General features: G+C 36.7%; 2 protein-coding genes across 3 annotated transcripts; both read right to left on the reverse strand.

Moving 5' to 3' along the window:
- Positions 1-6498: 6498 nt before the first annotated feature.
- On the reverse strand, positions 6499-23954 carry LOC149794054 (heterogeneous nuclear ribonucleoprotein Q-like). 2 transcript variants are annotated; one of them, XM_089967999.1, is made up of 4 exons: positions 23833-23954; positions 15235-16042; positions 11390-11465; positions 6499-9567 (listed from the first exon to the last, which is right to left on the reverse strand). In XM_089967999.1, exons 3-4 carry the CDS (start codon positions 11448-11450, stop codon positions 7739-7741), a joined length of 1890 nt encoding a protein of 629 aa, XP_089824125.1. In that variant the 5' UTR covers positions 11451-11465; positions 15235-16042; positions 23833-23954; the 3' UTR covers positions 6499-7738. The 2 variants fall into 2 exon arrangements, with proteins under 2 accessions (XP_089824125.1, XP_089824124.1); XM_089967998.1 differs by lacking the exon at positions 15235-16042.
- Positions 23955-26035: 2081 nt separating this feature from the next.
- On the reverse strand, positions 26036-55305 carry LOC149794055 (uncharacterized). The gene is made up of 4 exons (XM_089969084.1): positions 55213-55305; positions 31258-32216; positions 31065-31176; positions 26036-30862 (listed from the first exon to the last, which is right to left on the reverse strand). Exons 2-4 carry the CDS (start codon positions 31605-31607, stop codon positions 30362-30364), a joined length of 963 nt encoding a protein of 320 aa, XP_089825210.1. The 5' UTR covers positions 31608-32216; positions 55213-55305; the 3' UTR covers positions 26036-30361.
- Positions 55306-57877: the final 2572 nt, after the last annotated feature.

The raw sequence follows: 57877 nt of genomic DNA on the forward strand, positions 1-57877 counted from the left end.
GCCTATTTTATGCAAGATGATGAATGTCTAGAAGAGCCAATTGATTTAGACTGTTAAAAAAAATAAAAAAATTATACCGTAATAAAAAGATAGAACATACAAAAAACTATAGCAGACACAAATTATAACAGATGGGGAGGAGGGTCACTCTAACATGGTCTGGAAAGAACAGAGAGCTCCCCTCCCAAAAATAGATAAAATAAACTCCTGATAAAATTTGCCATGGATACATATATGTACGGCCGTGGGGTATTAATGAATGACCGGATGCTGGTAAGCAAGTATTCTGGTGGTATCAATGAATAACTAGATATATGAATGTGCATGCTGAAGGATAGGTGGTAATGTCGAGTGATGGATGATTGATTACCTGAATCGGGTGATGGATATGTAGATAAAGATTTTGTAACGAAATGGTCAGAGATACAGATTACACCAATCCAAGAACTGAAAGACGTGTCAAGAAAAAACGCATGTTTGAAGAAAACTCTTTTCATGTTGACGAATTCAAATGCAGATGAAATAGTCTTTTCTTGCAAAACCACGAAAATTTATATCCACGAAAATAAAGAACAACAGGAAATATGTCAAATATTTATTAGCACAGTAATCGAATTTTTAAACATGCTCTCGGTATCCGGGTTCATATCGTACGATCATGTACGTTGTTAAAAACAAGATAGCAAGTGAACGTAACATTATTTCAAGGCACGAAAGAAATAGAAAACTTCGCCGATTTATCGATATTTCTCGTTTATCACAGCAAACTCATTTTCCACTTTTATTGAAGATATTGATAGCCTGGTTCTGGCTGGTTTATCAAATTCCGTTATTTTTAAAAACCGACAACGTTTATATTGGTGACGCTCTACAGTTTCGTGTTTTGCATAGCATTTTAAAGACAAAGAATTTCCCCGCTAATTACACAGGCTAGGTTTTATTTAAAGAACCTTTCAATCCCTATATTTTGGTGTTAGATCAATGGGTGTAATATGGCTTATAGAGTATACAGCTTGGCCTTACTTAAGATGTGCACCTCAAACAAAAAAAGACTAGCTCCGCCTGGTCATTTCAGAAGTAAATTGTATAAAAAAAAATAAAGAGCCGATAACTTTTTTTGTTGCATTTTATATATTTTTCTGGTTGGCACACCAGAGCAGTCATTTTAGTTAGCTGCGTGCTTAGATCATGTACATTTTCCACAAGCACAAAACTGAGAATTTTTTTTTTACATCCCAGTATATGAAAGTAACAGAGATATTCCAACATTATCTTCTTTGTGCATGTTGCAAATGTAAATGGCTTCACCTTAAACCCACCACTCTCAGAAGTTCATGATATCTTTAGAGCACCCCATAAAGAACACATAGGTACACTGTATTATTACTGCATGATATAATTTTGACAACATGACTGAACATTTAAGTCGCAAGCATCAAAACAGTCCTTTTAAATAATTCTCTTGTATTTCTTCCCCAGAACAGTATTTATTAATGTCAGAGTGCAACACAAGCCCAGCCCACCACCCGTTATGATGAAAAATGAGCTGTTTTAAAAAAGCACATTACGTTGTTATAAATAGCAACCAATGTTATGCTGAGAGACAGAAACATGAAACTTTCCGTAATTGTTCCCCAGATGCAACCAATAAATTTTAGTTTGAAAAGGGATGGAACAGACGAGACTTACTGAGAACAAAGGTCATGGTTTAAACTATTTCCTTATTTTAATATCGAAGAAAGCAAATTTCAATACACAAATGAAAATAAATATTTTCACTATATACTTCTTACACTTAATGCACAATTTTAAGTTCACTTCACTAGGACAAGAGATGTTTCACATATCTCTGAAAATTAACTGCATCGCCCACTTTAGACCCCAGAACTGACCACTCCGGTGACCTTGTGGTTAGAGCGGCCGCCTCAGACGCAGGTCATGGGTTCTATCCCTGGCCGAGTCATACCAAAGACTTACAAAAATGATACTAATAGCTGCCTTGCTTGACGCTCAGTATCAAGGTAAGTGTTAGGACTGGTTAGCCTGGTGTCAGGATAATGTGAATGACTATGACATCATGCTACATGTCTGTGACATGAAGCCCCAGTGCTAGGCATCACCATAAACTGCCACACTGCAGCTATCGTAGCGATATGACTGAAAAATTGTTAAAGCTAAATTACAAATCTAAATCACACACACTGAGACCCCAGAACTATTGGTAATCCTTCATTAAATACAAATGTTGTGAATGGAACCAAACATGTTTGAATCTAATGGTCCATTTAATGTCGGTATTTCACCATATGCACACTGAAGCATACCCAAGCTAAGTTCGGGATTTGTCAAACTTTATGGTCTACCTATCAGTTTTTACCCTGCATCTCCAAATCAAGTGTGGGCAAGCTCTCAAGGCCAGTATCCTTCAATTTGTACCAACATCAACTTGAACAATAGAAATGGTGCCTAGTATGCAACCGATCTACTGCACTGAATGCAACACCATTAATTCCATGTACGATATCATGTTGATTGTTAGAAATTATCACAAGCAAGGATTTAAAAGCCCTAATCGTACTTTCTGAAACTTCATTAGACCAAAAAAGATTTGGATACATAACACATTGTTCCACTCCTTGCTCAGTAAATTGCAAATAAACTGCCTTTTGCTTCTTATATTGAGAATGTCAAGCTGCAATTTGTCTTTCGAGATAAACAATGAAAGCTTCTGTAATATATGTAAAGTTATGGTCCCTGCACCCGTCATCCTTTGTGTATCGCATGTCCAGCAAATGTCGTAGCTTCAATTCGGTCCAAATAAACAGTATCTGATTTTCGTACACAAGAGTCCATTCCTAAAGAAATTATTAGTCCACTAGATGAGACATGAAAATTTGTATGTGCATTCTTTTCAATTCAGGACAGATTTGACATGTATCTGATATCAAAACCAGTCAGGTCTGAAAAAAAAAGATATTTATCTGTCATCTTTTATGACCACCATTGCTACAGATATACTGAAAATACATTAAAAGATTTCGTCACCCATTCATGAATAGATAACTGCAGTTGAGAAACACTATATATCATCTGTAACAATGAATTTTCGTTTGCCTGTCAGTACATTATACCCTTCAAACGTTTTCTTCAAAACTGCTTAGGATTGTGGACTAAATCGATACAGAGTAGATTAGTAAAAGAGTTAACATCGTAATAAAATGTATGCAAATTATGACAGTCACTAGAAACCAAAAATCTTGTAAGGTATTTGTAAGGGTGTTTTGTATGATGTTGGCCCAATGTGGCAGTAACAATAAATATTTTGTTGTCTCGTGGCACTTTTAACAAAATATTTGGTTATATCATTCCTAGTCCCTTTCCCAGGGGCACACAGAGGAGGCCCACACAGACTGACATGGGCGGGTATGGAACTGTGCAGCGTGGATTACGAATCTGATGCTCTACCAACAAAGACATATAGGTTTCCTTCAAGAGTTGTATCGTATTAAATGTAATTTCTATGCACAGTTAACGCAGTGTTTCTGTTTATATTCCCAAACAGACTTGTCGTGACCATTTTATTTTCCTCGCATGGTTCTATACAATACAATATTACTTTATTTTGTTTTGTTCTGTTTGGGGTTGTTTATTTTTAATTCTTTTAATGTTAAACATTTCCTCAATCTCGCACTCAAAGTATTCATAAATATTAATAAAGTGTACTGAAAGTTTAATTATCAGTAATAATAATTCCTTCATGTCCCTTTGAGTTTGTGTTGGCACCTACAGTAGATTCCATAATCTATGCATGATAAATTCCAAAGGATATTGCATATGTTCCTTGCAATTTGCCAATACTGCATCTATACAAAATAAAAAAAACAGAAGATACATCCGTCCTTCTCAGTGTTAGGAATCAAGCAGCACTTCGGGCGAGTTGGCATATATATTTACCTCAAGATATTTTACCTTTTATATCTACACAAAATTATATATACTATCTAATATCTAACCTGTTGTTCCATGCTACCAACTGGCATGGCCATTGATCAAGCTCTCTTGATATGCAAGTGATATGCATCGTATGTACTGCCCGCTCATTGCTCTATTAAAAACGAAGTTCATTCTGAATATATTCAGTCATTTCCGTCAAGCGTAAAAAAACACCTTGGATGCAATTAGCCGTCATTGAGAAACATTTAGAGCTACTTTGTTTACATGTCACAATATGGAGGTGGAAAGAGACAAAGTCAACATCAGAACATTGCCAGACTTTTCTGATGCAGCATACGACGTGCACTCCGGTGAAGGCAGATCACCAAACCCAACAAACTTATCTACATTCTCAAATATACATTTACTTTATTTATTGACTTAACTGAAATGCACCATGATTTTCCGATTAAAATGTGATTAGTAGGTGCAGTATGTCCTTTGCGGTCAACCAATGAATAAATAGTGTTTCAGTCAAACAGCAGGGGTTGCAAAAGCGTGATTTTCAGTTGGCTTCAGTGATAGGCACATTTGGAACACTATTTTAAGAGGTTTTTAGCGAGTGAAAACCTTTTATCTGTATGACCATCCACTAAGAAGTAACGATACATTTTTCTGGATGATCATTATGGCAGCCATATTGGATGTCAGATTGACACCGTTTACATCAAGGACCAACTATACATCACAAAAGTCTTTTAGTGAAAATCCCATGTTGTTCAGGCACTAATTTCATTACGACCACTTAGATCCTGGGATGAATGTGAATATGGCTTTAGTCACCCAGAAAGCCTGTTAAATATTATCTTTGAATTATATAAATGTGTACCTTAGAACAATACTGTTAGCAAACTGCATTATTTAAATATACTAATGATGTACCTTATTACCTGGAATCGACTCTCCTATACAAGCAAATGCCATACCTATTGAACTCAAAATGCTTTCATTAGGGAAACTGAAAGGAAGTCATACTCAGAAAATGGAAGAAAAACAAAGAATTTGCAGAGATCCTACTTTTACTAACAACAGGAACTCTTGTTTAAAAATACAAAAAGCACGAGTCTTCGTTGTTTTCAGCTCGAATATAAACATTTTTATTCTCAAGCCATTTTAACAGGATCTATGCTACTATGCAAGTGCATTGTGAAACTCATTTAAATTGACATTTAAATAAATGTAATTGTTTCCATCAAATGTACTATTAAGTAGTAGAGGGTTCATATTGTCAAATACCTTTTCCTTGATTGAATATGTTCAGCGCGTATCCAAATACTTTTTCCCCCATTCTCTTAGACAATCCTATGCTTGTTATGGAATAGTATGGGAAATACTGCCGTTGTTTTCTATCAGTGTTCATCTCTGACACTTATATGGCAATACTGTTTCAATGTTGGTAGCAAAAAGTATTAATGAAATCCTTCTTTTAAAGCATTGCTGAACTGATATATTTTGTAAAATTATATTAACATGGGTACTGGAACAATCCTCAATTTTTTTTACTCTTTTACTTTTCTCCATCTATATTAAAGACATGTTCACGCTTTTTCATTCAATGTTTCTAACATCACTTTATTATACACCTTTGATTTTGTATGTAACTGTATCTGATGAATATGCATTTTTCTTCCACACTTACATTCAAAACCATTTTCCACTTGTTGTATAATAAACACTCCCTTCCCATTCTGCATTCATCTTCTTTGTGTAGTGTCGAAAATAGAAAAATAAATCACTTATAATTGAAAGTCTGTGTATTCATTTAAGCTCCTTAGATTTCTTATAACACATACTAGAACACGAGAAAAAAAATTAACTTTCTTGTTTGATACATCTATTATACTAACATAATTCATTCATGTGGCAATTACTCTTAAACTGGGACCGGCCGATTCAGTACAAATTACTGACCAATTCGGACCATGCGAAATTTTATTCAGTTTAGTCCAGGATTTAAATGTGACATTTAAATTTGTTTTTAAAGACGATCTTCTCATTATGTCCCAAGGACGTCGAGCAGTTCAAATATGCCTTTAAGGTAACAAAATTAGTTAATAAAAATGATTATAGTGTCGTTCTATATAATAAAATAATATAATCCTATTTTCCATCAGCAATGTAGTAGTGAAATATTTTTTCAAATGTTCTCGTTCAACTTTAAAGTTTTATTGAGAAATGATAAAATTACGAACACTCACAAAAAAAGAAAGAAACTAAACGATGGGCGTAGTGCATGTGAGATTTCAGAAATGGTCTGAATTCTGTGCATTAGCCATGATGTTGAACTCAGTAGTGGCTGCATTTCCTGAATAGGCATCAATGATGCTTTGTATAGAGTGGCGACATCTCAGAATTAGTATACATGATCCTTGGGGCAACCTCTCCAAGCGCAATGGGGCAATTTAAATACTAAATGCTTACGCTATGATAATCACCCACTATCCATTATTTTGCAGTAAGAAGATCAACAATTTTTTGTGTAAAAGAAAGCAAATAAAGAAAATAATCAAGATACAATTTATTATATCAAAGTTACAATACCATTTCATATGATCAAATATTTACAACAAAACATGCAAGCATTCTAGTCTAAAATAATGTTTGGAAAGAATGTAAAATTGTTTATGTTAAATAATTTTCAGTCCATTCTCATAACATGTACATTTTCAGCAAAGCTCTGAAAAGTTGATCCAATTTACATGTTAATGTTCTAATAATTATAACTTGTACAAGATTTACTTGTTACTTTGTCAAAGTTTCCACAGCACTGGGTTTAGATGCCAATTAATAGTGAAGTGCATGCAGCATAATGAATCTGCTCCACATCATCAATAATTATGCCTAGTCAATTAAGAAAATGAACTATTTTAAACATGTTCCTGTGAAGACCATGTTTTTTGTGCTTTTTTTAATACAAAGAATGACATCAAAACCATTACACCTGCATTCTACCAATCACACAATTCATTAGAAAATTTTAACAGCTTTTACATTAAATCACATATTTTCATATCTGAATATGCAATTTCAAGTTCTGAATTACACCATTTTTACAGACTACATTGTGCACTGGCATCTTAAAGTTCCTTGACCAATAACTACACCACAATTGCCCTCCCTGACTGATCTGATGGCAGGATTGATATTTGCTTTCTGGTCAGGCATCAGGCATACTAACCACTGAACAAATGTATCTCCAAACTTGTACAATGATCTAGAAACTGAATATTTGTAAGTAAATTTAACTATCTTGGTGACACATCCTTAAAAAAAAAAAAAGGTCTGGAAACTGATGAATTGTGTTAACAGAGATTTGTATTCGTGAATACTGCATTATTCACAGACTAAAGATTGTTTTATTATCACCATGATTCCAGGAAACAGATTACACATAATTTAATAACATTCTGAGGACTTTTCAGTCACAAAAAACAAAGAATTTCACTTCATGCCGTATAATGCTCTTCACATATTTTTTAAAATCATATTCTGGAAAGTATCCTCACAAAAAACATGAACATTACTGCGAGTCAGTGAGACAATATTAAAGTTTTCATCTATTTTCTATAATAACAAACAGCAGTTACATGATTAAATATTCAATTGTTACCATCTTCAAAACAGATGTTGTTCAATGTCAAAAACTGATCTGACATTACTAATTCTAAAAAAATTAAAATTTACCAAATGATTTACTTCTGGCCCCCAAAAATTCTACACCATGTCTGTAATACAAGTCCTGCTCTTATCGTCTTCTTTTATTCTGGTTCATCATCATACCTCCTGCTTTTCTCTTCATGGGTGACCTGTTCCCCCCATATCCAGCTCCTCCTCCACCCTGCATTCCCATCCATCTGTTTCCTCCTCCCACACCACCTCCCATTCCTCCTCCAAAACCATAATCATCATATCCAACTTGACTCATACCCCCTCCCATTGCTCTATTACCTTGAAAACCTCCTCCCATGCTGAAATTCCTGTAGTTATCAGGCATGCCCATTTTTCCTCCCATGTTCCTATTACCCATCATTCCCATACCACCCATGCCAAAGCCCATACCACCTAATCCCATTCCCATACCACCCATTCGCCCACCACGGTTACCCATTCCACTGAAACCACTGCTGCCACCACCACCACCACCAAATCCACGGTAGCTACCACCAAATCGGTTGTCCCCAAAGCCTCCCTGCCTCTGGCGATTTTCACCTTGGAATCGGTTCATTCTTCCTCCCCGCATTCTGGGTTTATCACGAAAGTTGTTGAGACGCTCCTTTCGCCTTCCAGTGCTGGCTCCAGACCTTGACAGACCACACTCTATTGTATACTTTCCAAACGTTTTCCCATTCATTTCTTCTATAGCTTTCAGAGCATCTTCTCTTCTCTCGAAATGGACAAATCCAAAATCTTTCACCACCTGAACCTTTTCAATCTTTCCAAATCCTTCAAACTTTTTCTTCAAATCTTCCGATGTTGTATTTGTGCTGAGATTCTTCACGTGAACTACCTTGACTTTGGACATGAACTCGTCATCTGGTTCATCTTGAGGCTCAGCCCAATCAACAACGATGTCATACCCACACAATGATGATCTTCCACTCTCCAGCTTTTTCTTTGCTGTTGATGCCTGCTTGTGATCTTCATATTCAACAAAGCAGTAACCTTTGTTTTTGAGGTTGTTTTCCTGCATTTCAGGTGTACAATAAACAATCACATCCTTGATTCCTGGAGTGATCTTCTCAAATTCTTCTTTTAGTTCTTCACCTGACTTGCCCTTTGGAATATTGCCTACATACAGACGTGTTTTTGAAGTTGAAATATTTGCTTTTAGCGTCTTGCCTGGTCGAACCTCGTACTTGTTCAACAGACGACAAGCCTTTTCAGCATCTTCTTTCTTACAATATGAGACGAAGCAGAAATTCCTATTATAACCCGTCTGACTGTCAATCATCAAGCGAATCTCATAAATTTTTCCAAAGTCCTGGAACAGTGGAATTAGCTTGTCTTCAAACCACTGTCTAGGGATCCTACCAACAACAAGTTCATGGCCATTCCCTGGGGGTCCTCCTTCATAGCCAGGTGGGGGACCTCCATATCTCCTTTGTCCTGGAGTGATGTCCAGTGGATACCCCGTCTCCTTCAGAATTTCTTTCAACTTCTCCTTATCGGGACCTGGCGATGACCCAGACTGATCTATGTATGACCTTTTGTTTCTGATGAAAATTTTCATCTGGCCGCATAGGTAGGCACTCTTGTTGACAACATGTTCAAGATCACTTTTAAGTACCACTTTCATCATGAGTTTAGCATCTTTTGGTGGAAACTCTTTAATGGCAACTCTAGCTCTCTCATCTAGGTCATCATAACCAATGTTCTCTTTTTTGAAAAACCTGACCAATTCTACAGCAACACTCTCATCAATTCCAAAATCAACAAGTTTCTGAAAGTCACTGGATTCTTTTAGTGTATCATCAGAATCTGACTGTTCCTCCTGCAACAGCTTTTCTTCTGTCTGCTTGTCTACTTCTTCATCACTTCCAGGGTCTTCCTGATATTCAGCAAACTCCTCCCCATCTGAAAGTCGAAAGCATAAGCACTGAACAGTGTGTGTGTATGTGTAATTGGGATTTTTAATGTAGCTCTAAAAAAATTTCAGTCACATCGCTATGTGACAGTTTATTGTGATGTCCATCATGCTGCAGACATGTAGCATGTCCCACCCAGTCACATTATCCTGACACCAGACCGACCAGTCCTAACACTAAATCCTAATGCTGAGCACCTAGCAAGGCAGCTGTTAGTACCATTTTTTAAAAGTCTTTGCACATCCTTCTGTATCCGTTGTGGATGCTCTAGACACTAGGCCACCGAAGCGGTCGCACTGAACAGATATTCATTAAATGCAAATGAAACTCGTCAAAAAAAGGACTTCCAAGGAACCATAATAATTTCCTTCACAGATGTTTATCCTTTATACGCAGGTTGGATATGTAATGGAGATAAATAGGTTCTACGATGTCCTTACAAGCAATTGTCCTTTATAAGATGAAGGGAAATTATATTGAGCTGTGTGACAGAACAAAATTTTAATTGGAAACTATATTGCAGAATATATACTATTAATGTAAAGTGACAAAAGTTCTGCAACAATTCCAATTTTTAGCTATGATCTATAGATTTTGACTCATTCATGGATTTTTATTTAACAATCCAAATTTGGATAAAAATTAAAGACATGATAACCGTAAAAAAAAGAGAAAAATACACAACTGCCATTACAATTTAAGCCAAGGACGTAAAAACACAATCACCTGACTGCTGGGACAAGATCAAAATAGAGATCAAAAAAATATTTATTTAAAATGGGTAAAATACACGAAGCGTTAGTTGTTTTGCCAACAACGGGTTACGTTTGGGTCAGAACGCTTTATGCTCTCGAGCTTCTATAGAGATCTTGCCAATCGCAGTACATGTATCAGCATCTTTATTTAGCATTCATATATACTGCATTTGTCTTTTACCTGACTGGCCCGTTTTTTTTTTCATCTATGAGCTACAGTATAATGTAGTATATATGAAAGAAAGGTACACATGTTATTGTGCTGATGCGACAATGTGAATATTCACTACTTAAGGCATGTCTTGACACAAGTAGGAATAATTAATTATATTTTATTATAATATTTGTAGGTATTTGGGATTTGCCAACTTTTATGTCCTTAGACACGTTAAAGTTAGCTTCCGACAGTCTATCAGCTTGCAGTCTGTAAAGAATCGCCATCGAAGAATTTGAATTTATATTGCCAATGTTAATGTAATAAGGTGTTAATTGTTAAAAATACAACTCGTGAAATTTCATCACCATGTGAATTTGGAAATAAAGGGCACTCTTCTGCAGTGATTAATACCTAAGTATTTTGTTTTAAGTGTGAAACGATTTGAACTCCAGTGGAATAGTAGATAAAGATGATGTACTTTAAACATGATTAAAATTAAGTGAAAGCAGTTTTGTTTGTCACTGCTACACTTTTCAGTCTTTTACCTAAATACATCTTTCCCTCCCACCCACCCCTCCAAAATTCAGCTCATCCCCAACATTCAAATTCTTTCTCTTCTACACATCTATATGCATGATTTAAGTATAATAAATTAAATTTATCTTTATATAGTTTCGAGATGAAAGAACACATTTCTGTTTTTTTTATCAGTCATGCTGGGCTATTATGTTAGATGTAAACTAATATTTCCCAAGCACAAGTTTAACTTTTAGTCAGTTTGCCCCGACGTTTAAAAAATTTAAATCTCAGTTTATTCTCACCGAATTGACATTTTAAAAAAATATCCTACTTTTCTGCAACATTAACGGAAAAATTTCCTATAGCAAGCAAACAATTACCTTGCCCATCTGGGTCTTCCTTAAAGTACTTCTCACTCTGGCCTGGTTGATCATCAGCCATGATTCAGAGTTCAAGCTATAAAACAAAACAGAATGTGAATATGCAACAAACAACCTGAATATTTATGAAAATTTGTTTTGTAGCTAAAGTGTAAGGAAATGGTTTTCATCAAAATGATAAAAATATGCAGCCTCAGATTATGAACTCTGTATAACAAATGTATAACAAAATATTCAGCAGGACTGAAAATCAAGGAAATCTATATCCAATTAATAAACACATACAATTCATTCAGAATGGCAATCGAGGCTTTTTCTCATCATTACAAGTTTCAATCGTACTGGGCCAGACAGGACAACTTTCTTCTTTAGCAACTAATTGCGATTTCAAACTCTGGTGAATAGGTAAACTTCCTGGTTATATTCCAGTACTGTATAAAAATTAATGCATGGATTCCAATGGCAAATCAATATAATCATTGCTTGCAAGCGCCCAGCAAAAGTTATTTTGGTCAAAATGATACATACAAAAAAAACCCTGTAAACCGCAAATATCAAACAACTAGAATTGTATCAGCACCATTAAATACGAATGTGAAAAATAATACAATGGACAAAGCAGAGAAAGGAGACAAATGCCTCCCACCCCAACCCCAAGTTCAAAACTCCAAATAAAATACTCTTGTAAAATCTGCAAGACTTTTCTCACATGCATTACTGCCTCCACTATTTGTATCTTTTCACATGCAAGGAGGCCAAGTTTCGACTCACGTGCAATTACAATAAAACATTACTCCAAGAGAACTGGATAATTATCTGCCTTGCCCAGGAAACAGTATATGGAGCTATGGCTGAAAGGAACATAGGAATTCCTGTTTTGAACTCGAGCTCAGAGGTCTCAATGGCTAACGAAACTGCTGAAAATAACCACTAGAATATCTTTAAAGGAAATGGAGAATAAATTTGTACATTCATGTTACATTAAGTAAAGCCATCTACATCTCATACTTTAATACACTCCTTCACATGTGCTCAAGCTACAGCAGTTAATACAGCAAAACAAAAAACAAAAATGTTTCCTTTCCACAAAACGAAAACATGTTGCAAGGTTATAAACAATGCTTAAGTGAATATTCAAATATTACCCCTCTGAGGTGAATAAACAAATACTACCACTTGAAGGTGAATATTCAATATTCAAATATTACCCGTCTGAGGTGAATAAACAAATACTACCACTTGAAAGTGAATATTCAAATATTACCCCTCTGAGGTGAATAAACAAATACTACCACTTGAAGGTGAATATTCAAATATTACCCCTCTGAGGTGAATAAATAAATACTACCACTTGAAGGTGAATATTCAAATACTACCAATCTGGGGTGAATACTCAAATCAGAAATTAGTAATCACACAACCAATGTGTCCCCCCCCCCCCATTTAATAATGCAACTTGCAAGTAACAAAACTTGCAGTGCTGGTCAGAAACAATACAGAATGCAAACTGTAAGAAATCTAACAAGTCTTCCGAAACACGTACTATTTAATCAACTCAGTAATTTTAAAGAAAATTGTCCAAAAGTCTCCTCTTCATAAAACTGTATGTGATACAAGATTTTAGTTGAATATTAGCTCAAACTGAGGCATTCGTGAGCACGAGACAACACTTAGGCCATCACAGAATATAAAGCCTTTGCAGACGTAGGAAAATAGCTTCGAGATTACAACTTAAACATTCTGTGATACATTCCCAATCATGGCTTCATCAGTATGCAATGCAGCATGCAATGTTTTTTTTTTTTTTATAAACTAGTTTGTATCTTGGAAAAATTATATAGTTCAGTAATACAAGAATCTGGAAGACAAAACAAGTCAGTTAGGTCGCACCTGTTTAAAAAATTGGTTACCATTTTATTCTAACGACTATGGATTAAATTGAGCCCTCCCCTCCATGAAGATGATAAATTCATAAACCTTTTTCCATAGTAACAGTTTTCCATGTCAACTTGGCAATTATACTGAAATACATTTACAGCACTGTGTACTCTAGGCTGTATATAATGCATACAGTTGGATCAATATTTATATCAACTATTTTGTACCTGCTCACACTAAGTATTCCTGCCTTGATTATGTAAAATAACAGAATAAAATAGAGACGAATAGTCAAATAATTATACATGTATTGTTATAAAAGATCAAAATAAATAATCTATGACTATGAAAATATGCATATACCAAAACATTTATGGAATCTTAAATACATTAATTTGCCTCTCTTAGGACAAAATTTGACGGATACAATTTTTATTTTTTGCCCAAAACATCTGGTACTTATTTTTGCATCTTAATCTATGTACCTGCAGTATCTGGTATATATCAAATGCCAGATTTAAGCCTTTAAAAACAGTCCTGGAATCTTTCATAAACAGCATGATACCAAAAACTGAATGTATGGATTCGCTTTATCCTCAGACACCAAATACCCCATTCAAAGTACAATACTGAATTGAAACCTTTCTTTCCTTGCTTACAAGGAACATTTGTGATTTTCATTGTATGGAACTTTACCAACATTACAATGTTGAATTTTCACTTGTCCTCAATTTAAAATTTTAATATTTCTACAAAATCTTAAATGTGCAACATCTCTGCATCGACTATATCTAAAGATGAATCTGCATAACTGGTATAAACTCAACACTGTTTATACAATGCTGTCACATTAAAAAGAATTCTGTTTAGCAGTGTCAGCAACACATAATATGGCTGCAGTCACATCTGTATAAAGTTTGAAGCCTTTTTTGTCAAATTATGTTAAGCAATTTTGGAGGAAGTTTCTTTTTTCATAATTTTTACTAATGGTTTCCCTATCAAGCGCCAGATCAGCATTATTTGTACAAAATTTAAGTCATTATGCAGAGACAGGTAAAATTTGACTGAATTTTGTTTAGTGGTGCTTTTGAGAACAAGTTGAAAATAGTAACTGATAAAGCAATATCCAGTGCACAAGTTGTCTAGTGACCAGGTGAACTAGAAATATAAGAAAACCATTTTCGTTGTTTTCATTATTAAAATAAAAACAAAATCATTTCAAAAAAGTTTCTCCCATATCAAACTTGTGATAGTATATACTGCCTGTAAATCTGGCATGCATCATTTAAACTCAACTTGAACATACACTAAATATTAATGTCGACTTGGGGTGACATCCCCACCAGAAAAGTGTTACAGAATGTCCCGCCATTTTGACATGCAGGAGAAACAAAGAGTAATGTTCCCCTTTAAGAAGAGCTGAATATCAACATCCCATTGTGGTCATCTATCACCAACACCCATTATAATTTCAACTTGCATGTAGACTGACTGACATGGCAATGTACTTTATATGGTGAACTATTTCCATGAACATTATGCAGCCAAGTTTTTACAATCCTATTCCTCAAAGCTTCACGGGAATTTTTCTTATATAGGTATCATTCATGTTCAAGTCAATAATCAACTCCAAGTTTCAAGTTTGTTGTATCGAAAATTTGCAACTGCTTACTTTGCAAATCCACAAAACAGTACTTTTCCACGCTGTTCCAACATTCTTCAAGGTATCTTCCCAAGTTGTCGATTCAGTTCTTAGTTTCAGCTCTTAAACCTTGGAGATGCACATATGCAATAAATAATGTTTCACATTGATAAAACTTTTTTTTTCCTTCAAAGGGCATGTTTTCAAGTTTCTTGGCAAAAAGTTTCAGCAGCATCAAGTCTAATGTAGATTCGCCTCTCTTCATATCCAGATCTTGTCTTCAATCTCAGGGTCTTCAACAGAACACTTTTTGTTTACTACTCACCTTACATGCTCCATCTTGACTTGTTCAGCATCACTGGTCTACACAACCACACCATCCTCATTCGGCTCTGTCACTTTTTCCTATTTCCTCAATTCCCTTCTTTTCTTTCATTTATTTTTTCCTTTTTGCTTAACAGTTGGCTGTTCTACAAATGGTTGGGCAATGCCTTTAATTTTGTCAAGAATTCCAAGTTTTACACAATCTTTATCCATTGTGCCTTCAGAAGGAATGCTCATTCCGAGTTTGATGAATCAATGTAGCCAAGGTTTTTTTACTTTCAAAAATTACTTATGTGAGGCAAACAGAACCAGTTCTTTATCCAAGTTCAATGCTTGTATTCTAGAGCTATGATGAACTTGTGATCATAAAAATAAGTTACACGAACCAAGTTCAAAGCTTGTATTGCAAGGCAACACAAAACCTGTATGTAATACAAGGCATATGAACCAAGTTCAAATATATTCTGTGGAATAAAGAAACCGTCACAGCCTGCTAAAAATTGAAATTAATGATCAATCATGTGCCAAGAAGGTTAAAATGAAAGCATTAAGAAGGATGATAACGTGCCAAGTTTATTCAAATAAAAAGTTTCAAATGTGTAAAGGACAGTACTGAAAAAAGCTCAAGTCTGCTTTTGATCCAGAAAGGTCAATAAAGATCTATAAAAGCAACATGCACACCACAGACAATAAGAACCAAATTTAAAAACATATAATACAAATATGTTGAGAGCAGGTACTTTTACACGGATATTTCTGAAAACCAAGTTATTTAAAAGCAAATTCGGCTGGACTGTCAATCACTTCACCTGAAAAAAGAAATATCTTGCTTTAAATACATGTACACTGCGAATCTTTGCTAAGATGCAAACACCACTTTAAATCTGGTTAACAAATAAACACCATTTCAGATACAGAAAGGTACGATTTGAACATTCAGTTCAAAGCACAAACAAAAAGGATAGAATTATCCTAAAAAGAAGACTATGGCAAAGCCCGGCTAATTTTCACCATTCACACCAGTTGTTCCCAACCTGTTGTAGTATGACGACCCCTTCTTAACATTAAAAACATTAAGGCTCCATTAATTGAAAAAACACATACCCATTGAAATGACCCCAATGCATCTTTCTAATGCCCCAGGTCAATTACAACTGCACTAGACTGAGGTTAGAGCTCCTACTGTTATCATAATTTTAATAGATTGATCAGTAGTTAGCTTTCAGTAGTCTCCATCACAGTTTTGTGGGATGTACAATCGAACATTTAAAACTACAAAATGTCTCAAACGACAAAAGTCTGCATGTATACTAAGATATTTTTCATATATGCGGCTTGTAAACAGCAAAAACTTTTCTTTACTTGAAACCTTGTTGTTTAGTCACCTAAAAGAGTTACAGCTAGTGTGGAATGTGAACTCTCGAAATTTAATGTTTAATAATCTTTTCTTGATCTGTGCAAATAAACAATGTAAAAGTTTTAAAATTTCCCCCGTCAGACTTTTATACCCATAAAAAACAAAATCAATATACACAAGTCCATGGACCCCAACCTGAAACCCTTTCTTGCAACTGGTGGAACAATCTTTGCCATTTACACACACACGCACACACACATATATATATATATGGGTGTCCAATTTCTTGTGGGTTTTTTTAAGCACTGTGGGATGGTTATGGACTTGCATCTCTATTCATTCAATTCTGTGGGTGAAAAATCAGTTTGAAATCAAAATACATAAACTGATCCCCACTTATGCACGAGTCTGGTGGAATGTGTCTTCATGGTTTGATTGACTAATACATACACATTATTGTCTTGAATTTGAATGCTTGCACCATCTACAGACCTGCCAACCCTGATGAGCCTGTCACAGTAAGGCAGTTGATTTTTTTTCCCGCAAGATGTAACAAAATATAAATAACTGCTATTATAAAGCTGGAAAACGTAATTAAAAGTTTGATGCATCGATGATCAACATTATGTTCAACTTAAAAGTTTCTAAAGTAAGCATTTACTTTATTTACCCCCTAGTACAGTTGCACAAATTCTAGCTCCAAACCCTATGCAGCTCAATGGCTTTTTGCTATCTCTCAACCTGACATAATTCTAGGAAATTATTTAAATTTCACATGACGATGGCAATCCGACTCCTTCAGCTCATCCTGATTACGTGATTTGCTCATCTCAACTGTGCCTATCAGCAAAGTGTGGATATTTGGAATGGCTGCCAGTGTTTTCTCAGGCAGACCACGTGAAAATGGTTCATCTTCTTGGCATTGCATCTGGATACCATCCACGTTTCGCAAGCATAGGGCATGGTTAGCAACACAACGTTTTAGATTATACTTTTTTTCTGTTCATGCGGACGCTTCGCATGAACAAATAGGTGCAGTTTAAAGCATCTGTGGTGCTGCTGTAAAGTTAGTCTGGTTCCCTGACTAATTTCACTAATTCTAAGGTGAAACCCAGGTCCAAATAAAACACAGATGAACTAATTATCTTGATTTTTCGGCAACAATCATTTTTCCTAGTGTGTCACAAGCCTGTATTTTAAGGGTAATTTTCATACGACTTGCAGGCAAAATCATGAGTTAGCAGGTCTGCATCTATTAAAGATTATTAATAAGTATGTGAACAGTGGCAACGTTACTTTGAAGTTGGATTTTACCCCATATATAAATATATACAACGTAAAGTATGATAATATCAGTTGCTGGAATAGTGGTCAAGTGTAAGCAAATCAGTGTGATTAGGATATTTAACGCAGCTTTAACAATTTTTCATTCATGTCGCTACAATGTCTGCAGTGTGGCTGATTATAATGTCGTCTAGCACTGAGGCATCATTTTGCACACATGTAGCCTGTCCCACTCAGTCACCTTATCCCAACATCAGGCTGACCAGTCCTAACAGTAACCTGTTAATGCTAGCAAAAATAAATTTCAGATTTTTTGGTTGAGGTTTAACTTTGTGAAGCATACCAGCAAACGTTTTTTTTTTTTAAATCTTGGCATATACAGCAAAGAACATATCCACATGTCATTTCTGTTGATATAGAAGACCATCTGCGTGCAACATATTCAACATGCTGAACTGAACATTCTTAGCGACTGACCTATGCCTTTCGGTTTGATTTTACTCATAAAAGATTGATGGACAATAACAAGCACAAGCATGGTTTTGTTTTTGCACAGTTCATTTGTGTTGATAAAGTGTTACCACCTGTACTGGACAGAGGCATTTAACAGTAGTTGGGCTTGTGGAATTCGTGTCAGGGCTTGTGATTTATTTTTATTTTTTAGTTACCAGTAGGGGTGAAACATTAACCTATGCCAAGTATCAATAATACTCACGATACACAGCTTGCAATATATATCGATAAACATGTGAACCTTGGAGTGTTTCCATCTATGGATGGCAGATGGTGCCCATATATGTATGTTGACATACTGGCTGCATTTATAGTTTGCAGATTATTGATAGAGATATAGTTACGATATATTTATATGCAATTTTCATTGATAACAATACAAAAATAAAAGACATACAGACTAACTGGTTAGTTGTCAGCGAGTTTTATTCAATGTTTTAGGCCATTGATGGTGGCTCTATTTAACTCACTTTCAGCACACATAACAGGCCCTTTGTTTTGCACACAGGTACTTGCATTTTGTTAGAAGGAAAACTATTGACATCACCCAGTCCTATTCCATTTTTGTTATACATTTTACATAAGGTGATAAACTTGAGTGTTTTAAAATCTGCTCCCCCCCTTTGCTGATTCTGTGCAAATTTTATTTATTCCATTAGTACCATCATTCACTGGTTAAATATATCTGCTAAAAAAGAAGGATGTTACTTACAATTCTCCAGAGCTCACACATATTATCTTTTTGATACATCTGCTCCAAATAAGATTTATCACAAAAAAATTACTTTTTTGAATCAGTAGTTTGCAGAGTACCATGCCATATTTCTCATCTGTTCCATAATGCAGTATTAGGCTCTTTAGTCCATCAATGCCACAGTCTGCTTGTGCAGACCGAGGTATTCAATTATATATCGTTTACTTCTTAATTTAACTTCTTTTCATCCTTATTTATTCAGTTTATATTAATCTTGATCTGGATATAGTTTTGTTGCATATGATCAGCACGGCTACATTGATACAAAATGAAAATGGCATTCTACCTTTAAATTGTCTGTATTTTAAATACACTCAGTATAATGCCTTTTCTCGATTTAATTTCCAAATACAGCTGAATGGGAGATTGAACATTATGCTATTTTGTCTATCGAGCATGAACAAACGACTCATTAACACCATATTCTGGCTCAAAATCACTCACTGGTATCTCCATTAAAAAATCCCCAGCTCCAATATACTTCATGAATTTAAAAACCGTTGGGATCATCACTGTTACCAACCAGTATTTACCAAATAAAAACATAATGAACCACACCAAGAACCAGACATTTTATATTTAGGTATCCCACATTCTAAACAGGCATTTGTAAAACATCTTTCATGACAACTCAAACTACGCCATAACGCTTATTCCAGGGCACAACAACAAATATGCATGAGTTCTCGCGCACTGCTCTCCAGGTGTGCAAAGTTTTGTACAAATTTTGCATGATTTGCTTAGTCTCACACCCTGACGGCATCTTTGTTTAGCTACTACATATCAATGACTTTTGTGCACATTTGCTGCTTTGCTAGTACTTCCTGTTTGCCATGCAGGGAGTAGGCTACACTAATTCCTGATTGGTAGTTATTATTTAACCTGGACCGAAACAAGCAATAACCACTAGTGAGATTTCAATGTAACATTTACCATATGACACAACAGTAGTGGAACTTTCAGAGATCAAAGTAGAAAAGATGAAATTTAACACAGAAACTTTGTATAAATGTGGTTATTAAATGACAAGTACAGCCCTTCATTATACATGTGGAACCCATTTGGAATGTAACCTATATGCTGAACATGCTGCTGGGTTAAGATAATTAGCATGAAATGATGGCGGGGTGGCTGGGTGTCAGATTATAAAACATGTTGTGGAATTAATATGAAGACAAAGTGCAACTATTCTAAATAGTATTTTTCAATTTTATTAATCAAAATAAGTACCTAGGACCGCAAATGCAGTTTCTGATGAATTCTATAGTTAAAGAATAACAAGGCAAACTAATAATGTTTATTCATGGCTGCCAAAGACTAAAATAACCTGAAAAAAGTTTTTTTTTACTCAATCGGGATTTGAATTTATTTGAAAAAGACATTCGAGTTAGTAAAGTCAGTCTAAAGCAATATGACTTGAATTTGGAAAAAATTGTTATATATGCCTGAAAATTTCATTTCTCGTTCTGATGTTAGCCATTATCGGAACACGCTAGACAATGCCGCTATTCAGGTAGTAGAACTGAAACCTAAAATATGAAGAAAGGTGTCTTACATTCATGCAGACCTGCCATTCCTTACGAGTCCGTCTCAGTAAGGCAATTGATTTTCTTTTTAAACTTAAAATTGACTAGTTTTCAGTATGGTGTAACAAAATAACTGCTATTGATTGACGCATCAACGATAAGCCTCAAGTCCAACTGAAAAGTCTACAACGTATGCACAGACCTTACTTATTAGCAGTTTAGTCCCAAACCATATGCAGCTCAATGGCTTGTTGCTATCTCTCAACCTGACAAAATTCTTTACAAAAAAACTTTTCACATGGCGATGGCAATCATATCTCCCACCACAAGACATTTAATGAAAATAGAATACTGCGATGCTTACCATTTGAAAAGAAGCATTTGTCACCAAAACATTCTGTTCAAAATAATAACAGTTTTGGACACAGTATACCACCCCAGTGTTTTCATGACTAGTGATATGTCGACATATTCTGCGCACAGCTTTGAAAAGATGTCATGTATATCCATCAGGCTATGGAAATGAAATAAATTACTTTGGACTGTTTCTATCAGCAGTTCAGTCAAGTAATTAAGTCATTATATATATATATATATAGGCCAATAAATGGCAAGAGATATTAAGCAAATTAAACAAATATTGTAAATAATTCAGTGAAGTTCAAAGTTTAATAAAAAAAATAAGCTGTTACGTGAAAGAGAAACAAAAATGAATAGGATTTAAAGTTTACGTCTTGTTTTTGAGGAAAAATTACTAAAGAATTTAGAAGCAGACTATGTGCCAGGAAATCTCCTGAGAATCTTGTTCAAGCGGCAAGTTGATATGTTGTGTTGCAGGTGATTTTGTACATCTGGAACTTCTTGCAAAACTGGAAAACTGGATAAAGATGCAGAATTTTTTAACTTCCTTTGTATATATAATGTATTTATTTGCATGATTCTAAAAGATACATAGTAAATAGTATTTTCTGGGTTACAGGTTCAAGGTCATGGAGTGGATCTTCATGCTGACATTTAGAAATCCTGTTTTCATATGCATTCCAAGCCAAAATGTGGGATATTTTGTATACACTTGATGAATATCAATTTCCTTAATTAAAGTACAATCATACATTCCTTTTACAAAATGGATTTTGACCCAAAATGACATGTGATCCAATGTTTACAGAAATGATGTATTCTTGCCCATAACTGGCTAGTCCTACAATGTAAGATGGTTGTTGCTCTAGGGTTTAACACCATTTTTCAGCACAAGATAGGCTATACATGGCAGCCAGTATAACTGGTGCAGGAAGAACCCTGGAAAACCCATGGAAAACTACTGGCAGGCTTTCAAACACACTAAGAGGTGAGATGGCAGTGATCTGGAACAGTGAGCACTTTAGACCACTCTAGACCTTGCTTTTATTTTAGTGCTACATCTGATTATCCAAATAACGGCCTTGAATAGTGTGTTCTGATGTCGATTGACATCAAAATGAGTAGTTTCAGAATATCTCGCACACTTGGCAGCCTATATCAACACTCTTCCACTAATTTATATACTTACTGTAGTCTTTATCCTGGCGGAATAAAAATATGACACAAGCAAATGGATGCATGTTCCATTTACATACATCAGAGTTTGCTGCAATGCAACGATTGTCAAGGTATGGCGAAGCATGTTTAAGTAGATTCTTGTGGGGCTATGTTTCTTGAACGAAACAAAACACTGCTTACAAATCCAATAGGCATACTATATTTTTTATTTGTTTCACTAAAGAATAATATTTAAACTCCACCAGATTTCGTTATTCATGGATCACCAGACAAATGAAATTAGGTCAATGAAGCTTGAAAAAAAGGTCCATTTCTTTTGTAAGAATATGAATTTATTAGAGAAAAGTTATCAGTGCAAGTCAAGTCTGACAAAAACGTAATTTTACTTTATAGAAAAGCGTCGTTATTGGTTGCCAGTTGTGCACTATTTCTGAAAATGTGACTTTCATTACACTGTTAGTCGACATCAAAGCATGCTACAAAGCGCCGTTAGTTAGGGAGTAAGACCCATCACCACCCACCCCAACAAAAATATCAGGTGATGTGTTTTAGGTTGAATCACAGTAGTCTGACATTTTATAAATAAAGTACGGCAAAATCTCTGACAATATGAAATCCCCTTATCGGTAATATAAATAAACACAAGGAGTGCAAGCGTGACCACAACCCTTCGCTCAATTTGACTTCTTCTCACACGTCTTTTATCGCTTCAGAATCGCAAGAAGACTGAAAAACTACACATATACATTCAAAAGACAGTAACGTACCAACGCATATCTCTTAAATGACCATGTCCTGAATCCAATCAGGCGAACTAACCTTTATTTTCACCATTACGGTCAAAATCCCTTTCAGGCAAAATCGGCTAGACGGAAGTGGCACATTCCACCAGTTTCTACCCTGCAGTAAATATGCTGAAAAACATGATGAAAGTAATTTCACAAGATAAAATGTTTATCTTCCTTTGTATTTCAGATTGTATCATTTTATAATTTTATTTAAATTTCCAGAACAGAAATATTTGATTTGATAGAAATAACGGTTGATGACGTCATCAACCGTCATAAATTTCCCTAATATTCAAAAATAACACAGATTCTGCGCCGTATTCGGTACAATTATTAGACCCTAACGCATATTTACTGCAGGGTAGAAACTGATAGAATGTGCTACTTCCGTCCAGCCGATTTTGCTAGGGTTGTGGTCACGCTTGCACTCCTTGTGTTTATTTATATTACCGATAAGGGGATTTCATATTGTCAGAGATTTCGCCGTACTTTATTGATAAAACTTCAGACTCCTGTGGTTGTATGACCAAGAATTGGCCGACATGGTGCTAAATTACACAGATCGCTACATGGCGATTCGTATCCATAGCAAACATTTCCCCCCAAGAAATGCATGCAGAGAAATGCCAAGATTTCGTGTAGATCAATACACTGGGAAAGTGATGACATCATTTAACAAACATTCTTAAAATGTTATATTGCGTAGTCTTTGCATTTCTCCGTGCCTACATGAGCATGCCTATTTTTCATCCACCGCCTTTGTCAACATTCAAACAAACTTCTCAAAGTTAACAAGGAACTAAGTGTATTAATACTATAAATATTATACAATTCTTACCTTAGTTTTACAAAATCTATGATTCAAAATATTTGCAATCGCTAGGAAATTAATTCTTAAGTCTTCTTCTTCAGAGAACTTTCCAGGGCACGCCGCTTCCAAATGGCGTCTTTGTTGTAGAGATCGCATGCGCAGTTACCAACTTCCTATTGGTCTCGTTCAATCAGATTTTTCGCGGGACTGTACGAGATTTTCGCACAACGAGCGAAAGGGGGCGCTCACCAGTCATTATGTACTTTAGGGGGGCAGGGGACAGTTTTTATGTACAAATTTAATGCTGCCTTGTGTAAAAAATCATAAAAATACAAATACACAAGTGAGGTCAAAAAGTCCATAGTTTTAGATACATATATTAAAACAAAGCATAAGAATAGTATTCACTTGACCAGAGAAGTCAATGGCAGTTCATAGCAGAAGTTTATGCACACCAACCCCTATGTTATACATGCATTTTTCACATCCAAAGGCCATTTTTGACAGCATGTGGTGCTCACAGTGCAAACGCAAGCCCTTTCCCTGGATGAAAATTTTGAAAAACATTGTCTACTAAATAGCTTGATGCAATTCAGAACATTTGTCATCCAAGCCGTTTTTGAGATACTCTACTTGCCTTGAACCCACGTGTCTATGGGAGGCTAGCTCTTCTTCCTAGCCGACCATTGGTATTTCACTATCAACATACTGCAGAGCAACTATCCATAGCAGTTATTAAAATGGGTGAAATGAATTTTGCCAGACTGACAATGCCAGCTTCTGAGAGTGCAATGAATGAATTACCAAATATATAAAATATAAAAATGGTTATCTGCTCTTTTTTAAAAATACAATTGACCTCTTAAGTTCAGGACGTGAAAATGACCAAGTAGAGCTAGCACATTTTGAAAGATACACATCTGGAGTAAGGCCAAGCTGTATACTCTATAACCCATATTACGCCCATTAATCATACACCAAACTAAAGGGAATTTATATCTATATTTGTAATTTATAAGTTGATATATCCTCTGTGTGCCTTGTTTAAATTGGCCGATTTGGTGGTAGCATTTAGGAGAAACTAACAGGTTGCCCATCATCTATGTAGAATGAGTAGAAGATTGTTAATTAGTTACCTTATCAGGAAGCATCTACAGATAATAGAAAAGGGAGCAATGTATGTGTGTTTGCATACTAAAATAAAAAGCATGCAGATCATTAAAGTAATGGATGTCATTTTTCAGGATTTGATTTTACATACAATGTCAACGGCAATTAGTCACTTCATTTGGATCCTCAGACATAGATCATTAGTTACACACCACAACAAGTATATTCTGCTAACTAAATGTAAAAGTGAGCCGATAATTTTGGACGAAATCAACCTAAAGGTGTGATCCAGTGCAACCCGGCTTGAATGTCGCACGCTGTGATGTCACAATGAAAACTATGCATGTGCATAAACAAATTTGTACTTCCTATACTGTGATGATTCGACTCAACATGCTCTTTTCTGGACCCAGTTTAGTACCTGGCCACTACTGTAAAAGTCCATAGCGACTGATTATTTTCGTCTGGTAGTTTCTTGATGACAGTTAAGGCGCACATGATTCAATAATTAGGACTGGATGGACTTTGATTAAAATACGGTATTATATTTAAACGGCAATTTATATTTAATATATATATATATATATATATATATATATATATATATATATATATATATATATATATATATATATATATATATATATATAACATGAATAAATGTGCATTGATGATCTGTATGACTTTAACAATAGTTATCAAAATAGTGTTACATGAAGAATTTTGTACATATAATGTACTTTTTCAGAGTACTATCAGATTGAGCATTTTGCCTCCCCCCACCCCCCATTAGTTCCGAACCATATCCGTAGCCTCTATCCTCCATGACTTGACAAACAAGCGAAACATAAATCCATAACACGTGGATGATTAATCCACGAAAGTATTCAAGACGTATGCACATTCTTCATACTGTATTCGACTACTAGATAGCCGGCAGTGCTTCATCCTTAATACGATGGGGTTTTGGATTTTTTTTAAGGGGTGGTTGTGTTCTTTTCTTTTTTTTCCACCTGTTATGAGCCTATGCTCTTACAAAAAGTAACAGGAAAAAAGTGAAGACAACAAGCTTTGTAAAATGTAACAAATAATTTATTTCCCTAGAATATCAAATGAAAAATTAGAAAATAAGAACTTACGGTTTTACGAATAAATTCCAAAAATAATCCACGAATTCAAAATTAGAAGTCCTAGTAATAAAAAGTCCTGAATGAAACTGAGTTCTAATCCCGATGAAATCCCAAATGGAAGACGATGACGTATGTTATAACCTGCGAAGTGCTGCAGTATCAACAATCTTTTGTTGAATCACAGAAAATATTATTCCAGTTTTTGAATTCTGTATAAATTTCGATAAAAGGTCTTGTCCAAGAATTAATTTAGAATACTAGCATTTCCATGGAAAATAATCACTTGAATTCAATATAATTTGAAGAAAATAAAAACAAATTGCCCAAACTGGACACAACATAAAACACCTGGACGTCTCAAGTGTTAAGGCAAGACTGATAATTCTTTCTCAATACATCAGTAATAAGTCTAACTAAGACGCAAAACAGATTCACTGATGAGGGTCAACCTTCTAGAAATGGAAATTTGTTTCATGATAAATATCACGTCGTCCAGGTATGGCCTTGACATAACATAATATTCTTACTCTGTGAAAGAATATATAAAATATATTTAAAAGTTGTTTACTAAAACTATCTCTGGCTCTGAATCAAGATCAGAAAGTAGATACAGTGTTTCTATTTTTAGTTCTTTATATAAAAAACACAGTCAGCTCAGGTCAAACAGAACTAAACTAAATTTCTGGACAATGTTAAATCCAGTAAATAAAGTTACACTACAATAGCATATAATGAAATAAAAAATTAAAACTAACAAACAAACAATTAAATTAAATCAAATATACATAACACATCCTCAGTACGATGGCGTTGTGTTTCATCCTCAATAAGCCGATGATTTTTGCTAAAACGCTTCTACTATCTCAAGTATGTCAGTATTTCTTGCACCCCTTGGTATTTCTATATTAAACTAACGTGCAAATTGTTTGAGTTGCTGTACCGTTGCTTTTGTATTAACAATTTGATTAGTGAACAGTGGTTGAGCAAGTTGATTTAGTGCAAGTATTGGGCTCAATAATTCAAGTATATTGGTTTTTCAAATACAATTTGGTATTCGTTTTCCATGTGTTATTTGTTTATCTTTAGCGGAAGTCCGATCAGCATGTTTTTATATGGGAAAAGCTTTCTCTAACTGAGAAATTCGTCAATATATTGTTTTAATATTTGTGATCTAACGGAGTCAGACACTACAGTTGCTTTGATCCTAGCTAGTATGCCATTTAGTTTTCATCTGTTTGCGCAGTCATAGGCAGTAGAGTCTGATTGGGCATTTAGGTTTTTTTCTGCAATTACAGGTGCCTGTTTCACGCGCCTTATAATATTCACAAACAAATCCACATGACCAGAAGGGCAGATTACGTGATTTGTCTAAATTCAAAAATCAGCGTGAGATGCAAATAAAATTGCAAATACAAAAAGGATCACTTTTTGATGTTACCGAAAATGTTAGATAAGTACCCCTTTTTAAAGAAAAGGGTTTAAATCAACATTTTTCCCATTTAAAAAAAAAACTGAGAATTTAGCATGGTCAAGAGAGCACTGGACTTGTTATTACAGTGTGTATACATGTATAAGTATACTTATTGGAAAAGCTCGTGAAGCTGACATTTCACTGTCAGTAGAGGCAAGTGCCAATCATGGTTTCCTCAAGGAAATGTCTCTTGAAGGGTTACGAGTTTGTACCCGAGGCATATTGACAGAGATTTTGGAATTGCAAAAAAGAAAACAGACAACCCCATGTTGAATTTGCTAGGGGAAAAGTACAACTGTTGGACAGTTAGTATGCAACTAAGAAGGTTGATAAAGACAACTCGTATTAATGAACACAAAATAGATACTTTAGAAAATGTTGCTCGTACAGCTCACACATATTCCTTGGGTCACAAATTTCATTTGTCAAAAAGTTTTCCTCTCAGAAGATGGTTAGTAAGACACCACCTCAGTCTCAAGCAAGTACTTACAATTTTTAATCTGGCACAACTAATAAGAATAAAATGTCTGATAAGACTGGTCAGAAATCCTTATCTCTTTCTATGTGCACTTATTGAAAGAAAATACGGCACATTATTTCTGATTGCTTTAAGTTTTTAAAAACTGACATAATAAAGACACGGCAGTTCCAAATGCTCGTTTTTCATAGGTCAAAGTGATGTGTTGGAAACAACATATTTGTGAGGTCAAATAAACCCTCTTCTGATTTGATTATGGACAAGTATGAAACAGTCATGTCGAAAGGTTATGGAGACTGACATGGGTGATTTGTAATTGCATTTTTGTATTGTTTTCTACTGTTTAAAAAAATAAAGCACTGCATAAACTCATACTATCACGTTGATATTGAAATGTACACAAAATACAAGTTATTATTCCTATTGTTGTTGTTCCAGTGCCTTTAAGTAGCAATGATAACATTATTGTTATTATTATTATTATTATTATTGTTATTGCAAATACCCGTACGAAACGTCTGGGCATATTGCGCCAATTCAGGAGCAGTACAAGAGGCATAACACACTCAATTTAAAGGCGTAAAGCAACTTTTGCAGGCGTACAAGACCCAGAAGCGTAATACTAGTATGAAATAAAGGCGTCCTTTGTCTAAGAGTTGTGAAAATTACAGGCGTATTCCAAAAACAATGATGGCATACTGGCAAGAAAAGGTGCATTTTGAAACTTAGCAAACTGCAATTCACTAGGTGTAGTTTGGAACTTAGAAAACTGCATCATGGTAGATGAGATGGAATTTTGAACTTTGAAAATCTGCATGATGTAGATAAAGTGTAAATAGGACTTTGACAAAAAAAAAAAACATCATGCATATTTCAGCACTTTGTTTTATTTCAGTCTACTAAGAAGTCTCAAATAAATGACACAGCTAAATCGTTTTGTTTTTGCATGAATCTGTTTAATAATGACATACAAAGACAGCTGAATGCTGAAATGAACTGAAACTATTAAATGTTTGAGTATCCAAATCCGTTTTTGTTCCACCATCCCAACAACCAAATCTATAGGCTTGCCAAAAATCTAAGTATAATTGGTAAGTATTCAAAGTTCGGATTTGATACACATTAACCTTAATATATGAAGAGATAAATTATCATCAACAACAAATACTAAAAAATAAATGTTGCACATATGAATGATAATTAGTAAAAATAGAGGGAGAAAAATATACATAAACGTAAAAGTCAGTAACAGATCCTTATATATAAATATGCAACTTTAATTTACTCTTCAAACATGAAGAGAAATGCATGGGCAAATATAGTACAAAAGTTATTATATAAATTGTACATATTTTTATTTCAAATACTTTAAAATTTAACTGGAGATATAACTTAGTCTTTCTGGTTGAGCGTGAGTGTAGGTTATGCATGCTTGGAATTGGGACAGAATTGGTATAATTAAGTCAACAAAACATATATTATATAACTGCCTATACATACCATAGTGGTCAAGCAAGTCACATAAACCTTTAAGAGCATGAGAACATGTGAACACTGAATGTCTTACCAAACTCCTGGGCAACTAAAGACAAAAATGCAATTCTCCCACATAATTTTGTTTTTAAAAGACACTAAAGTGAACCTTTGTCTCAAAACTGCCACCATTGTTGTTATCTCTGCTGAACAAAATGAGAGTGATATTTCACCATGCTTTTGCAGATGAGACGATAAGTCTCAGTTTATGTGTCAGGAACAGAAAACCATGTAACTTAATCTGACTGTTCAGATATAGACGGATATAAGCATATTTAGCAGCAGGGAATTCTACAAGCATTCAACCTGTCAACATACATCTTGCTGGAACTACTTCAACATCAATTGTCTTTTCCACAGCAATAATATTTAGTTTCTCATTGTAATTTGGACACTGTAAAATCTCAACAAAGACAAATACTCCCTTCTGGTTCTCAACATCTGTTCAAGTGCATGTAAGAAGAAAAACTAACATGTCCAAAACAAATAGTTCTGTTCACTGTATACTTAATAGTAGAGTTACTGCGTTTTGTCATTCGTTTATAATTATTTCCATACACTAAACAATCTCTCAACTGCAGTTGATTAAATGCATCAACTTCATTACTCTGTGGGCATGAACCTAAAAATATCGTAGGGGAACTGAATTCATCTTCCTTCAAAATTTGAGTGAAAACTTCCAAGAACATACACACCTTCCTCTGGCTGTTCACATCTTTTTAAATTGGAAGGGAATTCAATGAAATTGTATAACCTCTCAGCTTCTGACCCTTTAATAATACACTCTTGTTTTAATTCAGGAAGCTTTTGAACAAAAGAAACCCCTGTTACGATCTAATTATCTATGGTATGAGTTCCTCTAATCATTTTCAAATGAAATCCAATCTTGTCTTCAAAGTGAAAACAACTGTGTGTGTATAAAGGTCCAAATTCCATGACACTGTCTGCTAAATGAAACAGTTGATGAATATTAAGAGTCATATACCATTTATCATACAGATTTGCAAAATGTTTACAAAACTGAAGCAACATAATCTCTGCTTCTTGTATATCTTGCAATAAACAGCCATTTGAAAGCAGTATATGAAGTGCGTTTACTAACAACATATAGTGATTAAAGATTGCATCATCTAATATGCCACTCAACATGGGAGCTCCATAATTAAGTAAAAAAGACCTATATTCTGCAGATTTCCAGTCTGCGCAAATAGATCTCGATAATCTTGAGATTTCTAGAGTTGGCAAAATACTCAGTAATCTCTTATCAACCTCACTTACTTTGATATGGAAGTTAAACTTCTTACCTGAAAATAATAATGTAATCAATAGCGATTCCTTTCACAATATTAAACATAGGAAAAAAGCTAAGCCATGTTGGACCGTTCACACCATTAATAATGATATTTGTGGACCGAATACTCTGATTATAAATAAACTCTTTTGCATCATTCAGGGCCAAATCTGAAATTCCGTCATGTCCTTTGGGTGAAATTTCATTAAATGGAAAAATATGCGTGTGACCTTTGCCAATTTTTGCAGTTTTCCCTGTTTCAAAACATTTCCAGCATCCATAAGCTCCATTATATTGTATACTGTTACACAAAAGGGATCTAGCATGAAGATCAGCTGTTGCACATAGCAGAAAAGCTCTGCAAATAAAATTACCTCTTTGTTCGGGAAACGGCAATTCAATTCCATTTTGAAGTATTGCCATTTTTTTCTATAGAGGCTTCCAAAATGTACCCATAGCTGGTTTCTGTGAACCAACCCACACGCCTCCTAAGATCATGTTTTCTTTTTTCACCCTAATGTTAAATGGTAGTTCATTTATGACAAGGAGTATTGGCCAGATTGACATCTTACTACTTTGGAACACAGGTGCACCATCAGTGTTGAGTGTGAAGGATACATCTTCTTTTTTACTTAAAGGTCCAGAATTTTCAACATATTTTTTGCACAAATTTCCATCATAGATATCTCTAATTTTACCACTCACAGAATGTCTTTCAAACCTAGGTTTAAGAGATTCAAAAAAGCCTTCTTGTGAAAAAACACTCTTTAGCTGATCAACCACTGACATTTCTAAAAAGTATGGAATTTTAATTTTCTCAAAGCTTTAAGAACAGAAATCATTAGTACATTGGAGTTTTGTATTATCATTGAGACTCCCAAGGCAAAATGGGAAGTAATAGTGATATTTCGTTGGGTTTTTCAAATTTCTGAAGAAGATTTTAACACTGTGTAAACTTGTGCATAATCTGTATCCATTTGGTAGAAGAAATGCAAATATTTGCAGTAACTATTGCATACTATCACCAACAAGGTCATGCTATGCTGCAAAAATTGCTAAAGGCAACATGGCTGCACCAACTGTAATGCCAGCACCTTCATAAAGTGGTATTTTATTATTTATTGATTCTTCAGGAATGGCATCTGTGAAACACAGGTTTTCGTCTTTAGTACTGTCTATATCCTCAGTAAACAAATCTTCAAAACGATAAATTCCATCATCTGGGTTTAATGTGGAATCAGTCTTTTTCTTGTCAGTCTCTTGGTCTGTCTGTCCACACTGTTGCTTGAATTCCTGTCGGCAAGCATTCTCATAATTAAAAACTTCCCATTTCTCATGAATTTCATCTTCAGCACACATACTTTGTACTGACTCACATCAGCTTGAATCATTTGGCATCTGAAATAAGTTTTTAAAAATATTTTATTTGAAGCTGGCAAATAATTTAATTACTGCAAAATTGTTTTAATTAGTGGTATACCCAGTTTGAAATAGTCTATATTGCTTCATATTAATTAATTTAAAAACCAATTGAAAGTTTTTGTCATGATTGAAATCAGGCATGTCCAAAAAATACAAACACCCATGAAAAGGTACATTTACAAGACTGTCTTTCCAGCAACCCTATTTTCCCCTTCTTTTTTCCTACCATTTTGTCAGATTCCCTATTTGTTCCTACTTTGTTAATGAAGTGTTTGTTGTAAATAGATATAGCATCAAAAGGACAAAATATATGTCATGGTGTTTATGTTTGTAATCATATCATTATAGATGTTTTTTATCTTATAGGTATTGTTTAATGTTGTAAAGAGCTTAGAGCTTCTAAAGATTAGGCGCTACACAAAGTCCTCATTATTATTATTATTATTATTATTATTAAAAGTGTTTCCAAATTTATAGAGAGCAATATATCATGTTTGGTTTACACAAAAGATTTACTGTAGACTTGGAATGGTCATTACATGGTGAAGATGTTCAAATCAGGAGACTTATTTTCAGTTTCAAAACATTCTGAAGCAATTAAATGGCTCAACTGAAAGAAAGATATAAAATTAATTTCATAAATATTGAGAAGAGAAAAATGATATGTAATGGCTTGGTCTCAACTAACAAGAAATGTTTGCTCTGATTTATTTGCTGATATTGACAGACTATTATTGCTAAACTGATTTAAAACAATATTGTCTCAAAGTCTCACCAAACATGCACCACAAGTAATTTGCTAACAATAAAACCACTATTTAAAAAATACAGTAGACATAATAATAATGGCACCTTCTTACAATAACAGAACATGAATGAAAACCATACAGTAATGTCAATGTTCTTGAAAGGATTGAATTTTCATTCAGTGAAATATTTCACAAGCAAAATCTTTTGCCAAATTAATATTCGTACAGTGGATGAAGTAATAAAAATATCTGACTTTTTCTTTTACTTGTATTGTAATCTTAACCATACAAAGTTTTTGCATGAAAGTCACAATCTGTTCCAAATGTTCTTTTTGAGTTACATGGTTTCAACAGTACTTATACTCTGAGGTTCAGCTTGGTGACGGAGGTGTGGATAAGGCTGAGGTATTCATCTGGCATAATCCAGTGCCAACATCATTTGATCCATTTCATTAGGTTCCAGTGTTGAGTTTCCAGTATCTTCTTCTACTTTTTCTTTTCTGTTCTTTCCTTAATGTCCCCTCCTTGCTCTTTTGAAACTTAGGGTAGCCATGTTTTGTCCAATTACACACAAGCTAGCTATTCTGTTCTACTGGCCAGTAATTACCAAAAATCACGTCCATACTAAACTATACCAAACTGCAGTAACTTGATATGGGATGAAGGCACAGCAGTTTGTTCCCCCCCCCCCCCAGACTGAGGTCAGATTGTGAGGCCACTTTAAGGAGGTACATTAATTCTTGAAACAATCATTATATTTATAAAGATATAGAAAGTACTCTATTATTACCTCAAAGATTGAGTTTTACATTGAATACATTTCACAGATTGAGTAAAACGTTGACTAGCACTGAACCCATTCTACAATGAAAGTTTGTTAACAAATACTCAAGACCCCTGAGGAGGACCCTATGAATCCCATAATTCAGTGCTGTCCAACCCACAGCCTGCGGGCTGATTTTAAATGCCCCGCCAGAACTCGAGCAGTTATTTTAGTCGTTGCTTTTCAGTTTTCTGCTGCGGCCCTCAGCTTCAAGAAAAACATTTTTCAGTGGCCCATGGTGTCAAAAAGGTTGGACAGCACGTACTGCCATAATGCATCAGTAGTTGAAAATTTGAAATCATCACTGTAATTTTAACTCTGGCAGTCTAAGACTAGCATTTTCCAAATATACGCAATGTTTGCTTGTATTTACTTTCATGAAGATAAAACATTTATTGTTATATCAAAAAGCAATCCTTCTCTGAAAATGAAGACTGATTTTACTATAAAAGGAGAAGTGGAGATAAACTGGAGTTGCAAGTTCTTCAGTGGAGTTATAGTAAAAATAGGTAGTAAGTAAAAACCTATGTAAACTTTGCATGTAATCAAACTATTCAGTGGTAGCAGCAGGGGGGGCGAATCGGACATTTTGTCCAATCGTTATTTTGCTTAATTATTACTTTCTGCACTCAACGATCTAGTGTCGTCAGCGCCTGGTAAAAAAAAAACGACGTCGGTCCATCTTACACGATGGTGACGTCATTTGGTTTAATTAACACCTTCTGCGCGCCGATCCCCAGCGTCGTCAGCGTCCGGTAAGCACATCGACGACCGCGTCGATGTCATCGCCCCCCCTGCTGCTAAGTGGCTATTTACAATGAAAATTATTTACAACTAACCGAATATTTGGTCAAGTCCGATACGATATCGTGTCCGAGGATCATGTAAATTTATCGTTACGAATCCATGTGGGGTCGACTGAGCATGACTAAAAAAGTTTCGAAAACCATTAAAGTCCATGTCACCGCCGCACCATGTCTGCCAAATATTTCGTAGCGTGTGTGTATCAACGCCGTTGAATACAGCAAGAATATTACAGTTGTCTCTGATTACTTTTGGAATCTGAGTGTATCGTTGAGTGACATATATCACGTCGGTGTTTTTATGCCTGCCTCTGGAAAATATCCTAGCTGGGTTTTTTTGATTGTCTAACATAACATCATCGTACACGACTAGATTGTTAACGTCGCCATCAATATCATCGATACCTGGTGCATCATTGATATCTGTAATAAACTCAATAACATTTTTTTTAGCGATCGCTGATGCATTCTCGTTGAAATCTTTTAACACCTCGTAGCATCGTTGATCATCTACGCTAGGAGCAACCAAATACAACTTATCCCACTTCATCCATCTCATTATTAAATTGAGTAACAATTGCGTCTTGCCGGATCCAGATGGTCCGATGATAATCATCCGGATCGAGTTTGGTAACGCTGCAACATGCTTAACTGGTTCTCTTGTTTTAGTCGCCGAAAAATCAATTATATTCATATCTCTATACATAAATTATGGATCTATATTGTGTGAAGTGTAGAGTACGTACTGGCACAAATGATATGACAACCGCTACAACAAGAAATAACAGATCGGCCCTTACTGGTAAGTGTGCACAATGCGGTACAAAGAAATTTAGATTTATTTCTATTAGACCCGGAGATGTTTTAAAAAAAAGCGAGGAGGTGACATCGCAGCCAAATTGGCAAAACTCCCCGGAACACCGTGGGCAAAGTATCCAGGAGAAAAGCACCTCCCAGGATATAACTACTGTGGCCCTGGAACACGATTAGATATCAGACTCGATGATCAAAATCAGCCCAAACCCGGTGAGTATCCAATAAACGCTATCGATAAGGCGTGTCATGCTCATGATGTTGCTTACAAAAGTAGCTATCTGCAACAGCGTCATATCGCGGATGTAAAATTAATTCACGCATTAAATGCTATTCCTGATAAATCCGTCAAAGAAAAATTGGCCTCATGGTTGGTAAAATCGGCTATGAAAGGTAAATTAATGATGGGCGCTGGTAATTAATAACAACATGGAATCCATCTATTATTCTCCGAGAGGATACTGGAAGGGGAAGGCCGCAATTGGTAAGCTTGCAAGCGCTGCAAAGGTAACAAAGACCACTGCGGCTAATTGGTTATCCAAACAGGCTATATGGCAAATCTATCTACCACCGCCTAAACAAATCAACTTCTCGCGCTTTGATGTCAGCGTACCTAATGAAGTTCATCAGGCTGATATACTATTTTTGCCGCATGACAACGGTTACAAATACGCGCTAACCGTAGTTGATGTTGCGAGTCGATACAAACAAGCGGAGCCGTTAAAAACAAAGTCGGCAACTGAATTAGCCGCTGCGTTTGAAAGAATTTATCAAAGAGGCCCTCTGCGCTGGCCAAATCTATTACAAGTTGATCCCGGTAGTGAATTTCGCGGCGCTGTTTTATCAACGCTGAAACATCATAGCGTCGCGATACGACGAGGTCATACTGCGCTACATCGTGATCAGGCAATTGTTGAACGATTCAATCGGACTCTCGCTGAACGGTTATTTGGATATCAATACGCGAAGGAATTCATCCAAGAAAAACGATCTCGTGAATGGGTTAAAAGGTTGCCAGGTGTAATTGCAGCGTTAAATAACGAGATTACCCGAGCAATCAACATGAAGCCCAGCGACGCGATTAAATACGAGTATATACCCGGAAAATCAAAAATAAATAGCGTTTCCAAGCCGATTCTTGGCGATGTCACTGTTAGATATCTATATGAACCAGGAGAGCTTGAAGGCGGTAAAAAAAGAGCTACTGATCCTATTTGGAGTGTTACCACGCATAACATATCAACGATAACACGATCAACTGGTAGACCACCGATCTATAGACTGGATTCAACTGCTCCTCAGCGCGGATTTACACGCGAGCAACTACAAGTGATACCTGACGATACTCAATTACCCCCGCGTGGTCTTAACTAGCGCCGTTGCATCTATTGCACTCAAGACAGGTCAACCTCACATTGTTTTTGACATGACCGAGACTGTTATCGATCCTGTCCACGGTAAATTGGCGAGTGTCTTTATCCGAATAACGCCAGCGCATTACACAATTACAACTCGCGCAGTGATTATTCTGTTGTTGTCGTAACGCAATTATTAATTCGACATCAATATCAAAACGCCGCTGTTTTTTTTTATCCTGTTGGCGGTAACCCGAGAGTTTTCTATCAATGACGTTTGCATCGATGGTGACTTTGTCGCCGGCTTCGTCACTGGCTTCGTCAATAACAATTCTTCGAAGCTGATTTATTCTCCGTACTCGGGATACTGCAAGATAGACTAGATTTGACCATTCGATGCGATTATCAACCATCCAAACAATGGTGTCCGTGATGGTTAGTCCCTGCGAGGAATGTATTGTTGTTGCGTATCCTAACGTCCACGGGGATTTATCAGCACGTAGCGCGTCCTCGACGACGCTGATATCAACGAGCACGATATCATTCAGCACGAGAATTTGTTTTTTTGTCCCTGACGCTGTCGGGGCCGGGATTTCAACTTCAATGTTTTGCCGCCGTGTGTCCGCGGGTCTATAACATAACGGCACTGGGCGCGTTGGAAACTTTTCCTTATGCAACGTAAACAACCTCCGCTGAAGTGTGTCTCTGACTATCTTTCTACTCGCTACAATCAAATCGTTTGGTTTCCATGTTTCCCAGAATTCATTTAACGGCGTTTCCGGAATCACCTCGCGGATTATTTCACACTGAATTCTATCCGGCTGTAATCTGATTAATTTTTTAACCTCGCGCAGTTGTTCATCAAGTGCTCGGTAATCAGTATCGGTTTCTTCATAATAGTCCACAAAACCCCTTAACCAATCATGTGGACCCTCGCCGACAAATGGTGGTGGTTGGCCATGGTCGCCACACATGATCACCGCTGTATTCGCGCGCAGCAACCAATCAAGAAACATTTGTAAAGTATCTAACGAAACAGTACATATTTCGTCCCAGATGATAATGTCGGGAATAAATTTTTCACCCATTCGATCAGGAGTCCACTCACCGCCGCTGTATCGAAAAAAGCTGTGATAAGTAACGGCGTCAACATTTCTTTGTTTTATCTCTCGCGCTAGTCTATGGGTCGGTGTAAGCACGATTATACTTGCCCGCGTTCGAAATAATTCAATTGCCCGAGTCGTCTTTCCTGACCCGCCACAGCCGCTTAAATAAACCGTCTTGTGTCTACAAATTGGATCAGAACACGATGGTGCATTAGACCATTCTGACAATTTATCACCGCGTAAGTAGTTGTTCTCAACGGTGACATCTGCTGACGGGGAATAATCGCGTCGTATTTCATTTTTAATTCTCCATGTACCCCAACTCTCGTCCGGACTAGTAAACTCGGCTATGTTTCCCTTATACTTTACGTCTATATAAAACGAATCAACGGCTACTCTAACCGCGGTATCGGGGAATCTATTTATCATCGAGAATAAATTGATAGCGGCATAACCCAGCATAGACGCCCTCAAATGTGGATACGCCGGGCTGTCTCCATCGCTGTAGGTAACAACTGTACCCAACCTTGTTCCATTGGACAAGAAAGCTGTTTTGCAGTTCACGTATCTATTTTTTGCCACTGCGTCCTTGATTACGAAATCATATTCTGCGTCATCTATAATCAGCCGTGAGCAATATCGTTTGTAGTCGTGGTTTTTTCCACCTTGTGTGAACTTACCAATTATTCTTCTACCGAGATCTTTTGCCTCTCTGTTTCGTTGGTTAAATATCCTCCTGGACCATTCGATGATATATTCCTCGTCGGCATCAATGTTTTTTCTGGACTCGTCAATTATGCTATCTAGACGCTCCGGTTCTGGTAACCAGACTTCAGTCTGCGCCCGGTATGATATAATCGCGTCACTGACAATCAACGAAACTAGCATGCTACAATCAATCATATACCGTAGCAGCGCTATTGGCAACCACTTCTTTTCAGCCATGTGTCTACCGATCCAAATATAGCAACAGCGATGGAGTCCTGCCGCGAATTCAAATGATACTATGCGAGCGAATCCCGTTAAATCAAAATCAGGCAGTGGTCCATTAATAGCAACACGAGTCATTTCATGACTGGGGTGTCCAAATCGTCTAAAGTACTTAGCGGCGGATCCATACCCGAGAAAACTCGCTGGATAACAGGCAACCATATCAACCGAGATCATAGCGTCGCGGTTGTATTCAGTGTTCCATAGTCCACCGTGATAGTATTCCAAACAACTGGATTGTACATCCGGTAGAAATTCCTTGCGCGTTGGTCTCCACGCATTTTTCCTTGCTGCAACATGAGCTACAACCGATGGAATCGTAAAACAATTTGTTAGCAGTTGTTCATCATGCTCTTCAAATTCCATGGCGGTTTTTTTCATCCTGTTGTGAAACGCTTCAGTGCGATATAATTCACCGTTTGGTCTTACAAACTGATCAAAGGTATCCGCATCGTTTTCAGCGCTGCGAAGTAACCACACTGATACAGGGTCGTTTTTACACAAGTAGGCAATAGCATCAAATAGTTTCCTCTCCGCGAGAAAACCATCCCTGGAGAATTGTTCTCCCAGGAATTCTTCGGGTATATACTTTACTGTTCTATCCCGTGGAAATATTGTGATCGCGGGCGTCCATGCGTGTTCGTTATGATCAATAATTTTGATTGGGGTTCCCTTCGATTTATACTTCGATTCGTATAATACTTCACCGGTTATCGTTATAACGGTTATTGGAAATCTCAACGACGTTTCTAATCTCGCTATGTCGCTGATGGTTGCTCCACGCTCTTTTACGGTTAGTTCCCACTGGTTGATTTTGCTACGTCGTAAATCAGTCAATTTGTTTCCTCGACATGCATTTGTAAAATGCTCTATTATTCGTTCTGCTACACAATTTATCCCCGTTGACTGTTTCATCGGTTTCAGTTTTCCGATATCAGGTTTCTTATTTAACGGGTATATTCCATAAACAACTGCTGTTTCAGGATACGCTCGTTCATAGTATGGTCTGTCAATTCCGGTTAACAACCCCGGCTTGGAGTCGCGGCTGACAGTGACTGTTTTCTTGTCGCTGAAAACTGGTTCAAATTTATCACGTATGATCCAATCGCCTGATTCCACCCGGACAATGAATTTTACTCTGAAGAAATACCTTTTACCGTCAAGTTGTGATATTATCATTGCTGCGCGGTTGTCGTTCATGGTAGCATCAACAACACCATCAATTCGAAATGTTGACCAACTATGAGATGCACCATCACGTTTGAATTCATTGATACAATCGCGTATTTTATTCAACAGGGTTTTATCGTTTATTAACGCTTTTGGTGTGTCCTTGAGGACTCTATCGAGATTGAACTTAATATTTTTCCAGGGCTTAATTACTGCTAATCTCTCAAACTCATCCATATAATTAAAACAAGTATTTAAATAAAAGAATATAGTATAATGAATAAATGCAAATGGTTGATGATTGGGTCGACAACCCCGTGCAATAAATCATGTAGAGGTGAATTCTGCGGGTATCATTTACAAAGCGTTCGTAATGGTTCTCTTGGCCCCCTCCCGTGCTTGGTTTGCCACGTTGGTGTAAGAGGAAAATCGCAGTTGTGTATCAATTGTGGCGGAAAGCGATACAGGGAACTAAAACGCTATTACGATAAACGAATAAAAAACGCCGTCATTGACCCCACCGCCGACTTCGTCATCAAAACCCCCCAAGACTACATTGAAAGGTTTATAATTAAACCAAATAATGAATTAGACAAGTAGTATTATTATACAAATGGACCAAAAATTTCAGCCGCATCCCGTGCTCGTTAATTACGAGGCATCTCGCGACGGTATTGTTAGAAATTGTAGACTGAAGAAGCCGGTTGGATGGAAAAATAATCACGGATATTTGATGTTTGGTGCCGGAAAGAAGAAGTATTATGTTCATAGGTGGTATTTGAAGCATTCAACGGATTAATCGAGGACGGTCTCGTTATTGATCATATTGATGGATGTCCTCAAAATAACAGACTGTGTAATCTGCAAGCCATCTCTCAGAGTGAAAATAGTAAAAAAGGCCAAACTGGTAAATGCTCAAAAAAAGCAAAAAGCGTAAAATCATTTGATACAACAACTCACGAGGAAAAAATATTTCAGTCGATGAATGAGGCAGGAAAATATTTCGATATTTGTAGAGCTTCAATACAATTTGTTGCAGAACGAGTATATCAAACAGCGATCTCAAAAAAGACGGGTCACAGAATTCGATTTTCATATATAACATCAAAGGGAGATAACTCGTTTTGTGATAGCGTCGCATGACAAGAGTTATGTCCCTTGAAGTCCAATTAATGTTGCGATTAATTAATCATTTTACGATGAAAACTAATGAAATACACACTGTTATCTAACAGCTGTATTCTTTTTTTTAATGTTTTATTTGAGTATTTGGTTTCATTTAAATGCCGTGAAACACCATTAATAAGTATTTAAGGGTTTAACGATTCAAGGGAATTCAAATTAACACACACCTTGTGACTGACGCCGCTGTATTAGTCACTTTATATACAAGATGACTCGTTATAAGCCTGGGGCTTTCGAAAGCCAATTCAACTAATCAAAACTAACCCACGCTCTTGACCCGGGCGTGTGGTTGTCTTTTGTTCACAATCATGCAACCGGGTTAATTTAATTGGGTTGCTTTTGATTGGTTGAATTGGCCGTAGAGTTCCGCCCCGCCGTTTTATGTTTGTGCTGTCTTGTGCCGTCCCATCATCCATCAATCATTTCATTGTAAATATATTCATCCTTAATTAAGGGTTCCAAGATGTGAATGTCCTTAATTAAGTATATGTGTATGCCTGTAATCTGCCACAACACTCGAGTGGAGATTTACGGCATTGTACTGTCCATGTATGCCTGTAATATGCCACAACACTCGAGTGGAGATTTACGGCATTGTACTGTCCATGTATGCCTGTAATCTGCCACAACACTCGAGTGGAGATTTACGGCATTGTACTGTCCATACAAAAAACGGGGTCAAAAATGACCCCAATAATTTTATTAAATTTTAACTTAAATTTTATTAAAATTTTTGATATTAGAAATAAGATGTTTTATAAGAATAATGAATATCGAAGACATCAATAATATATTAGCCGAGATTTCAAAATTAAAAAATCAAGGAATAGAATTATCTGATGGTTTTGACAGTGAAAAAATATTATCCGATTATGAGATTATTAACGAACAGTCGAAACGGGGGCGTTTTACCCTGGCCCGCGAGTACTTTTTTATAAAACGATTACAACATACGATCAATGAAAACTTGTACCACAATGACGCAAATGCATTCATTGGACTATTTACTGCCGTTGAAATAATACGAAAAAAACTCGGACGTGTTTATGAACGACGCCGGGAGATTTCTAGCAAGATCAAAAACATTAGAAGGATTATAGACGAAAACTCCGTGGAACCCCCGATGGTACACTCGGCGGAAAATTAGAAAATTGCGGATCAATTTACAATAATGGTAGGCGAATCACTTACTACTCGGCTAGCCAGAGAGCGGCTAGCGGCGCTTAAAAAGTTTATACCGTTACGAGATAGAGTGAGAGAGAAACTTCAAACGCGACAACAAATGCAAACTGATTTTGCTGTTGGAAGTGAACAGTTATTTGCCCCGGTAACTAAAGCGACTAAGGATGTTACGGCGGCAACTGTACCCGTTCTTGGTGCGCTTGAAAAGATAGCGGCAGAGACAAAACAAACAAAAAGGTCTTTAGAAACACTCCCTGCAAAAATAGCGGCTGCTACAACACGGAGGCCACCACCACTCGCTATAACCGAACCACAAGAACCCTATGTTACAATGGCCGATGAAGAAGAACTAGGCGCCACCGCAAGAGAACCAGAAGAAGAAATACCGGAAGAAGAAATACCAGAAGAAGAAATACCGGAAGAAAAAGAGGGGAATATACCCCGTATTGTACTCAAGAAGAGCACAATAGATCAAATTAGAGGCTTCAGCAACAGGGAAGAATTAATTAATTTTACTGCCAACAATTTTGCTAAGAGCATACGAGATAAGAAGCATATCAATAGCGGTTACGAGAAAAATATAAAGTCGTTAAAGGACTGGGCAAGAATAGTGTATTTAGCAAGTAAACATAAAGATGCATTACCACATCGTAGTAAATCCGATTACGACGCATTCCACAAGGAAGTTAAGAGTATAACACCAAAAAAAGGAAAAGGATACCCTGTTGGTAAAGAATCCTACGGCGTTACCTGCCCTAATAGTGTTCTCAGTGATATATCACGGCTAGAGGTACTAATTGGAGGAAAACGAGCCGGAAATAACTCTCCGGAAATAATCAATGAGGCCGCTGATATTTGCAAGCGGTTATTTGAAGGCGGTATTATGGACATTAATGCATATCGAACGCTCATAGACGAGCTCGTGGATGATTAATTGGAAAACTGGTGTTTTTAATAAGGATGATCATACACTACAACCATGATAAACCAGTACTCGTCTACGTGGTAAACTCGCGATTGCCTGTTTACCGCGCGTACTATGGAGATGGTCTCGGTAGCACCATTGCGGGGTTATTTACAAGAATGGCTCCAAAAGTAGCGCCGTTAGCCAAACAATTAGGAATGAAGGCTATTGATGTTATTCGTGATAAGGGTATTAGTGCCATTGGAGATGTTGCCGGAAAGGCGCTTTCAGCCGCGCGGGACAAACTAATGTCATTGGTGAAATCTAAGAGATTCTCAAAAAGAAAACAGAAACCACCGGTAATGCCATCAACGACAGTGATGCCTGCAAATGTCAGTAAAGTAATAAATAACGCCGTGGAAGAAAAATTAGAGTCATTGGCGACGACTCAGTCGTTGGCGACGACTCCGTCGTTGGCGACTTCGCCATCCGCCGATGCGGCAACCAACGCGCTCATGAACGCGATAGCGGGGAGTGGTTTAAATTCAAAGAATTTACGACGAAAAAATCGCAATTGAAAACATCAACATGATAAATAATAGAATGTTTGCGCGTACCGCTGATCCCGCGTTTGATATGGATGCCCCAGTGCGCAGGGATGATTCTGTCCGTGATTATCAATATTATTCTTATTATGCAGCGCAACCCGACCTACGATCGCGAATTGAACTTCAAGTCCAAGATACCAGTAAATATTTTTTGCCGTGTGAAGCGTTTATCGAAATCGAGGGAGAACTCGTGACAAATGCTGCCGATAATGCACCATACGCAGATGACCCTCGTGTTCGAGTTGGTTTCGTCAACAACGGTATCATGGCGTTATTTGAGAGCGCCAGATATCTTATTGACGGGCGAGAAATTGAATCAATAGAACGCGAGGTTGATGTTGCAACGACGATAATTGGGTTAGCGAGGTATTCAGATGATTATACAAGATCGGCGGGCCCATCTATAATGTTCGCAAAGGACTCCACCGATAACGCTGACCATCTTCAGTACATCAACGTGCTAGTGGAAAGAGATACCGCAGTTGACCCACAAGCTGAAGCAGCCAATCCAGACCGCAGGGTAAGACCGGGCGCTGAGTTCAATATCATAAAAAGTACTAACGATAATTTTAATCTAGGATTTGCAACACGAGTAGGAATGTTGCAAAGACCACGCCGAAAGTTTTCATGCGCGATTCCACTCCATCACATATTTGGATTCTGCAGAAATGTCAGGAAGGTTATCTATGGGGCTAAGCATACAATCGCGCTGACGCGAAGGGGCGATGATAACAATGCAATATGGCGTGCTGCTGGCGTCGCTGCCGGTAAAGTCGTTTTAACTAAAATGGCATTGTGGATGCCGGTGCTGACTCCATCAGTTACCACGGAAGCACGATTGTTAGCATTTATGGAACAGGGAGGGAAATCGCTGTTGAGTTGGCTAGCGGTAACAACTGATGCTAAAGAGGATAACGTCGCCGATACGTTTACATGGCACCTAGCATCAAAACAGGGTGTTTCAGCCCCGCGTCATATATTCATAGCGTTACAGAATAGGGAACGATTGGGTAGTCAAGAACACAGCCATATGATATTTGATCAATTAGGAGTCAAGGATGTTTCGCTGAGAATAAACGGACAACAGGAACCATCCGAGGATATACAGCTTAATTACGGCGACAACCATATCGCACGTGTGTATCATCGATTGCTGTCGTATATGGGTCGTGATCAAAACGTCGACACTGGTTTGCAAATATCACAACTTGATTTTAAAAAGCTGTATCCGATTTATTATTTTTCGTTGGAACATCTTGATTTAACGAGACAATCCGTCGTTGATATACACTTCCGAGCTCGTATAGCCCCCCCGGGTGGTGTTAATTACAGAGCGGTTGCTGTCATTCTCAGCGATAAATCAATGCTGCTAGAAGGTGTTGGTGGACGAATGAGAATCGTTGATGCGCCAGTGGAAAACATGTAATTGAAAGCACAAAACGCGTTTACAATAAATGTCGTATAGTGTCGTCAGTGTAGAGTTGACTGATGGTCAAGTTAAGAAATTACGATCAAAGTCGGCTAAACAATGTGGAACCACAATAACGCTGAAGCCGTCACAGATGGCAGGTGGTAATCATAAGATATCGTTGACGGCGCGTCAAATAAAACATTTCAATAATGCGATGAAGAATAAAAAGGGTGTTCAAATAGATTTTTCAGCCGCAGCAATTAAAAACATGGAAAAGACCGGTGGGATATTTCCGCTGTTAGCTGCGATTCCAGCGTTGATTGCCGCGGCCGCACCAGCAGTGGCTAAGGCGGCGGCGTTAGGAGCCGTTGGTACCGCGGCGGGAATGGCATTAAAGAAGGCAACCGGGAAAGGCTACAAAAAAAAACGACCCGTGGCCGGAAAGGGTCTAAGACTACCGGGAACCCCGTATTCATGGTATTCGGGAAAGGGTCTAAGACTACCGGGAACCGTTTATTAACTCAAGAGTCAATGACTCCTGAGTCAATGACTCCAATGTCTAATTTTGATTTAATAGACGCCGCAAACGCGCTAGCGATAAAAAACTTCAGAGGTGTTTTTATGAGGGATCAATTACCGGCGGCACCAAGGAATATTGAAACCGGCATAATTAACCTCGATGGATCCTCCGGAGCGGGAACTCATTGGGTTGCATACGCGATTGATCCGCGTGCAATCGTCTATTTTGATTCATACGGGTTAGCCCCGCCGAAAGAGTTCATGCGGTATATCCGGGCGTGTTCATCCCGGGCGTGTTCAGCCCGGGTTTTTTATTCCACGCTGCCAACACAGCAATTGAGTGACCCGCCGATATGTGGCCGTGAGGTATTGAACGTACTCGCGGCGATTTCATCATCGCGAAAACCACCTCATATGGTTGTAAACGAATATACTAGTGGGGTCGTAGAGGCTCGGCGGGTTAATTAGAAACGCTGGTTTTTTTTACAATAACGATGATTGATATTTGGGGACGACCGGTTTCGGCGCTGAAAGAATCCACGGAAACGGCCGCCGCCGACATAAAAAAACTAATTGAGGATGAAATCGCTGATACGTTGAATTTAACCAGTGTTGACCCGGGCGAAATAGTTGTATTTCAAGACCGCCAGGGTAAATTGAAATCCGGTAATGTGTCACTGAATGACGTTTTATTACGACAGCGTGATGCCGCCGAAGACACTATCGCGTTGTATACCGATGACGGACGACTCAAACCGGGTGAATCCATCTTGACGATAAATGGAAAAATAAGTACACTTGGCGACAATTATATAACCATGTCAAATTCGTTAAATGGTTTACGTGGTGAATTTAACTTGCATGGAGAACAGTTCAGGTCGATGATAACGCACGTCGGCGAAATGCGAGACATTGTCTATAGATTTTTTCAGGGGGTGGAAGACGAACCAGATCTTGCAGCAATAATAAAGGATATTTCGGATCTTATGATAATGTCGGGCCAATTTTACACGTTACGAAAAAATGTTAACAGGATCGATGACAACTTTGATAAATTCCTTGGTAAAAAAAATACCAAGCCGGATGAAATCACAATAACTATAAATGATATCACTGCGTATGGACAGGAAATAAAAACAATCAAAACTGATGTTGCAACGAACAAAAAGAGTGTAGACGTGCATGAACGGGAAATAGAAATAATCGGCGCTAATGTTGCAACGATCATAAATAATGTAGACTCGCATGGACGGAAAATAGAAACAATCAAAACTGATGTTACAACGATCATAAATAATATAGACGCGCATACACAGGAAATAGGAATAATCAAAACTGATATTGAAGCGAACAAAAAGAGTGTGGACGCGCATACACAGGAAATAGGAACAATCAAAACTGATGTTGAAGCGAACAAAAAAAATGTAGACGCGTATTGGCGGGGAATAGGATTAATCAAAACCGATGTTGCAGCGAACAAAAAAGGTATAGACGTGCATACATATGAAATAGGAACAATCAAACTTGATGTTGCAGCGAACAAAAAAAGTATGACCGAGAATACACGGGAAATAGAAACAATCAAAACTAATGTTGCAGCGAACAAGAATAATATAGACGCGCATTGGCAGGAAGTAGGAATAATCAGAACTGATGTTGAAGCGATTAAAGACGGGCTACCGAGAGTAGCAGAGCAATTTGAAAAAATAAAAATCCCTCATGAGAACATCATCAACACAGTATACACAATTCGGCATGGATCATTCGATTGGACTCCTACACAGAATACAGTAAATATCACCGCAACTGTTAAGGGCATTTATCGATTGACACTGATTTCAATGATGCAGTTTAATATATTATCGTCGAGTTCATCCGGGTTTAACAATACAATATCAACAATTATAGACAAGAACGCAACTGAAAAGTTTACAATTTATGCCGTTGATAGAAATCTAGCCGGGGCAAACATTACATGGTATGTGGAATTTGTAGCGAATCTAAGTAATTAAAAACACTAGTTCTTTTAAAATAAAAATGACCACCAAGGAAATTGAATCAGAGGTATCACCGACGTCACATCAATATCGATTCGATACCGCAAAAGAATTATCCGCGAATTTGAAAACGCTTTCCGAACAATACCGTATAAAAATAAAAAAATACCGCAGAAAAATAACCGCCATCGACGCGGTCGTGTACTCGGTATCGGGTATAGTAGCTGGCGCCGGTGTTATTTTATCCACGGCGACCACGATGACCACGATAGCCCCGATCGCTGTTCCAATCGCTGTCTCCGCGATGACAACAGTTGCTGGAGTTGCCAACGCAATCACTAAGAAGATATCATCGTGTTTTCAAAAAAAACTCAACGAGTATACAGTAAAACATCAAATAGTATCCGACGCGTACTCGAAATTATCCGGGTTGATCTCGTTGTCAATTGATAATTTGTTCGTATCCGATGTTGAATTCTCCACAATGGTCCAGTTGTATAGCTCCGCGATGTCAAAAATCGAGGATTTTCAACTGGAAGCCGGAACCACCTGGTTGCTGAAATTAGACACTAAAGACAACGAATAATAATAATGTCGCTGAACCCCGAAGGGTTTCAATTACTTCAGCGGATCGCGGAGAACACCACTCCGGTACAAACAAATATGATATCAATAACGTCAACGAAACCCGAATTCAGTGTGAACTTCCCGTCGCCGGTTCCAGTGAAGGAAATAGCGCTGGCAAAATTGCGAGTATATCACAGTTGGCCTAATATTCGAGCGGACGCATTTAACGGACAACAACCTAATAACTCGCTGGTTTTTGCACGGAAAAATAAACCCGATGGGACCCCAGACTGGGAGGAGGTTACAATACCAACTGGGTCATACCAAATAGAGCAAATCAATAAAGAATTTCAACGCAGAATAAAATCGATCACAGGAAAGGAATCAAAAATCGCTATTACGGTTCATGAACCGACGTTATCGTCGACGATTGAAATAAGCACACCGGGGTATATGGTTGATATTTATAACAGTTCAATAAGAACCATACTAGGATGGCCTGAGAATCCACCCGCGGACACCCCCCCATCAACTATCCTCAGACACGATAACGGAGATGGTGGTAGGCATATTGCTCCATACAACGTAAATATTGCATCGGTGATAGCGATTAATCTAGTGTGTGATGTTATCGAAGGGAGTTACCAGGTGGATACCAAGCAATCAAATCAGGCTCAACAGGGATATATCCTTTATTCGTTTTCACCAACAGCCCCTCCGGGATTTTTAATCGTTGAGAGTCCGATTAATCCGGTCTATATGCGATGCCATGATCGGTTTTTAACGAGAATTAATTTTAGAATTACCGATCAGTCAAATAACCTAATTGATCTACAAGAGGAGGAGTTAGTGATCACTCTGTTTGTAAGATCATAGCAGCAGGGGGGACGATGACATCGACGCGGTCGTCGATGTGCTTACCGGACGCTGACGACGCTGGGGATCGGCGCGCAGAAGGTGTTAATTAAACCAAATGACGTCACCATCGTGTAAGATGGACCGACGTCGTTTTTTTTTTACCAGGCGCTGACGACACTAGATCGTTGAGTGCAGAAAGTAATAATTAAGCAAAATAACGATTGGACAAAATGTCCGATTCGCCCCCCCCCCTGCTGTGGTTCATTGACTTCTAGTTACATCTTAGGTTTCTTTTTATGCTTAATTATCATTAATATTAATGGCATGAAGATAAAACAACTGTGTACTTTGCCGATATGCAAGTAAATACATTTTTAAGTATTGTACATTATGAGAAATTTATAAAACACGTCTGACTGTCAGAACTTAGGTTAACATCCATTTTAAGCTGATTAAAGAAAATTTCATTGTGGGACATTTTTGACGGAGAAGCTTAGCATTTTAAGAACCAAGTAAGAAAAATGTTGTTCCAAATACCCTTGTGGTGCTTCTTAAATATCAGATTACAGTCAGACCAGTTCAATGGTGCTTTACCAGAACAGTCATAATTTGCAACTGCTGCACGGGTGCTGAGACAATTATTAATATTTCTGTATGTACAAAAACCAAACATGATTTAAAAAAAAGACATTTATAAAAGATACGTTGTTTTAGATAATGAAGCAGTGTTCAAGAAATTTGCCAAGGGGGCTTATGAATCTGTTGTCAAGTCCTTCAAGCCAAAGTATGAAGGAGAAATTCCAGACGATATGTTTGAGCTTGACATGTGAAACAACACTGAAAATCTTCCTGCTGCTAGAAAGATGATGAGAAAAGAGACGGATAAATTAAAAGAAAAGTAAAACACAGAAAGAGGTAGGGAATAAAGCTGTTGGGAAGAAAAAAGAAAAGGTGACACCATCATCAGATAAGGCTGAGAAGCAGAAAATGGAGGCTTTTGCGGCCTGTAAAATCAGCTAAGAAATATGAACCAAACAGTACTCATGAACCAGTTCTCCAGCCCTTCCGCAGTCGGCAGTGATTCACTAGAGGATACACCACTCACAGAAACATCGAGGGTCCAACAACAGGACATTAATAAAACTACATATCCGGAGAGAACAAAGTAACCATGTTTACTTTATCTCTTAAAAATATAGTAATCACTCCAATTTTATATATTTAAAAGCATTTTCAAAACCCCTTTTTAAATTAAACGACTAATGTATATAATCACTCAATACAAAATTAAATACAACTATATATACTGTAATTTGTATATATCAATGCCATGCTATGTAAAAGGAGAGTCAATAAATAACATTGATGAATATATATATATATATATATATATATATATATATATATATATATATATATATATATATATCTGTGTGTGTGTGTGTGTGTGTGTGTGTGTGTGTGTGTTTCGCTTGACATTTAGTTCATATATGTTCCAGTTCCATCAACAAATGTCCTGAAGTTGTTCTGCCTTTTAATAACTCCAGAGGTTATGTCCTACCTTTCTGCCATGTGCAATGATTTTGATATTGATGGGAACTGTGACCATGGAAACTTAGCGTGCTTTGAGGTAATTCTGTAAAGGACAGTTGATGCAAAATGATTTTTTTTTGAAAGACATATAGAAATGGAAAGGACTTTCAGTTATACTAATATTCGAAGCAGGCCTATTGTGAGCAGTACAGATCTTCCTGGAGTTTTTCATGCCATGCTTAGACTTCTGATTATTGACGCCCACAACATAATATCAGTGTCAGGTCTTATATGTTGGACTAGTTTATGCCAATGTTTTATGCCTGTAATTTTGGGTTTGCTTTACGCCTGTACCTTTGTATCGTCTGTATTACGTCTGTAATATTACTTTGATGTTTTACGCCTATAACTTACACCTGTACTTCAATGTTTTATGCCTGTGATACAACTTTTTACATTTATTTATTTTAATACAGGCTTACTAATTTAAATAATTCGCCTCTTTTTTTGCCTAAAGTACGCTAGTATTACGCCATAAATATGCTAATATTACGCTGGAGATACGCTAGTATTACACTTTTCTCATATTCTCATAAACCAAAGAGAACCCTTATTTTAGGTGCAGAATACGCCTGTAGTACGTATATGACACGTATGATTTCGTACGGGTAATTGGGGGTATTTATGTTATAATTGCAGGTGTTATTTGTTTATTGAAGTGTTATTTTTCTTATTATTATTATATATTGTCACTACTTCATGTTTATGATAGCTCTTGTTAGAGTACAAATAACACAATACAAAATTTGTCTTCACTAAAACAGAAATAAATAAGCCTAATATGATATGTTGCAATTTCATAGTTGTTTTTGGTGGTAGCCACTTTTTAAATACTACTCCTCTACACCTTATATCATGCATCTATACATTCGAATGTTCTTTGTATTATAGGAAAGATATGTCCACCCATCTGCGAACTGTTTGGCACGACACATCTTTTCCTGCATGTATTAAGAATTTTTGTTATTCAAATGTCAAATGCGTCTTGTACAACAACAGACCCATGATGCAAGATAAAATAAGTTGTTCCGGATGAGGGGCCTACTTGCCTGCAGTGCCATCTGTGTGTGTGTGTGATTTGGATTTTTTAACATAGCTTTAAAAAAGCTTTGTCATATTGCTGCGATGTCTGCAGCATGGAAGTTTATAGTGATGTCTAGCACTGGGGCATTATGTCGCAGATGTGTAGCATGATGTCCCACCCAGTCACAATATCCTGATGCCATGCATACCAGTACTACCAGTAATTTCTTAATGCCAAGCACCTAGACAGGCAGATGTTATTATCATTTGTTGTAAATCTTTGTCATGACTCGGCTGGGGTTCGAACATGCGAACTCACATAACTAAGGTGGATGATCTAACCATTAGACCACTGGAGCAGTCTCAATACCATCTATAAATATCAGTTGGGAATGCAACCAGCCAATGCCATTTATTACTTTTCCTACAATCCTTCAAAAAATTGCTTCAACCATGTACCCTAATGATAAAAACTGCCTCGTTTTAAGATCAGACATATTGAGTGTAGTCGATTGTCGCCCTTGGCTTGCAACACTGTGATTGAGAATGTTCAGATCTTAAAACGAGGCGCGTTTCTACCTGGGCTGGATGACTATTGCATGATTAAAATTGTGTTACATTTCATAATCCTATATGCAAACAGTATTTACTATGCTTTGGTGATAAGATATAACACAGACATACAGTATATACATTTATGACTCTATGGTCCTAAACAAAGTAGTAGATATGAATGCAAACCAACATGTTTTGTAAAATTCAACAATTTATTTCCCTAAAATAGGAAGTGAAAATGTAAACATGGTAGCTTATGGCATTGCACATTAAATCCCAAATACTCGTAGAAATTCTAACACAAGTCCCAATAATTAGAGTTCTGAATAAACTTAAGTGGTATTCCAAAATAAATCCAACACTGAAAGTGTAGATGCAACTGTGATGGCTTGAATTGTAATGATGTGCTTTGAAAGTCTTGTTGAATCACAACAATAATATCCAAGAATATATCCTTATGTGAATTTCACTATCAATCCAAGTCCCTATGTCCAATATTATTATATTAGATAAGTACTTTATATTTCCAGTAAATAAATAATTTGAATCAATAAATTCCATCCCAAATGAACTGTTGAACACAACAAAAAGACTTATTTCTGCTTCAGATGTTATTGCAAGAATATTTTTTTCAACTAACTAGATTTTATACTCCTCTACCTGACAAGTAGGTCACAATAGCATTTTCAACAAAAAAAAAGGACAACAACATATTACCTGATGGAAAATTTCATTCTAGAATTTCCAAATGTAATATGACAAAATCTGTTACACTTAGAAGGTCTGTTACTGACATTATAATAAAAACATGGTAAACAATGTCCTCGACTCGGATCAAGACAATAATCCTAATATTTATCATTCAGTCAGAAAAAAGTAAAGAATGTTGAACCAAAACTGTCACTGATTTTCAAAAAAAAATCTACATAACCCACAGCATATCATAAAATAAACAACTCCCTCCTCCTAAAAAAAAAACCTAAGAAACGACCAGTGCAAATTAAATATACCTAACAACATGTAAATTATTGTTCAGAGGCTTTGTATATGGCATTTACAGGGTTACTAATTTGTGTAACGGGGACATTTATGGCAGGTGAACATCACTTTTACACATTTTTAAGACCTTCACACCAGGATGCTCTATATGTATATAATACAAAAATTTGATTAGAGGAAGAAAATAGCAATTGTCGATGGACGCGTTAAGGGACATGTCATAAGCTTAACCAACCTTAAAGCCAAGTGACCCAAACAAGAGTCTATTGATGGAGCCGACATCCTACTGACTGAAAAGTTTTACTGGAGACCAAGACAAGATCATTTCTTCATTTTAACTACTGCATGTTGAAACCACCATCTGATATTCTTGAAAGGCATCACCATAGCAATCATACTGACTTGCTCTGTACCATTTTAATTATGGGCCAACTAGAAATCATTTGAAGTCTTGGTCAAAGCTCTGTCAAATGGGGCATGCATATAGTGGGAATAGTGATTTCAAGACTGCCATCATGGCAGCCACATTGGACGATAAGAACAGCATCATTTTATTAGAAAAACACATCTTCCCCGTAAAAGTCCATGTCAAGATGTCTATTCATTCCAGTTGCATTTATTATATTTTGAAGATGACCGTCATGGTGGCAATATATGATGTTATGTCATCAACATTTTCTTACAATACCAGCTAATAATAATAATAAATCTTTTATAAGAACCTCGTGTTCATTCAAATTTTTGTTTACTTTTTTATACCATAAATACGGATATACATATAGTTACTTCAGATGATGCCTGATGTGATGTTCCCTCACATCTGCTGGGATGACCAAGTCACCCCAGGTCCCCGACTGGTTTTGCTACATTTCTAACTCATCAGAGGGAATTGATCTGGTCTATTCATTTGTTCACCTAATCACTGTGTCTTATTAGTGAGAGGTTTATATACCCCAAATTGCTGGTGCCTCTGATAAGGCTGCAATTTTGGTCACAAGACAAATACACGTATTCCTATTGTCAGGACCTATTATTGCAGGCCGTATATTAAGTTGCACGCTCAATTGATGCAGATGGGTCTCGAATGATAAAATTGTCAAGCGGCCACTCTTCAAAGAAAGTTAGATCAAAGAACTATGGGAAGAAACATCGAAGTTCAAGGTACACCGACTTCACTGAACCCAAATATGATCATTTGGAGATATGGACACAACTGGGAACAAATCCAGCTTAATCACACTAAACTATACATTCCAAACACTATGGAAACCATTCCTCTTTTTTAGCCAATTGTCAAACTGATTCTCTCCGAGATATTCCAAAATCAACCAATAATAGCACAGTAGATTGGTTCTAAATTTAGCAATCAATTGATAAAAGCCATGTTAACAAGTAAGCATCCAGGCTTAATGAGTAAAACATCTGCAAAGTAGCGAGACCATTTATTTCACCTCTGTCTGCGGCGGTTCGAGTCTAAGATTCAGCCAATGTGGGCATGTGAGAAAGCCTGCCAGTAGCTTCTCGTGGGTCGGTGGTTCTTTCCGGGGTTTTCCGGGTTCTTCCTCCACCATTAATACTGGCCGCCATGTATAGCCTATCGTGCTGAAAAATGGCGTTAAACCCCACAACAACAACAAGACCATTTATTGCTTTTTCTGCATGAAATGGATCACTCTAAAATATTTAGAAGCACATTTACAAACCTCACATTTAAATCAAAATTAGGACATTGTACCTCATGAAACGTCATCTACTTACTTACCTGCCATCCATGTGCAAACAATATGTAGGTGAGACTCGATGGGAATTCCAAGTGAGAATAAAAAAGCACTTTAGGGATATCTTTAACCAAAATGACTCGCAGTTCTAAACACTTTAACCGATCTAACAACAATATAGACTGTGTTCAGTATCTGTTAATAAAAATCATAAAATCTGATCCAGAGCTGTGTGGTAGCACCATTTATCATAAAGATGGAGAACATTATTGAATACACCAATTACATACACACTCTACAACTTGTAGGGATCAACATCACTGTTTAAATGGAAGTACATGCACTTTTAACTCCAACTATTTTTTTATTCAAAATTGGTTCTGTAGCTTATCAAGGGTGCTCTCACTGCAATAGTAAGGAAGAAACGATGAAACATTTAGTTTGCAACAGTGTTGTTATGAAAAGTTTTGTACAACTGAGACTGGAGTAGATTTCAAGATTTCTGCAGGTCTTATTTTATTTAGAGATTTAAATGAATCTTGCCAGTAATTTTTTAAAATCTATTATTATTATCGGAAAATCTTCTATTTACATTTAAATTTTGAATAAAATAAACTTGCAAGAGCTCTACTTTGATTTCATATCAAACAAGGCTGACCTGGAAGACACAAAAGAACATTTACTACATGAAATAATGTAAAAACAATTTGGAGCCCACTGTCGGTACAGCCAACACTTCCTTTGCTATGACTAATGCTCTACTGTCTATGAATTCAATACAATTTCTTCTTTTAGAATGCCAAGAGTTGACTAAATATTCACATTAGCTGTTGCAGCCCGCCTCGGAAGTAGGAGGTCGTGGGTTCGAACCCCAGCGGAATCATACCAAAGACTTACAAAAATGGTACTAACAGCTGCCTCGCTAAGCGCTCAGCATTAAGAATAACTGTTAGGACTGATCAGCCTAGTGTCAGGATAATGTGACTGGGTGGGACATCTGCTATGTGTCTGCAGCATGATGCCCCAGTGCTAGACATAGCTATAAACTGCCACACTGCAGATATCGTGGCGATGACTGAAAAATTGTTAAAAGCTACGTTAAAAGTCCTACTAGCACAAATATTAAAATTAAATCAGTATAAGGTGACATCACCTATTTTTGATCTCCCTTCAATACGTTTATTGTGGCAGCCATATAGGATGTCTGCAGGGCACCTTTTTTAATTTAAGACTAAATACTCTGAAGAAGTCTTTCGGTGAAAACCTTGTGTCAATACATCACAATTCTGAAAACGTAGTGGCAAGATTGTCAAGACTGCCACTATGGTAGCTGCAAGACGAAGTTAAAGATGCCTACCATATTCGAGGAAAGATTTCTACAAAAATGTAGTTTAGGACAAAGTAAATATCATAATTGTTTTTTTTTAGTGAAAACCCCTATGTCAATAAAACTTTCCATTCAAGATTACAGGGTTTGTAGCACATTTCTTTTTAAATTTCAAGGTTTTCAAGGTTCAAAAGCACGTTTTCCAATGTGCATTATTACATTAATTTTAAAGGATGCATAAATGAAGCTATGTAAACACAAGTTAATACTTACTATTACTTCATGCAAGGAACATTTCTTGCAAATTTATTTACAAAACACATGAAGTCATGAGTATGATCATTGATATAATTCCCATTAATACTAAACATCCTACATCTGGGCATTAGAATAATGTACCGTCACTGAACGATGTTCATTTTACTCTGTCTACAATGTTCATTTTACTCTGTCTACACTACACTAGTTACAATGCCTAATAAATTTTAGAATGAATTTTTCAGTTCATGCAGCTTGCCATCAATCTATTTTTCAAGAGCTCTAAGTTCGGCAATTATGTCCTTAACACGTTTCCTCAAACTATTTGGTGATGTAATAACGGAAATTTTCCAATTGTCTCTGCTTTCAGTGTGTAGTCAGCAGCAGCAGCTGTCATTTTCAGTACATGCTTTTCTTTATCACCACCCAATAAAACAAAAAACAATGTTTTTATAAATAGTTTATCGATATTTCAAACTACTTCATATTAGATACTTTAGTACTTATCTCACCTTAGCTTATTCTATACTTTTAAATTTATTGTGTACATGGCAATTATTTTATGCCTATTCCTACTCAATCTAAAAACAGAACAAGATCAAACTAATCGCATAATTAAGACTATATAGTGTTATGTATATTTTACTTAATTATATCTGATTTAATATATATTTATTTCAATTCAATTGTCAGTTTTATTTTTTATTTTTCATTACATGCTATAGTAATGTAAATTTATTCACTGGAGATACTTTTTCCATAAAATAGTTTGACCTTGACTGTTTTAGTAAACACCAGTTGTTGATCTAGATCCTGACCTTGAGTCAAACTTAGTAGCAACCACGTAAATAAGTTTTATTTTTATTTTAAAACGATTGGTTGTTGTCGAGATCACGATGGGACTGTTTAAGATATAAACAATTTTTTAAAAATGTTATGTCTTCGATTAAAATGATTGGTTTTCGTCAGGGCCACACTGCGTGTACATGATTATTATCAAGTACATAATTTCTACGAGGTTCTAAAACATGATCACATGACCCCCTTTCTGCATCTTATAACATTATATAACCATTGTTTTGGAGAGATATTCTCACTAGAAGTTGGGCATTTTCTTACACTGG

This window comes from Sinohyriopsis cumingii, chromosome 8 (genome assembly GCF_028554795.1).
Source record: "Sinohyriopsis cumingii isolate HCF-2022 chromosome 8, ASM2855479v2, whole genome shotgun sequence".
In the NCBI taxonomy this organism is placed as follows: Eukaryota; Metazoa; Mollusca; class Bivalvia; order Unionida; family Unionidae; genus Sinohyriopsis; species Sinohyriopsis cumingii.

Excerpts from the sequence above, each read along its gene's own strand:
- LOC149794055 (XM_089969084.1), bottom strand. The coding sequence starts at position 31,607 with ATGTCAGTGGTTGATCAGCTAAAGAGTGTTTTTTCACAAGAAGGCTTT. Across the intron at positions 31,177-31,257 it reads GCTATGGGTACATTTTGGAA|AGCTTTTCTGCTATGTGCAA; the intron begins GCCTCTATAGAA and ends TTTTATTTGCAG. Across the intron at positions 30,863-31,064 it reads GTTTTGAAACAGGGAAAACT|GAATCGCTATTGATTACATT; the intron begins GCAAAAATTGGC and ends ATATTGTGAAAG.
- LOC149794054 (XM_089967998.1), bottom strand. The coding sequence starts at position 11,450 with ATGGCTGATGATCAACCAGGCCAGAGTGAGAAGTACTTTAAGGAAGAC. Across the intron at positions 9,568-11,389 it reads GGAAGACCCAGATGGGCAAG|ATGGGGAGGAGTTTGCTGAA; the intron begins GTAATTGTTTGC and ends TTCGACTTTCAG.